General features: G+C 37.6%; 2 protein-coding genes across 2 annotated transcripts; one reads left to right on the forward strand and one right to left on the reverse strand.

Moving 5' to 3' along the window:
* Positions 1 to 18,073: 18,073 nt before the first annotated feature.
* LOC140170879 (uncharacterized) lies at positions 18,074 to 19,239 on the forward strand. The gene is made up of 2 exons (XM_072194084.1): positions 18,074 to 18,470; positions 19,220 to 19,239. The coding sequence occupies exons 1-2, from the start codon at positions 18,074 to 18,076 to the stop codon at positions 19,237 to 19,239; spliced, it is 417 nt and encodes a 138-aa protein (XP_072050185.1).
* A 14,542-nt stretch (positions 19,240 to 33,781) lies between these two features.
* On the reverse strand, positions 33,782 to 58,154 carry LOC140172191 (carbohydrate sulfotransferase 15-like). Its single transcript, XM_072195512.1, has 8 exons — positions 58,055 to 58,154; positions 55,153 to 55,659; positions 39,009 to 39,213; positions 37,152 to 37,238; positions 36,460 to 36,604; positions 36,197 to 36,338; positions 35,276 to 35,423; positions 33,782 to 34,183 (listed from the first exon to the last, which is right to left on the reverse strand). The coding sequence occupies exons 1-8, from the start codon at positions 58,076 to 58,078 to the stop codon at positions 34,020 to 34,022; spliced, it is 1,422 nt and encodes a 473-aa protein (XP_072051613.1). The 5' UTR covers positions 58,079 to 58,154; the 3' UTR covers positions 33,782 to 34,019.
* Between the last annotated feature and the right edge of the window lie 4,791 nt (positions 58,155 to 62,945).

The following is a 62,945-nucleotide window of genomic DNA, read 5'->3' on the forward strand; positions in this document are numbered from 1 at the left end:
TGAATGCTCTTGGTGATCGATTACACATTAGAATGTATGAAGGCTGCCATTTCCAGTCCATATATCTATATTACACTATAATGGTAATCGCTATACGTATAGGGCCTACATGTAAGTATAAGTATAGGCCTATAAAGGTTGTTTTTAAGAAATTTCCATTTAATTTTATTTTTAAGAAGGAGATTGGTATAGAAATAGTGGCGTACCCAAAGAGGGGAGGGGTTGGGGAGGGACAGATTCACCTCTGTGAGAAGTCTTGGGAGGGGGGAGGAAGAGGGGAGGAGTGGATATGGAGAATGAGAATGAGGGCTGGAGGAAGGGATAATAAAGACAAGTAGATAAATAGAAATATGTGACTCCTCGCCACAACTGAGCCCGGATGTCGCCAATCATCATTTTTGAGATATTCAACCAAAATATTCTGCTTGAAATTAGCTTTAAAATGATGTATATCATGTCTATAGTACTTGACATTTAAGTAGTGAAAATCAATTAAACAGTCAATAAATCCTTTCTTTCCTATTGTTTATTGTTAAGTTCGATAGAGCATATCTCAATAGTGGCACTGGCGACATCCGGGCTCAGTTGTGGCGAGGAGTCACATATAAGGAAAATTATGGGAATGAGAGAGGGAGGGTGAGAGGGGACAATGAGAGCGAGGGAGTGATAAAATGTAGGCCTAGGAAAGAATAAGTACAAAGAAGGGAAAAGAAAGGAATGATAAATACATTTAATAATAATTATTAGGCCTATATAATAACTAAACACATAACAGCACTGGGCAGCCATTCGACGATGTCAATGCCTTTATTCGTTACGTAATTAAAACGCCCAGTCACATGTATTTCACACCTACCAAACACAACTCACCCAATTTCGCAAACTGGACGTTGAATGTACACTCTCATGAATATTGATTGGCAACATTTTCCAATATGTCAGCGCTCTAATCGGAAACAATAGAACAATAGACCCTGCAGAGCGTTGGTCCTCACTGTAGACATGATGCAGTCATGGTCCATGGCAAAGGCGATTCGACCTTTGTGGCATTAAACCCAGTTAACAGGAAATTAATCTAGTAAATCGATTCAGTAAAGCAAATAAGCTCATGCATTCGATCACTAACGGCAACAAGCTTCGGTCGATTACCCCAGCTGCAGCGTGTGTAAACTCTAATTTGCATAGAGGCTGTACGTGAAATTATTGATTGGCTCCAAACAAAGGATTTGAACCGGTGCACGTAATCATGGCGCAGTGCAGTCCATTCAATCAAATGTTGTCATCAACCTATTTGATCGCAGTGCATTGTTATGTGTGAGACGAACTGTCGCGGTTGATTGCAATCAAACAAACGATGTCTTATGTATTACTTTGTTCCGTGATGAAAATCGTGATGTTTTATTCAATCACTCTTGAAAAATGTATTTCTTTTGTAGGCCTATTACTTTGTTTTGTGATGAAAATCGTGATGTTTTATTTCATCACGCTTTAAAACAAACGATTTCTCATGTATTACTTTGTTTCGTGATGACAATTTTGATGTTTTATTTCATCACTCACGAAAAATTGATTTCTTATGTATTACTTTGTTTCGGGATGAAAATCGTGATGTTTTATTTCATCATCACGCTCTAAAACAAACGATTTTTTATGCATTATATTTGTTTTGTGATGAAAATCGTGATGTTTTATTTCATCACGCTCTAAACAATAATTATAGTTACATGCATTTCAAGAAAAAAATCTTATTAAAACGGTAGGCCCTATGTTGTTTAGAAAAAATGTAGAAAGTGATGATGATGATGATGTCGATGATGATGATGATGATGATGATGATGATGATGATGATGATGTCTCCAAAAGTGTCCCGGTTTGTTTTTCTTGCCCTAAATCGTGCGTATCTATTAATAAGGCACTTCAATAATCAATAATCAGTCCCGTGACGGCCTCCACTAACTAGCTACTAACTTGGGTTTATGGGCGCTGACATTTCATGTTCACTGTCACTTATTTATCAGAAAAGTGCGACCATTTATCAATCACCTACAGTACCCAATTTCGGCATACTATATAAGAAACTCATCATGATGATTGCCAGAGAATAGTTAAAATGTAGCTTGTACCGTTTTTTGTGGCATCCTTCAGAAGTGAGCGGTCCGATACCAATATTTTCGGTCAAATCTCCATTCAATTAACACGGGGAGTTGGCTAGCTATGCCTTGCCCTCACTCATATTTTACAAAAGTGCGACTATTTCTGAACATCTAACCTAGCTGTAATTTTAGGTCATGTTAGAGAAATATATTTGCTAGAAGTTTGGAGAATAGCTAACATATTGGCTGGTTATTTTTCACACAGTGATGTTAACTAGGCAAGTGCCCATTCTTCCAACGTAGATCATTTGTAGGGGTCACGCGTCAATGGTGAGAGCACTGTGTATTGTGTATAGGAAAACGGACAGTAACTGCAGTATGAAGAACTTAACTTGAAAAACAGTGGCTTTTTCCGATGGGAATAAGCAAACTATGATGCAATTTTATCAGTTTCGCTGTCGAGCAATGATTAAAGGAGGAAATATGAGATGTGATCCCGCCCGGGAATTGAACCCAGGACCTCTGGCTTACGAGACCAGCGCCTTAACCACTTGGCCACGGGAGCTTCATGATTAGGCAGCATGGAAATTCAACCTATAAGCGGTCACTTAACCCTACCTCCTTCGTGCAAGTCAGCCAAATGTGGCTCCGCGCCGGCTTGACAAGCGTAAATAGAGCCGTCCTCACTGGGTTCAATATCTGGGCGGGATCACTTTTCCTATTTCCTCTTTTAATCATTGCTCGACGGCGAAACTGATTCAAATTGCATCATAATAAATATCGTTATTTTGCTTAATTATTACAATACATCGGGGCTAAAATATTGCTAATCCGTGCTCCATAACAAACCCACAGGTCTCCTAACATCAACTTATGAAGGCCTGAGTGTTTCACATTTAAAACAAAAGTAGTTAATTTATTAATTTGTAATTTAATTCTTTACATGGTTTAGCTATATTCAAATGTTTTTAGTTTATCGAGTTGTTTCTAAGCTAAGTGCGTATTAGTGGATAGGTGCATTAAAATTTTGGACAGAAAGAAATTCATTAATTGAATTGTCACTGTCTCAGAATTGAAATTAAATTAAAAGAAAAAAATGCATTCAAATGGTTATCATGATTATTGTCTATCACTAGAAATATTATGCAGAGCTTGCCTGCCATTAATGACAATTCCTTGCATTTTTCGCCTGTATGTGCTCACTCAAGAAGTAAATGTATTGACAGAAACATATAACCAAAAATAAAAAGCTTTTATGAAACGGAAAAGTCGGAATAATCTACTCTCCAATTTTTAACACGAACAATCAATTTGCATCCTTTCTGCCCACTTTACAGCTCAAGAAGAAGTCTTCCTATTAAACAATTTGACGCGTTTTAAGGGAGTACTACACCCTGGCCATTTTTGTGCCTATTTTTGCATTTTTCTAACAAATTATAGCGCATTGGTGACAAGTAAGATATGTATATTATAGGGGCAATGATTGATTTATTGATCAAATACTGGTTTCCCCTCATTTTTGAATGTAACTCCACAACTGTTGTCTGTGCTGAAATAAAATTTCCAGTACAGTAGTTGTAGTCCTTGCCCCTATAATATACATATCTTACTTGTCACCAATGCCCTATGATTTTTGAGAAAAATGCAAAAATATGCACACAATTGGACAGGGGATGTTGGATGAAAATATAAAGCACTGTATGATCTTTTCAATGCCAGTATCATTACATGCATAAAGAAATCTATAAAGCGCCTTTAAAATTTATCAAAGCGCTGAACAAGGAGAGGAAAAATGAAAAAAAAAGAGGAACAAGAAAGAAGCTAACTGAAAAGGTGAGTTTTCAGTTTCTTTCTGAAAACTGGAATTGAGGAAGATTCCCTGATGGCTTTAGGGAGTTTGTTCCATTCCCTCGGGCCAGAGACAGAGAAGGTATTTAAACCAGCTGCTCTACGTGATTATTCACTTTACTTCCCAATGAACGTGCTTTGGGACAAAAGTACCGTCGTTTTTCTCTTCTTCTTTTTTTGTATATTATTAGAAAGACAAGACAAGTACAGGTATTGTACTCACTAAGGCTCTCATTTAGTAATTAGTCACATAATTGTTTTTAGAACAAAAATGCATCGAAATCCGTGGAGTAAATTAAAGGATCATATTTTATCAATAATTCAAGAATTACATGGTGCAAAATGTTAGGAACATGACTTGTATTCTATAATAATTGAGGCTCAAGTTCCATTTGGCAGTCTTATCAATCCGACGATTCCCGTGATTTTGGTGTATTTGTTATGTTTGTATAAAATCCAATTTCAGCATGGATTTGCAAGACTTAAGGTTGCCATTTAGGTTGCGAATTGATGGCCTCTAGCCTTCACATTCAAACGAATAATTTCAAATAAGATTCTCACCGTGTCCAACAATGCATTTCTCATTCAGAGCAAATTTCAATGGGAACTTACCAACATCGCTGTTGTATTGGCTAAACCAGTGTTAAGGGCTAAGAGCAAATTGCATTATGTATTCTTTGCTGTGCCGCAAACCATAAACGCCATTGAGATACAAACATATTAAACAAAATAGCTTGTTCACCGATCGGCATTAACAGAAACCTGCATATAGTCCCCTAATTTGTTATCACGTTACCAAATACGAAATAAAACCCACATTTTAGGGCAGGAGTCGTGTATTGCTCTGCATTTATACTAGAGACTCCTTTGATGCATGGACATAATTTATGGCGAGAAAAGAATGATTTGCATTTTTGATGTCGTCAAAAATGTTGGCAAAAGACATTATGTTATTGCAGTTATAGGTGGAGGCTAAATAAGCACGCGTCATGAATATGTAATATTGAATATAAAATGAACTGTCGTCACTATTATTGCATTGTGAAACTTCAAAGTATGTAGTCGGATTCATGATAGTCACGACGTTGACTGTTCTATTCATTCATTGTGCATTTTGTTGCTATCTATTTATCTATCTATCTATCTATACTAATAAAATAATAAGCGGGCTGTATCTGTCTATCTGTCTATCTATCTGTCTGTCCGGGTATGCGTTTCGCCGTGCTTCGACGCATCGCGCTGAAATTTCGCATATAGGTAGGTATCGGGAAAAGCATGTTGGGCATGTGGTCATCGGAGGTCGAGGTCAAAGGTCAAAATTTCAAACTTTGTCCGATCGGGCCCAAACTTGGTGGGTGGAATCCTTGATAGGAGGGGACTATAATGCGCGAAATAAAATGGAGGTCAACCGAGGTCAAAGGTCATTACGGAGGGGTCAAATTTCAAACTTTGTCCGATCGGGCTCAAACGTGGTGGGTCGAAACCTTTGTATGAGGGGAGCATGAAAAACATTATATGGAGGTCATCCGAGGTCAAAGGTCAAAGGTCATGGATTTCAAACTTTGTCCTATCGGGTTCAAACGTGGTGGGTGCAATCCTTGATAGGAGGGGAGTGTATGCGCAAAACAAAATTGAGGTCAACCGAGGTCAAAGGTCATGTAGGGGCTAAATTTAAACTTTGCCCTATTGGGCTTAAACTTGATAGGTCAAAGGTCATCTGGGGTCAAACAGTATCGCTATCATGCCTGTGCACTCACAGCATCTGGGCTCTCACAGCCGCAGGTGCACTAGTACTAATAAAATAATAAGCGGTCTCTGTCTATCTGTGTATCTATCTATCTATCTGTCTGTCCGGCTATGCGTTTCGCCGCGCTTCGACGCATCGTGCTGAAATTTGGGATATAGATAGGTCTTGGGAAAAGCATGTTGGCCATGTGGTTTTGAAGGTCATCGGAGGTCAAGGTCAAAGGTCAAAATTTCAAACTTTGTCCGATCGGGCCCAAACTTGGTGGGTGGAATCCTTGATAGGAGGGGAATATAATGCGCGAAATAAAATCGAGGTCAACTGAGGTCAAAGGTCATTACGGAGGGGTCAAATTTCAAACTTTGCCCGATCGGGCTCAAACTTGGTGGGTCGAAACCTTCGTATGAGGGGAGCATGAAAAACATTATATGGAGGTCATCTGAGGTCAAAGGTCAAAGGTCATGGATTTCAAACTTTGTCCTATCAGGCTCAAACTTGGTGGGTGGAATCCTCGATAGGAGGGGAATATATATGCGCAAACAAAATTGAGGTCAACCAGTGCTCTCACAGCATCAGGGCTCCCACAGCTGCAGGTGCACTAGTACTACTAAAATAATAGCCGTTGTCTGTGTGTCTGTCCGGCTATGCGTTCCACCGCGCTTCGACGCATCGTTCCGATATTTCACACATAGATTGGTATCGGGCGTGCGCTGTTTACCGGGTAGTTTTGAAGGTCATCGGAGGTCAAGGTCAAAGGTCATGGGGGAAAATACCCCACGTGGATACAAAGCAGCAAGTGCACATGGATAAAAAGAATCCACTAGACAATCTACAACAAGTTTCAAGCTGCCCAAGCCGGTGAACAAGGTCATTCATTCATAGATTCCAGGATATGCTGTAATGTCTTCCCAGCATTCATTGCTGAAATCTATACTGTAATAATCATAAGCACTGTCTGTCTGTTTGTCCGGCTATGCGTTTCGCCGCGCTTCGACGCATCAATCCGATATTTGGGCCATGAGTAGGTGCCGAGAAAAGCATGTTGACCGCGTGGTTTTGAAGGTCATCGGAGGTCAAGGTCAAAGGTCAAAATTTCAAACTTTGTCCTATCGGCCCCAAACTTGGTGGGTGGGATCCTTGATACGAGGGAATATATGCCCGAAATAAAATCGAGGTCGACCCAGGTCAAAGGTCATTACGGAGGGGTCAAATTGCAAACTTTGTCAGATTGGGCTCAAACTTGGTGGGTGGGATCCTTGATACGAGGGGAATATATGCCCGAAATAAAATTGAGGTCGTCCGAGGTCAAAGGTCATTACGGAGGGGGTCAAATTTCAACCTTTGTCCGATCGGGCTCAAACTTGGTGGGTGGAATCCTTGATACGAGGGGAATATACGCCCAAAATAAAATCGAGGTCCACCGAGGTCAAAGGTCATTACGGAGGGGGTCAAATTTCAAACTTTGCCCGATCGGGCTCAAACTTGGTGGGTGGAATCCTTCGTATGAGGGGAGCATGAAAAACATTATATGGAGGTCATCCGAGGTCAAAGGTCATGGATTTCAAACTTTGTCCTATCGGGCTCAAACTTGGTGGGTGCAATCCTTGATATGAGGGGAATATATGTGCGAAACAAAATTGAGGTCAACCGAGGTCAAAGGTCATCTAGGGGCTAAATTGAAACTGCCCTATTGTGCTTAAACTTGAGCATGAAAAAATTCCATTGAGGTCATCTGAGTTCAAAGGTCATCTGGGGTCAAAAAGTATCTCTATCATCATCTGGGGTCAAAAAGTATCTCTATCATGCAGATGGTGCCCTTCTAGCTACAGGGCTATTACAGCAGCAGGTGCACTAGTCTATACTAATAAAATAGTATCAAGCCGAAATTTCGGATATGGATAGGTAACGGGAAAAGCATGTTGACCGGGTGGTTTTCGAAGGGTCCCCTCGAGGTCAAAAGTCATCTAGGGGGGAAAGTACCCCAACTGGATAGCAAAAGCAGCAGCAAGTGGATACAAATATGTGTACTGGGCAACTCTGGACATGTTTCATCCAGCTTTTGGCAATTTGCCCAATTTGAAATGCACTGTAATGTCTACCCAGAATGCATTGCTGCAAATGAATCTTAAATTTCAAACTTTGTCAGATCGGGCCCAAACTTGCTGGAAATGAATTCTATAAGCGCCCATACCCCAATAAGTGCCCACACCCCAATAAGCGCCCATACCCCAATAAGCGCCCATACCCCAATAAGCGCCCATACCCCAATAAGCGCCCATACCCCAATAAGTGCCCATACCCAATAAGCGCCCATACCCAATAAGCGCCCATACCCAATAAGCGCCTACATACCCCAATAAGCACCCACATACCTCAATAAGCGCCCACATACCCCAATAAGCGCCCACATACCCCAATAAGCACCCACATACCCCAATAATAGCTAAAGGGCCATTACAGCTACAGGCCCACATGTTATAAACTCAAAAGGGTCATCAGGGGTCAAGCAGTATCTCTATCATCCACCTGGTGCCCTAATAGCTACAGGGCCATTACAGCTGCAGGTGCACTAGTACTACTAAAATAGTAGCCGTTGTCTGTCTGTCTGTCTGTCTGTCTGTCTGTCCGGCTATGCGTTCCGCCGCGCTTCGACGCATCGTTCCGATATTGCAGACATAGATGGGTACCGGGCGGGCGCTGTTTACCGGGTAGTTTCGAAGGTCATCGGAGGTCAAGGTCAAAGGTCATGGGGGAAAATACCCCACGTGGATACAAAGCAGCAAGTGCACATGGATAAAAAGAATCCACTAGACAATCTACAACAAGTTTCAAGCTGCCCAAGCCGGTGAACAAGGTCATTCATTCATAGATTCCATTCAGCTTTTGGCTGTCTGCCCAATTTGAAATGCACTGCAAATGTCTACCCAGAATGCATTGCTGCAAATATGCTATAGTGTCTTCCCAGCATTCATTGCTGAAAATGATTTCTCAGCTTTTGGCTGTCTGCCCAATTTGAAATGCACTGCAAATGTCTACCCAGAATGCATTGCTGCAAATATGCTATAGTGTCTTCCCAGCATTCATTGCTGAAAATGATTTCTATAAGCGCCCCTACCCCAATAAGCGCCCACATACCCCAATAAGTGCCCACATACCCCCTAATAGCTAAAGGGCTATTACAGCAACAGGCGCACTAGTACTAATAAAATAATAAGCGGTCTCTATCTGTCTATCTGTGTATCTATCTGTCTGTTTGTCTGTCCGGCTATGCGTTTAACCGCGCTTCGACGCATCGCGCTGAAATTTCGGATATAGATAGGTATTGGGAAAAGCATGTTGGCCATGTGGTTTTGAAGGTCATCGGAGGTCAAGGTCAAAGGTCAAAATTTCAAACTTTGTCCGATCGGGCTCAAACTTGGTGGGTGGAATCCTTGATACGAGGGGAATATAATGCGCGAAATAAAATCGAGGTCAACCGAGGTCAAAGGTCATTACGGAGGGGTCAAATTTTAGACTTTGTCCGATCGGGCTCAAACTTGGTGGGTCGGATCCTTGATACAAGGGGAATATATGACCGAAATAAAATCGAGGTCAACCGAGGTCAAAGGTCATTACGGAGGGGTCAAATTTCAAACTTTGTCCGATCGAGCTCAAATTTGGTGGATGGAATCCTTGATACGAGGGGAATATAATGCGCGAAATAAAATCGAGGTCAACCGAGGTCAAAGGTCATTACGGAGGGGTCAAATTTCAGACTTTGTTCAATCGGGCTCAAACTTAGTGGGTGGTATCCTTGATACGAGGAGAATATATGGCCAAAATAAAATCGAGGTCGCCCAAGGTCAAAGGTCATTACGGAGGGGTCAAATTTCAAACGTTGTCCAATCGGGCTCAAACTTGGTGGGTCGAAACATTCGTATGAGGGGAGCATGAAAAACATTATATGGAGGTCATTCGAGGTCAAAGGTTATGGATTTCAAACTTTGTCCTATCGGGCTCAAACTTGGTGGGTGGAATCCTTGATATGAGGGGAATATATGTGCAAAACAAAATTGAGGTCAACCAAGGTCAAAGGTCATCTAGGGGCTAAATTTAATCTTTGCCCTATTGGGCTTAAACTTGATGGGTGGAATCCTTCGTATCAGGGGAGCATGAAAATAATTACATCAAGGTCATACGAGGTCAAAGGTCATCTGGGGTCAAAATTCTAAGCTTAGCCCAATCTGGCTAAAAGTATTCTTCATATCATGGGAGCATGAACAACATCAAACCGAGGTCAGAGGTCGTATGGGGTCAAATGTTAGAGTATGCCGAATGGTAAAAAGAATCATTGATACGTCAGGAACATGTTATAAAGTCAAAAATGGTCATCAGGGGTCAAGCAGTACTTAATTAACACCAGAATATTAATGCTGCCGTTCATAGGAGCAGGGAATAGGACCTACAACTGCAGTGTACAGTCTCACTTATATATCATTTTACCGGTACAGTTGCTCTCAGAGCCACAGGTGCACTAGTACTAATAAAATAATAAGCGGTCTCTGTCTATCTGTGTATCTATCTATCTATCTGTCTGTCTGTCTGTCCGGCTATGCGTTTCGCCGCGCTTCGACGCATCGCGCTGAAATTTCGGATATAGATAGGTATTGGGAAAAGCATGTTGGCCATGTGGTTTTGAAGGTCATCGGAGGTCAAGGTCAAAGGTCAAAATTTCAAACTTTGTCCGATCGGGCCCAAACTTGGTGGGTGGAATCCTTGATAGGAGGGGAATATAATGCGCGAAATAAAATCGAGGTCAACTGAGGTCAAAGGTCATTACGGAGGGGTCAAATTTCAAACTTTGTCCGATCGGGCTCAAACTTGGTGGGTCGAAACCTTCGTATGAGGGGATCATGAAAAACATATGGAGGTCATCCGAGGTCAAAGGTCATGGATTTCAAACTTTGTCCTATCGGGCTCAAACTTGGTGGGTGGAATCCTTGATGCGAGGGGATTATTTGCGCAAAACGAAATTGAGGTCAACCAAGGTCAAAGGTCATGTAGGGGCTAAATTTAAACTTTGCCCTATTGGGCTTAAACTTGATAGGTGGAATCCTTCGTATCAGGGGGCATGAAAAAAATTACACCGAGGTCATCCAAGGTCAAAGGTCATCTGGGGTCAAACAGTATCGCTATCATGCCAGTGCTCTCACAGCATCAGGGCTCTCACAGCTGCAGGTGCACTAGTTACATAGAAACGATTTGCGAGTGGATGAGTTGCTTGTTACGTACTCGCCGTGCGGCGCCACATGTTGATTACCTATCTTTATTCTGAAATGGTCTCAGCTTTATTGCTCCAAGTAACCAAGTAAACAGACACGCAGAATAGACAGTGAAGATATGGTCTATGCAGCAGGCAGTAACAAGTCGATCGCTTTGGTGCAAAGAGAATTAACGCCACAAGGCAAACTGTCATTTAACCGAATGGACTCACTGTAGGGACCGACTGATTGATTTTGGAATTGGTCGAGAAAAATAGCCAGGGAATAAATCGTCATTACTTGCCTTGTCTTGTTGAATGGCACTATCTACTGCAGAGATAACTTGAACTAATGGATTTATTGTACGGACAGACTGACTGATGCTGTAACAGATATTGTAAAAGAAAAAAAGAAAGGCAATCATCAGCTGAACCAATCGTCATTAGTATCAGCTCCATGTCTTTTTGCACGTGTGTTTCTACGCCAGGGATATTTTGGCCAAATGGGTTCACTACAGTGAGCGTTAGATTTGTTTTGCAACTATGAAGAAATATATCGACGAAGTCATCTTTCCTTTACTATCTACTATCTATATCAAGGGGAACTTCACCAAATTAATGAAGGACCCGGTACAGAGACCGACTGTTTGAATTTGGTACGTGTGAAAAAATATATCAAAGATATATACCCTTTTGCAAGGGAATGCCTTGTGTGCCTATTGCAATGTGACAATATACTGGAGATATAGCCTGACTATTAGGATTCATTGCCTGGAACGATTGATTGATGGTGCATCTTATCAAGAGGAATGGAAAGGAAATAAATCATCATTACTTCACTCTATGAAGGAAGATAGCAGAGGAATAACCCATTGCAAGGGAATGCACGGAACGATTGATTGACTTTGGAACTTATTAAGAGGAATATCAAGGGCATATATCATCATTGGGTGACTCTATGTCTCTTTATATGGATCTATCTACTTCTGGGGAGTCTATAAATGGTGAATACTTGACTAATTAACCAATCAAGTGTTGTTTTGGAGACTTTCAAATGGAGCAAAATGTTTCAGATGATTTTTATGTACCAATTAAACGCAGTGGGTGGATGCCTCCTCCACCTGGGAGAACACAAGCACCAGCTGATAGCAAAAAACATCCACAATGTCTTGGATCCGGACCTATAGACCACTCACAATATCCCATATCTCATTTACCTGGACCTACAAACCACTCTCAATATTCTCCTTACCCTGCAACAGGACCTCCTCTACCCGCACAGGTGAGTTAAATCAGGGTCAACATTCATAGAAGGATAAAAATGTGGTCCTTTAATTATTTGATATCTTTCTTTTAAAGCTTGATTTAACAATGCGAAAATTAAACAAGGAAGAATTCATTTATATTTTCGAACTTTTGTATTCCCATGTTCCCTGAACCAAAATTCAGATTGATTTTGTAAGTAAGTACCTAAGTACAATTGACAATACTACTTGACATATCGATATTGTCTCAAGACGTTAATTAAACTAACAAGCTTAAGGGGATGTTGGTTTCGTATCGGATATTAAATTAATTCTATATCGTATATGTATACAAATACAGCAATTACTCGAATGTATTAGTAATACATAGAATGCTTAACATACGATTCTATAAAGCTGGTAAAATATTTTTATAATTGGGTTTGATAAGAGTATATGAAAGTCTATCGAGGCAATGGTATTTGGAGAAAAATTGGGGAAATATGTTGAGAAAAAACAAAGTTATGTACAAGACATTGGAGCATTTTCTGGGTCAATAAATGGGGCAAAATATCACCCGTTTGGCAGCAGGTAAAGTTTTTTGTAGTCGTGACAAGTATTCTTATATACTGCAAAAATACATGAGGACGCAAAAGTCTACCAACAGGACAAGATTAAATGTGACATGTTTTGTATTTTAACGCGATTCCGGCTTTGAAATAATATACTTTCTTTAACATTCTTGTGCCGTACATTTATCCATTACACTAGTTTACTAATCATATTTTTATACTAGAGAGATTTTTATCCGAGATATCCTCATTATTTAAGTACTGCGTCTATTGCCCCATTATCATCCATTTCAAAATCACCATGCTTGTATGAACTTTAATTCGTTTGTTTTAATGGTTGGCATTTAGTTCACTGCTGTGTAGTGTTATTTGAGTGGAAGGTTTCTACATGTTTGTAGTCTATTCAGACTCTAAGATCGCCTTTTAAATGTTCCAGGGCCGACTGTGAAGATAATAACATAGGGATACATGTATTCAGAACGTAAATTCCATAACGGTATTGAAATGTTTAATGGAACGAATAATGCATAAATGTGTACATCCATATCAAAACGATGCACTTGTCGGCTGCTACATGTGTCTCATTTCACATAATAGCTAGGAATAAATACCAGACTCATATCAAGTGTAGGTCACTTCAAATCATCCCAAGTCAAATTGTATAAGAAATATTATCGGTATTCCTAAACCATGTGACTTGGGATAATTTGAAGTGACCTCCACTTCGGAGATGAGTCTGGTACACAAAACGTTTTCGACATCATTCGCAAAAGGTTCTAAAAGGTTGCCAGATAACGTTTAAATGTCGGGTTATATAAAGGGTATATTAAGAGTATAAAACGGTTTCATAACCTTAAAAAACATTTTTTGATAATTTACTGCTCCGCAAACAAAAATATTTTACAGAAATCGTTTAAATGTCGGGTTATATAAAGGGTATAAAAACGTTTTGATAACATTCCAAAAACATTCTTGAAAACTTGATACAAAACATTCTAAACAGAATGTTATTTTAGCTGATAAAATATTTTGCTAAAAATGTTTGCACAAAATATTTGCAATAACGTTTTAAAAACGTTTTCATGACCTTTATATAACCCGACATTTAAATGTTATTAAAATGTTTTGAAAAAAACATTTTAAGAACATTTCTGTGTTTGCTGGGTTCAAATATTTTAACATAATGTTATTTAAGTATTGACAAAATATTTGGCAAAATGTTTGCAAAAATAGTTTACAATAACATTTGTTGAAAACATTTAAAAATATTATTGGAGTGTGTTTTCATACAAATCGTTTTAATACGTTATCATGACCTTTATATAACCCGACATTTTAATGTTATTAAAACGTTTTACCTAAACCAAAAGCCAAAATATAACTTATTTAAAACGTTTTTAAAACGTTTTTGTGTTTGCTGGATATTATCAAAAGTACTGAAGATTATGCAGAAATTATTTTGTTTCTGTTGTTGCATTCTTGCAGGCTATTCACACCCAAGACCCTACAGTATACCAGCCACACAACGAATACCCACCGGCATCAGGACAACATACCGTCGTTATCATAGATGGCTACACACAACAACAAAGACAGCAACAAGAAGACAAAACTCAATGTTTTATGATGACAATTTGTGCCTTGTGTTTATGTTGCCTTCTGGATTGATTTCAATGGAGACTTGTAGAAGAAATATTAAACTATACTTAATTTTCCCAAGTCTTTCTTAACAATATGTATGGGTTATGATAAATGTATATAAATGATTTTCATACTATATATATATATATATATATATATATGGAGTTAAAAGGCGCGTAAAATGAGCACAATGTCATCGTCAAATTTATGTTAAAGAATGTTACAAATAAAAGTTTTGTTCAAAAGGAAAATCTTAACCGGTTCTGCTCCATTTCAATAAAAATTGGATAAAACGTAATTAAAGACCGTTTTTAATCCATAGATATACGATCACCTTAAGGGGTGGGGTATGAACGTTGGGACAGTATTTATTGTGGGACATTAGAGAAGATCAGACAGATCGAATTGCATTCTGAATACGAAGAAAGTCATTCTGATATCCAATAATTTTGATTTTTGAAATTCGCAATTTAATACACATTTTATGGCAAATCATTAAAATTGATATTTTGATATTTAACAGTACTTGAAGTAAACTTTATAAATCTGATGATTTATACTTCAAGTGTATGTAGGTGGGATGAAAAGCCGACGATCAATTGAAAATTTTGACCTTTCGTATTGAAGATATGGATTTTTTTTCCTAAAACACCAAAAAAAAATTAGGTCTTTTTGGGAAAAAATCCATATCTTCAATATGAAAGGTCAAAATTTTCAATTGACCGTCGGCTTTTCCTCCTACATACACTTTAAGAATATATCATTAGATTTATATAATTTACTTTGAGGACTGTTATATATCAAAAATTTGAAAAATATAAATTTTTTATAATTTGTCATAAAATTTGTATTATATTGTGATTTTCAAAAATGAAAATTATTTGATATCAGAAAGACATGCTTCGTATTCAGAATGCAATTCGATAGGTCTGAGGTGCTCTCATGTCCCACAAAAAATACTGTCGAAACGCAATAAACCCTCATTTTAGATCCCTTAAAGAGTTGTAAAATAGGTAGCCATTTGAGTAATAGCTAGCTGTGAGTTTCTGCGGTCCAGGAAGAGCTATAGTAAGACACTTGTAGGTCTGATTATATACTGTCTACAGCTATTCATTCCTAGAGACGAATGTAAAGCAATTCCGTTAATGGGGCCTTAGATCGAAGCTGCCTTCAAGAAATAGGACGCCCATCTATAGATTATGAAACGGGTGTGCCTGAATAATTTACTCTCAAATTATAAATTTGAAACATATTTGCAGACTTTCAGCTCCTCATTTTACAGCTCAAGGAAGAATTCATGTTTTTAAACAATTTGACGTATTTTAAAGTTGAATGGAAATAATAGGGAACTGTATGATCCTTGTACTGAAAGGTGATCTTTTCAATTCCAGTATTATTCACTTCACTTCCCGATGAATGTAAGCATGGGCTTAGGGATAAAATCACTATCATTTTTTATTAGAAAGACAAGACAAAGATTTGAATGCTCTGTGAGTCTTGATGTTCACATAATTATTCTACTGTTTGAAAAGAAAAATTTATCGACATTTGAGAAAGTGGTACAATTATGTAAAATGTATTTACACATTCAATGACTTGATGTATCGGGAATATCTTGTATGACAGCAAAAAGAGAGAAGAATGTCAGTAGTTGCAGTTGTAATATTGCAAATTAATTGTGAACAGTATTAAATTAGTTAAGTATAAATAAAAGTTGGTTTGAACTGAATTATAAGCCCATTTTATATCGAACCATGATGGGATATGCCATATCATTGATCTATTGGTGTTTAAATAATTTGATAAGTATTATTGATAAACATCTATAATTGATTTATAGTGATGAATATTTGAATTGGATTGAATTATAAATCCATTTCATCTCGTATCGTAATATGACACTCGATGTTATTATATAACAACGTAAGCTTAAATTCAATTTGATCAGTAGTTTAATTATAATTACAACGAAATGTAAATAACATAACAGGTATATTCTCTCTCGCAGTTATCAAGAAAAACGTGAGTCTAGAGTTGATTAGATTTATGATTCCAATTTAAATATATAGTTCAATTATTACTATTTTTGTCATGTAAACAAAATGTGTAACAAAATTATAACGAAACGTTTTTAAACAAAGTTTACAATCCTTTGAATTCAAAGGTTGACCCGGAAGAATTACACATCTTTGGAGCATCTATGGTAAATACTATTTGGGGGATTTTATCAGGGCAGTCTTTTCAATCCGTTGATTCTCTTGTTCTTGGTACATTTGTCATAATTGTACAAGATACAATTCCAGAGTGGATTTGCCAATCTGTAAGTGACCTTGAAATCATGAGTTATTAGCTCCTAGCCTCTACATTCAAACGTATATTACCAAAGAAGATTCTCACGGCATCCAACAATACATCTCTCATTTAGTACAGATTTGAATGAGAATTATAGTAGATGTCGCTGTTGGCTGAACCAGTGTTAATGGACTCTGAACAAATTCATCAGGATCGTTCATAAACCACTGGTTAGCAAATGTTCTCAGTACAGATCCAAATAAGTAAAATTAGGTACTCACTAGAAATATTTCGATTACTATCAGGAATCTTGTTCACTCTGGTCTTCAGTCTTCAGTGATTTCCTCCTTATAGCAGCCATTCTGGCTAAACTAGGAGTGGTGATCGATGACCTTTTCATCCGGTGCGGTGGAAACTCAGGGTGCAAGGACGATCAACTCAAATGATGAACTCAAAAGATGTGCCAAAAAAGGTGCTGGTGCTGGTGAAACAAGTTGCTTAGAGGCTTTTTAGGGTTGGTGGCGTTCGCATCTCCCTGATGGCCGGAAGAGCTGCCGACTTGAACATCTCAACTGATGGAACACTCACTGCTGAGATGGGTAGCTTGTTCCAGATGCGAACAGCTCTCGGATAGTATGAGTACCCGTACACATCAACGTTGGAGGATGGTTGCTGGTAATTGAAACCATGTTGGGTGCGACTTGCAGTGGTTGATAATTGAAGATATGCTGGTAGTTGAATGTAGACTAGGTTAAACTGAATTTTGAAGAACATCGTGGCCTGGTTTAACATGCGCCTATGGTGAAGAGTGTCCCATTCCAGGGCTTGAACAAGCGGTGTGACTTTGGTAGTTCTGCGATAGTCACAGTGCACAAAACGGGCAGCTTGACGCTGGACTTGTTCAATACGATTTATGTATGTTTTTGTGTAGGGATTCCATGCCTCGCTACCATACTCTAGTTGAGGACGAACCAAGGAGAGATATGCTCTTGTTTTCACCTCATTACTACAAGGTGACAGGGTTCTCCTAAGCATACCCAGTGTACGGCTAGCCTTGGCTGCAGTCTTCTTGCAGTGGGTAGTCCATGAAAGATCATCTTGGTGAATGGTGGTGTTTCTAGTTGTTATCGGCAATCTTTGTGACTGATCTTGATGACGTCACATGGGTTGCTTGCCGATTGATGATCTGATCGTAGATTCGATCAAGTCTGTACGCCCCCTAGTCACATATAGAGCAAGCACTTAGTCAATGTGGCTATCCTCAGTGGTCAATCAAGAAAGTTATCGAGGAAAAAGATCTCCCAAAGCCAAAGAAACCAAAACCTAGCGACTGTAAAGACAAAAGCAAAGGCCTCGTTGTGCTTCCATATGTAGAGGGCCTATCTGAACGGGTATCAAGAATGTTAAAAAAACATAGTTTCGCAACATCGTTAAAAGCACATTCCACCATCCGCAAGGCTCTTGTACACCCAAAGGACGAGCGAGACCCGCTCCAGACAGCCGAGGCGGTTTATGAAATTCCGTGTAAGAGCTGCCCAAAAACATACATAGGAGAAACGGGTCGCCTTTTGTCTACGAGACTAAAAGAACATAAATCGGAAGCAGACAAAGCTAGTGAGAAAACTTTCACCAGAGCACAGAAGAAGGCGTCAACCACAGAAACTTACAAATCAGCCATAGCTGAACACACAGCAACTAATAATCGCGTGATTGGGTGGGAGGAGGCCAAAGTCATCGACCAAGAGGCTAACAAAACAACCCGTTGGCTCAAAGAGGCCATCTGGATTAGGAGCAGAGGCAACACCACCATGAACAAGGACGAGGGGGTGTACAGACTTGATCGAATCTACGATCAGATCATCAATCGGCAATCAACCCATGTGATGTCATCAAGATCAGTCACAAAGATTGCCGATAACAACTGGAAACACCACCACTCACCAAACCAGAGTGAACAAGATTCCTGATAGGTATCGAAATATTTCTAGTGAGTACCTAATTTTACTTATTTGGATCTGTACTGAGAACATTTGCTAACCAGTGTTAATGGATATGAGCAATGTATTATGGGACGTTGTGAATATATTCTTGGCTGTACTGCAAACAATAAATGGGAATACAATGAGATACAAACATATCAAACAAAAGCACTTGTTTCGCGATCTGCATTAGCAAAAACCTGGAACATGCCCTAGTCACCTAAATCTGTATCACGTGACCGAATATGGACAAAATCGCAAATTTTATGGAAGTAGAGCAAGATTCATGTTATTGTTCTGCATTACTAGTAAAACTCGCTGCTATACACAATTACACATCTTATATCTTGTGACACTTTTGAAGAATAGAAATATTCGGGTTTTTTATGTCGTCTCAGTTGTTTCCAAAAGACATTGAGTAGGTCGAAGCTAAATACACACGCGTCCTGAGAGTCACGACGTATCTAGTCGGATTCATGATAGACATGATATACAATGTTCTACTCATAGCCTAGACATACAGATCTATTCAAATTATATCTTTTATCGCATTGGTTTGTATTACAGAGACTATTGCAAGTGGATGAGTTGATAAGAAGGAATTCTTACTAACAAGTTGATTGAGTATATCTTTATTCTCAAATAGTCTCAGGTTTATAGCTCAGCTCCAGGTAACAAGCAAACATCCAAAAGGAAATAAGTCTATCGTATTGTTGTACAGAGAACTAATGCCATAGGCAAACTGCCGCTTGACCGAACGGACTCACTGTTGGGACCGACATCATGATTTTGGATTTTGTAGAAAGGGAATCAATTGTCATTAATTTATCTTGTCTTTATTGAATGGGACTATCTACTACAGAGCTAACTTGATTGACCAAACGGGCTCACGATTTGGCAAGAAAAATATCTTGGAAATAATCGTCTATGCGCTATCTTATTGAATGGGTTTATTTGGTGCAGAGATAGCTTGCCTGAATGGTGGATTTATTGTACTGACCGTGTGATTGATGGTGGAGTCTAACAAGAAAGACTCAAAGAAAATAGCAAAAATAAATCATCATTACTCAGCTCCCTCTCTTATTGCTTGTATATGTATCAATCGCAGGGATAATTTGATCGAATGAAATAACGAAAGGGAACAATAATTATTATTGATTGATTGTAGATTAAAAAAATGCCAAGCTTCACTCCGTGTCTATTACATGAGATTATCTACCAAAAGTTAAAGTGTCAATAAAATGGATTCACTACAATTCTGTCCCACCGGGAATGTTTCAAACATTTGCCTCCCTCAATATTTCAAACATTTGCATCACCCTTGTCATACATGACCCCCCCCCCCCAATGTATGCGACAACCAGAGATGGTGATTGTACGTGTAACGAAAGATACAGATACAGATAGATGACATGTGACCCAGATACCACACCACTGGAAACAACACTATATTAAGTATAATGTTTGTAATACGATAATGGGGGGGGTCAAAAAGTTTTGTCTGTCAAAGAGGGGGTCAAAAAGTTTAGCGGTCCATAGCGAAAAATTTGAGGAGACCAGCCCCACCCCCCTACCAAAGTATTAATGAACACTCCCTTACCTACATCTTTATTCTGAAATGGTCTTAGGTTTATTGCTCCGATTGTAACCAAGTAAACAGACAAGCAGCATGGACAGTGAATACATGGTATATGCAGGCAGTAACAAGTCGATCGCTTTGGTGCAAAGAGAATTAATGCCACAAGGCAAACTGTCATTTAACCGAATGGACTCACTGTTGGGACCGACTGATTGATTTTGGAATTAGTCGAGAAAAATAGCCAGGGAATAACTCGTCATTACTTGCCTTGTCTTGTTGAATGGCACTATCTACTGCAGCGATAGCATAGCTTGAACTAATGGAAGTATTGTTCGGACAGACTGACTGATGTTGTAATCCACCAAGAAATATAGAAAACCAATCATCAGCTGAAACAATCATCATTACCATCATATTCATGTCATTTTGCACATATGTTTTTCGGCAGGGATATCTTGGCTAAATGGGCTCACTACAGTGAGCGTAAGATTGGTTTTGCAACTATCAAGAAATCCAAGAAATATAACAACGAAATAAGTCATCTTTCCTTCACTCTATATTATCTATTTGAGGGGAGCTTCACCAAATTAATAATGGACCCGGTACAGGGACCGACTGTTTGAAAAACAATATCAAAGAAATACCCCTTTGCAAGGGAATGCCATGTGTGCCTATTGCAATGAGACCATATACTGGAGATATAGCCTGACTGTAAGGTTTCATTGTCTGGAACGATTGATTGATGTTGCATCTTACCAAGAGGAATGGAAAGGAAATAAATCGTCATTACTTATACATTGCTCTGTGAAGGAAGATATAGCAAAGGAATACCGCTTGTCAAAGGAATGCCCTACATGTCCAATGCAATATGACAATATAGGATAAAGCCTGACTGATAGGATTCATGGCACGAAACGGGTGATTGATTTTGGAACTTATCAAGAAAATATCACGAAATATACTGTTACTACGTAAATCTATGTCTCTATATGGATCTATCTAAGACTGCGGAGTCTAGAAATGCCGAATACTTTAATAATTAACCAATTGTTGTTGTGGAGACTTTAAATGGAGCGAAATGCTTTAGATGATGTTTATGTATCACCTAAATCTGGTGTTTGGGTGCCTCCTCCACCTGCGATGGTGCCCAGAACACATGCACCAGATGATGGTAAAGATCATCCGCAATGTCCTGTAACCGGACCTATAGACCACTCACAATATCCCATATCTCATTTAACTGGACCCACAAGACACTCTCAATATTCTCCTTACCCTGCAACGGGACCTCCTCTACCAGCACAGGTGAGTTACATCAGGGTCAAGATTCGTAGAAGGATAAAAATGTTGTCCTTTAATTATTTGCTATTTTTACAATGCGAAAATTAAACAAGGAAGAAATAATTTATATTTTCGAACTTTTGTATACCCATGTTCCCTGAACCCAAATTCAGATTGATTTGGTAAGAAGTAAGTACCTAAGCTCAAATTGACAATACTACTTGACATATCGATATTGTCTCATGACGTTAATTAAACTAACAAGCTTAAGGGGATGTTGGTTTCGTATCGGATATTAAATTTATTGTACATCGAAAAGGATATACAAATACACACAATCATTTTGCTTTGTTTTCAGAAAGCTGATATTCAAAGGATATCAAACTCAGCAATGTAACATATTTGTTCCAACAATTAAATAATTAAATATATTAGAAATACAAAGAATACTTTTTACGGAAGTGAATTATAAATAAAATACTGGAATAACTTACGAATTTTGCGAATTTTCATCCAATCTCATTGGACTTCATCTGGCAACTGCAAAGATGCTCCGGTATTGATCGTAATCGGAGACTGGTCACGTGTCAATCGGCAAGGAATATTGACAATCGATGAATCCCAGGCGTGTGACAGTTGGAATCTCAGGCCCCCTCGTTTGTTGAGGGATGGCTTCTCCACTCGTTCCCAAATCGCTTCTCGTACTCCCCGCTCAAACCACCTCTCCTCACGATCTAGAATGATAACATCCTCCGTATCAATTTGGTGTCCGGAAGTTTTAGCATGAGCGTATATAGCAGAATCCGGTTGCCAGTCAGTAGAACTGGGACGTCTATGTTGTCCAAGACGAGCTTTGAGAGATTGCTTTGTTTCTCCTACATACGCTTCTTTGCAGTCCGGGTCCCCACACTTATAACCGTAGACAAGGTTGGACTGTTTGTCTCTGTTTGTCCAGAGAGCCTAAAATGGTTGTACATTATGTTTTGTTTGAAAAACTAATAAATGATCCCATCAAACAACCGTGATATACTGCAACAATGCATGGGGACGCAAAAGTCTTTCAACAGGACAAGAATAAATGTGTCATGTTTTGTATTTTAACGCGATTCCGGCTTTGAAATAATATACTTTCTTCAACATTCCTGTGCCGTTCATTTATCCATTACACTAGTTTACTAATCATATTTTTATACTAGATTATTTAAGTACTGCGTCTATTGCCCCATTATCATCCATTTCAAAATCACCATGCTTGTATGAACTTTAATTCGTTTGTTTTAATGGTTGGCATTTAGTGTTATTTGAATGGAATGTTTCTATATGTTTGTAGTCTATTCAGACTCTAAGATCGCCTTTTAAATGCTCCAGGGCCGACTGTGAAGATAATAACATAGGTATAAATTTATTCCGAACGTAACGGCATTGAAATGTATAATGGAACGAATAATACATAAATGTTCTTTGATCTTGCCTATCCATTAATTCGATTAAGTTTGTGTTTTTCTCTTGTTTTAAGCGTATACTATATTATCAGATATATATATTCCTAGATATCACCATTCTCTCTAGAGGTTTTTTTTAAATTAAAATTTAGACAAAAAGAATGCATTCGTTGCTCTCTTTGAAGTTTCTATCTCAGAAGTAAAATTGAATTGAATGACTTGCATTCTGCTGTCATCATGACGTGTATTCATGCACCTCAAGCTAAAACATTAATTAGAGGTTAATAACTGCGCATCGGTTATTTGGAGGGCATTGTGAAAAATCTAAACATGTTGCCTTTGGAACCGAGGAATATCCCGAGAGGCGTAGCCCCGAGGGATATTCCGAGGTCCAAAGCAAAATGTTTAGATTTTTCACAATGCCCGACATATTACCGATGCAAAGTTATTAACCTCATTCATAACCGTCACTTTAACCTCTTCACCTTACAAAATAACATCAAATTGCATCAAAAATAGATGATTTTTACATCTCCCCTTTCCAAAAATCGATCAGGCTAAAACAGGACGACCAATAACAAAAGTGCGTATCACAATCTGTGCAAATATGGTAGCGCGCAATCCAAATACGGCAGCCAGCGCGCGCGCAGTTTGCTCGACGCACAACAACACGCAAACGCCGGTCAATTGTGTGCGACATTGGAACAATTACGCATTTTGCGGTCAATTGTGAGATATTAATGACCTCGATTTGCGTTCGCGTTTTCACAAATAACTAAATGTAATTGGATCGCACGCATCGCGTTTATTAATGAGGTTATGAATTACAAATGATTATCGTCTATCAATAGAACAAACGAAAAGTTGGCCATTGCTGATAATTCCTTCCATGTTTCCTCTGTGCACTCACTCAAGAACGAAATATATTGACAGAAAATCATATGCCTCAACCAAAAAAAACATGCTTTTATGAAACGGGAAAGCCTGAATAGTTTACTCTCAATTGTTAATTCCGAAAAATCTATTTGCATCCTTTCTGCTCATTTTACAGCTCAAGGAAGAATTCTTACTTTTAAATAATTTGACGCGTTTTAAAGTTTGATGGAAATATAAAGAACGGTATGATCCTTGAACTGAAAGGTGATCTTTTCAATTCGAGTATTATTCACTTCACTTCCCGGTGAACGTAAGTATGGGCTTAGGGCAAAATTACAATCGTTTTCCCCAGATTTTATAAATTATTAGAAAGACAGGACAAGTACATGTATTGTATTCTCTCAGGCTCAGTCACATCATTGCTTTTAGAACAAAAAGGCATCGAAATCCGTGGAAGGAATGAAATTTGATTGAAATGGGTTTACACATGCAATAATGAATTTCAAGAATTACATTGTACAACATGTTTGAAACATGACTTATATTGTGTAATAATTGTGGCTCAAGTTCCTTTTGTGATTCCCATGATTTTGGTGTATTTGTTATGTGTGTATAAAATCCAATTTCAGCATGGATTTGCCAGACATTAGGTTGCCATTTAAGTCGAGAATTATTGGCCTCTAGCCTTCACATTCAAACGAATAATGTCAAAGAATGTTCTCATGTTATCCCACAATACATGTCTCATTCAGAGCAGATTTCAATGGGAATTTGTAAACGTCGCTGTTGACCAGATCAATGTTAAGGGCTAAGTGTATAATACATTGTGGCATGTAGTGTGGTTGTGCTGCAAACAATAGACGGGAACAACGAGATACAAACAAATCAAGCAAAAGAAATTGCTCACCAATCGGCATTAGCAGTAATCTTGCACTACTGTCTGTTCAATTAGCTTAGATTCTTGAATTTTTAAGATATTTGAAAAAATAAAAACTTGTGGCCAAAGTCATCAAAGAAAAGTGTTAGCACAGCCTTAGACCTAACGTGATTTATACTTTTCAAATTCCCAAGTTCAATTTAAAACACCATTTCTTTTCAATTTTGCCTCATTTTGGGCAGTTACTTGGGTCCACCGAAAGGGTTCGTGACCTTTTTACAAATCGAGTGGGACGGCCCATTCTCAACTTAGGGCATAGACCCTATCCAATTCAGCAAAACAATCTGTCCACCATCTGTCCTGCCATTTCAATTGTTATACCGTTCCGGTTATTGGATAGGTTCTATAGGTGATGATGGTCCACCGGTTTTTGTTACACGAAATTATATGGCGCGAGTACGTTTTATGCATAAAATTATTCTGAGCATTATTTTTTCCTAAACAAGGACATTAAAATTATAGATTTCGTTCTCATTTCAACTGGTTTACAATGTAAATTGAGTTTTGTTTAATACCACCATTCCTTCCCAAGAATATCAGCATTCGCTTGACATTTTCAGATACAGTAACTTTACAAGAAATGTTTTCTGTAACCTGATTGTTTTAAATAATATTTTCTTGTATAAAAGTTCTTTTGTTTCACAGTTTTTTCAGTTTGTATTCAACAAACAAAAACGAAATAATAAATTGAAAATAAATGTGTAGTTTTATAATAGGCCTATTATAGGCCTACACCTTCTCAGACCCAATCTCAAACCCATTCGCAAAATAAATAAATAAATAAATAAATAAATAAATAAATAAATAAATAAATAAATATATAAATAAATACACAAGGAATGTATTTATATAAGCTGCCCTATTTTAGAAAACCTTAGTTCCCATAAATAATTAAGTAGGGTTTCAACACAAATTAGGCATACTGGCAAATATTTTGCTGTACTTCCTGATGCGGATGGTCGAATAAATACCATCTCTGCGCATTGTGACATTCGTCCCCATTGCTCTAAATGGATTGATTCAAAAGTTTATGGTACCCGACGTTCTACGGCTTTTTATATAAATATCGCGGGAAAAGACCAAAATTGAAAAGGAATGGGGTTTTAAATTGAACTTTAGAATTTGAAAAGTATAAATCACGTTAGTTCTAAGGCTGTGCTAACACTTTTCTTTGATGACTTTGACCACAATTTTTTATTTTTTCAAATATCTTAAAAATTCAAGAATCTAAGCTAATTGAACAGTAGTCTCCTAAATCTGTATTACGTGACTGAAATATTGAATATAAAATGAACTGTCGTCACTATTGCATTGTGAAACTTCAAAGTATGTAGTCGGATTCATGATAGTCACAACGTTGAATGTTCTATTTATTTATTGTGCATTTGTTTGTATTACAGAGAAACGATTTGCGAGTGGATGAGTTGCTTTTACGTACTCGCCGTGCGGCGCCACAAGTTGATTAGGGAGTGTTCAGAAATACTTTGGTGGGGGGGGCTGGTAAAAAGGAGGGGGGCCAAAAAGTTTTGGACCTTAAAAAGAGGGACCAACAAGTTTTAGGTGGTAGGAAAGGGGGTTGGCCAATAAAGTTTTCCGCTTTAAAACCCAAAATTTTCGCATTGAGACCCTCTTTATCACTTTTAACATGGACAAGTTGGGGTTTTCATTGCTTTTGTTTGAAAAAATTATGGCACTTAGTGTACGCATATCTATTAATTTTAAAATTAATAAAACATTAAACATCTGGGTTGGTCTTAGAAATACTGGCACTTTTTATCATAGAATTTTATATCTCTTCAAAGTAGGCTACAAACATGAAAATGTACCAATCTGATACAACTAAATCAACTTAAGTTAAATATTGCAAATAAATTGGATTTCTTTGCACGTAAACTGCACACTTCAGTTTACTATTTCTCATTGCAAAATTACGTTGTACACATAGGCCCATGGGTAGATTGACCATATAGGGCAGAGTGGGCACAGGCCCAGGTGCCACGGTTGGGGCCAAACCTGATATCCTGTGTACATTTGCGTAACCAAATTAATCTCATATTTGACCATTTTAGCTTTTTGCATAAATTAGTTCCAATTGTAACAATATTTGGTCATTCAAGCTTCAATATGGCCAAATGTTTTGCGCGGTTCGCGCGCATTTGTACTATCATAATAGCCACGGATCCAAATTACGCTGATGTGCCTATGAACCTCCAAACAAATCCTCTATTTCATTTATCCCTGTAAAATCTAAATCTAGTGTGATGCGGAACTCACTGCTTAATTGGAGTATAAATGATCCAGATCCAGATCCAGAAATCAGATAAACACCCTGATTTGGGACAAATCTAAATTAAGTATAATGAACATTTCCTTGTGCTTGTATTTCATGCGCAATTCTGTCCCACCGGGAATGTTTCAAACATTTGCCTCCCTCAATATTTCAAACATTTGCATCACCCTTGTCATACATGACCCCCCCCCCCAATGTATGCGACAACCAGAGATGGTGATTGTACGTGTAACGAAAGATACAGATACAGATAGATGACATGTGACCCAGATACCACACCACTGGAAACAACACTATATTAAGTATAATGTTTGTTATACGATAATGGGGGGGGGGGGGGTTGGTCAAAAAGTTTTGTCTGTCAAAAGAGGGGGGGCAAAAAAGTTTAGCGGTCCATAGCGAAAAATTTGAGGGAGACCAGCCCCCACCCCCCTACCAAAGTATTAATGAACACTCCCTTACCTACATCTTTATTCTGAAATGGTCTTAGGTTTATTGCTCCGATTGTAACCAAGTAAACAGACAAGCAGCATGGACAGTGAATACATGGTCTATGCAGGCAGTAACAAGTCGATCGCTTTGGTGCAAAGAGAATTAATGCCACAAGGCAAACTGTCATTTAACCGAATGGACTCACTGTTGGGACCGACTGATTGATTTTGGAATTAGTCGAGAAAAATAGCCAGGGAATAACTTGTTATTACTTGCCTTGTCTTGTTGAATGGCACTATCTACTGCAGCGATAGCATAGCTTGAACTAATGGAAGTATTGTTCGGACAGACTGACTGATGTTGTAATCCACCAAGAAATATAGAAAACCAATCATCAGCTGAAACAATCATCATTACCATCAGATTCATGTCATTTTGCACATATGTTTTTCGGCAGGGATATCTTGGCTAAATGGGCTCACTACAGTGAGCGTAAGATTGGTTTTGCAACTATCAAGAAATCCAAGAAATATAACAACGAAATAAGTCATCTTTCCTTCACTCTATATTATCTATTTGAGGGGAGCTTCACCAAATTAATAATGGACCCGGTACAGGGACCGACTGTTTGAAAAAAAATATCAAAGAAATACCACTTTGAAAGGGAATGCCATGTGTGCCTATTGCAATGAGACCATATACTGGAGATATAGCCTGACTGTAAGGTTTCATTGTCTGGAACGATTGATTGATGTAGCATCTTACCAAGAGGAATGGAAAGGAAATAAATCGTCATTACTTATACATTGCTCTGTGAAGGAAGATATAGCAAAGGAATACCGCTTGTCAAAGGAATGCCCTACATGTCCAATGCAATATGACAATATAGGATAAAGCCTGACTGATAGGATTCATGGCACGAAACGGGTGATTGATTTTGGAACTTATCAAGAAAATATCACGAAATATACTGTTACTACGTAAATCTATGTCTCTATATGGATCTATCTAAGACTGCGGAGTCTAGAAATGCCGAATACTTTAATAATTAACCAATTGTTGTTGTGGAGACTTTAAATGGAGCGAAATGCTTTAGATGATGTTTATGTATCACCTAAATCTGGTGTTTGGGTGCCTCCTCCACCTGTGATGGTGCCCAGAACACATGCACCAGATGATGGTAAAGATCATCCGCAATGTCCTGTAACCGGACCTATAGACCACTCACAATATCCCATATCTCATTTAACTGGACCCACAAGACACTCTCAATATTCTCCTTACCCTGCAACGGGACCTCCTCTACCAGCACAGGTGAGTTACATCAGGGTCAAGATTCGTAGAAGGATAAAAATGTTGTCCTTTAATTATTTGCTATTTTTACAATGCGAAAATTAAACAAGGAAGAAATAATTTATATTTTCGAACTTTTGTATACCCATGTTCCCTGAACCCAAATTCAGATTGATTTGGTAAGAAGTAAGTACCTAAGCTCAAATTGACAATACTACTTGACATATCGATATTGTCTCATGACGTTAATTAAACTAACAAGCTTAAGGGGATGTTGGTTTCGTATCGGATATTAAATTTATTGTACATCGAAAAGGATATACAAATACACACAATCATTTTGCTTTGTTTTCAGAAAGCTGATATTCAAAGGATATCAAACTCAGCAATGTAACATATTTGTTCCAACAATTAAATAATTGAATATATTAGAAATACAAAGAATACTTTTTACGATTCTGCGTTGTACACATGGTGAAATACTTTAATGATCGGGTTTGATAAAAATACTAAATGAAAGTCTATGGGTGATAATGTTATTTGGAGGAATATTTTGGGAAATATGTTGAGAAAAAACAAAGATTATGTACAAGAGTTTCTGGGTCAATAAAATGGGGCAACATATCACCCGTTTGGCAGCAAGCAAGGTTTTGTAGTCGTGACGTGTAATTCTTATATCACGGTTGTTTGATGTATATAGAATTGACTTCATTATTAACTAAATGCAAACTATAGATGGCGCTATTTATCCTAAATCATATTTCTTTATTTGCAAGGGGTAGGTGATTAATACTGCCATTAAAACAGCTGGAATAGGTGAAACAATCAACAAAGAAATTTTATAAACATATTTTATCCAACAATAAAAGGAATTATTTGTATTAAAAGCTTGAAAGAGTAATTTCCAGTAACTAAATAGCGCCACCAATTTTTTCATTAATGGGCCATTTTATATCAGAAAAAGCTTTAAAAATGCTATAAAAGTGAATAATGTTGTAAAAGAGCGGAAATTAAAGTTGCGATTAACTCAAAAGCATCTTTATACATTAGCATGACATCGCTTTTAGTTGTTTAAGCCTAAAATTTGGTTGTACACTATGTTTTGTTTGAAAAACTAATAAATGATCCCATCAAACAACCGTGATATACTGCAACAATGCATGGGGACGCAAAAGTCTTTCAACAGGACAAGAATAAATGTGTCATGTTTTGTATTTTAACGCGATTCCGGCTTTGAAATAATATACTTTCTTCAACATTCCTGTGCCGTTCATTTATCCATTACACTAGTTTACTAATCATATTTTTATACTAGATTATTTAAGTACTGCGTCTATTGCCCCATTATCATCCATTTCAAAATCACCATGCTTGTATGAACTTTAATTCGTTTGTTTTAATGGTTGGCATTTAGTGTTATTTGAATGGAATGTTTCTATATGTTTGTAGTCTATTCAGACTCTAAGATCGCCTTTTAAATGCTCCAGGGCCGACTGTGAAGATAATAACATAGGTATAAATTTATTCCGAACGTAACGGCATTGAAATGTATAATGGAACGAATAATACATAAATGTTCTTTGATCTTGCCTATCCATTAATTCGATTAAGTTTGTGTTTTTCTCTTGTTTTAAGCGTATACTATATTATCAAATGTACTGAAAATGATGTAGAAATTATTTTGCTTTTGCTGTTTCATTCTTGCAGGCTATTCACACCCAAGACCCTACAGTGTACCAACCAGACAATGAATACCCACCGGCATCAGGACAACATACCGTCGTCATCATAGATGGCTACACACAACAACAAAGACAGCAACAAGAAGATAAAACTCAATGTTTTATGATGACAATTTGTGCCTTGTGTTTATTTTGCCTTTTTGATTGATTTTAATGGAAACTTATAGAAGAAATATTAAATCTATAGTGTTACAACAATCTCAACTGTGAAAGTTAGAGACAAATAGTTATATAAACACTAGTCGTGCTTTATTTTCCCAAATCTTTCTTTACATCAACAAAATGAATGTATTATGATAAGTGTATTAATGATATCCATATCAGCAACATAATTCGTGGCGTTAAAGGCGCGTAGATTGAGCAAATTTCACTGTAAAATATATGTTAAGGAAAGTTACAAATAAAAGTTTTGTTCGAACACAAAACCCTCACCGGTTCTGCTCTATTTTAATTAGACTTGGATAAAACTTTCGGACCGTTTTCAACCATAGATATACGATCTAATATTTAGCTATGAGTTTTCGGCGACCCAGGAAGATCTAGTCAGATACATGTAGGTACGATAATAGGTTAATGGGCCTTAGATTGAAGCTGCCTTCAAGAAATAGGACGCCCATCTGTAGATTATGAAACGAGTTTGCCTGAATAATTTACTCTCAAATTCCAAATTTGAAATCGATTTGCAACCTTCAGCTCCTTACTTTACATCTCAAGGAAGAATTCTTGTTTTTAAACAATTTGACGCGTTTTAAAGTTTGATGTAAACATGGTAACTATAGAGAACTGTACGATCCTGGTACTGAAAGGTGATATTTTCAATTCCAGTATCATTCACTTCACTTTCCGATGAATGTAAGTATGGGCTTAGGGATAAAATCGCTACCACTTTTATTTGAAAGACAAATCAGGTATTTAACAGCTGTATGGCTTTGATAATCACATATTCTACTTTAAAAAAAAAAAAAAAATCAACGACAGAAACGGGTACAATAATTATGGGACGTCGTGAATATATTCTTGGTTGTGCTGCAAACAATAAATGGTAACAACGAGGCACAAACATATCAAACAAAAGCACTTGTTTGGCGATCTGCGTTACTAGAAACCTGGAACTTGCCCTAATGTCACCTAAATCTTTATAACATGACCAAATTTTATGGAAGTAGAGCAAGAGTCGTGTTATTGCTCTGCATTACTAGTAACACTCGCTACAATACACATCTTATCTTGTGACACTTTTGTAGAATAGAAGTATTCGGTTTTTTTTATATCGTCTCATCAGTTGTTGTCAAAAGACATTATTATTGTCTTTATAGATCGAGACTAAATAAACACGCGTCACGAGAGTTACAACGTATCTAGTCGGATTTTCATCAGTTCATGAAAGTCATGATATATAATGTTCTATTCATAGTCTAGTTCCATTCAAATTATATCTTTTATCACATTGGTTTGTATTTCAGAGACACGATTTGCAAGTGGATGAGTTGATGAGAAGGAATTCTTACTCGTCACACAAGTTGATTGAGTATTAGGCTATATATCTTTGTTCTGAAATAGTTTCAGGTTTGTAGTTCCAGGTGTAGCAATCAAACATCCAAAAGGAAATAAGTCTATCGTATTGTTGTACGGAGAATTAATGCCATAGGCAAACTGCCGCTTGACCGAATGGACTCACTGTTGGGACAGACATCATGATTTTGGATTTGGTAGAAAGGGAATCAATTGTCATTAATTTGTCTTGTCTTTCTTATTGAATGGGACTATATACTTTGTAGTTCCACGTGTAGCAATCAAACATCCAAAAGGAAATAAGTCTATCGTATTGTTGTACGGATAATTATTGCCATAGGCAAACTGCCGCTTGACCGAATGTACTCACTGTTGGGACAGACATCATGATTTTGGATTTTGTAGAAAGGGAATCAATTGTCATTAATTTGTCTTGTCTTTCTTATTGAATGGGACTATCTACTGCAGAGATAACACGATTGCCTGATTGATTGCGGGATTTGGCAAGAAAAATAGCTAGGAAATAATCGTCTTCTTATTGAATGGATTTTATTTGATGAGGAGATAGTTCGGCTGAATGGTGGATTTATTGCACTGACCGTGTGATTGATGTTGGAGCCTATCAAGAAAGAAAGAATGAAATACGCTAAAATAAATTATCATTACTCAGTTCCCTCTCTTATTGCGTGTATGTATCTACCGGAGGGATATCTTGATCAAAGGAAATAACGAAACCTAACGAAAGGGAACACTATTATTGATTGATCATGTTGATTGTGGATTAAGAAAATGCCAAAGAAAAAGTCACATTTCCTTCACTCCGTGTCTATTGATTACATAAGATTATCTATTGAAATAAATAACAAAAATCCAGAGCAGCAATTAGCTTTTTTTCTAAAAATAAATTAGTAAATAAAAATATTTAAAAAAACTGGGGCCCCAAACACGGTGTTTTTGGGGCTGAAATGTAGACTATGCCATAGTCGCTTTCATGTTATCAATTATGATGAACGCATTTAGTTGAACTAGAAATCATATATAATGTTTATTCAATGAATGGTGATAAAAAGGCTTTACATATAATTTCATCGAATGCAACATACTGTTGAGGGATCATTTATTGAACAATTCTGATTTCGGGCTCTACCGATTTATTGTTCGCTAAACTCCGAGAAAAATGGAGCGCTAGCAAACAAAGGGAGTATGGTCACTGAAAAGATCAGATGTGGAAAATCTATCATTTGTGCAAAAATTAAAACAAATCGGTGTTTTTGTAAACATGGTAAATTTAATAGGGTCATTATTCCAAAACACAGTAACTTAGTTATAAACCTACATAGGCGGCCTATGTAGGTTTATAAGTTACTGTGTTTTGGAATAATGACCCTTCGAACTATCGACCTGTAACCAAACGAACATGTAGGACCATTTCGAGTATATTCCCCTTACCCCAATGGAATTACGCTTTCTCCGGAAGGCTTTTTGGGCTACCCTTGGTTCTCATTGGTATATCTTCCATTATAACCTCGTGCAATAGTTTACTCTGGTACCTTGAATTACGTACATGTACAGTAGATTTCAATGTATTTTATCCATAATGTGCAATGCATTGTATTATTCTTTTTGTTTGCAATATTTGATGTTTATTGAGTGCTAAATGAAATGAAATTTCATAATTGTTGCCTCTAATTTGATTGCAAACCACTAAAGACTACAAAGGTGTGAAACCTCTTACTGGTGTGACAAAGTGATGCTGGTTGGCGAAATCTCAAATTATATTACAAAAAGGGAAAAAAACCAAAGATATCCGTCGAACGAAATATTGTCGCTATCCTCATCACAATTCGTAGCAATTAAGCCATGCAGATCCGATTAACAGTCTCATCCCCACATTGTACCACTTTTCTGCATTAAAATGTCGAATTCAATACGTGAAAAAGTGTTAATCGTTCCACAGAAAGGCTTCGTCGTCTAAATACTCGGCTAATTCTCTGTTATATCTTTCAAAAAAGTATCGAGGAGAGCTCTCGTTTTTGGCAAGACATATCCCAATTTTTGACTTTTTCTTTCAGTAGCTTTTTTGGATTCAATTTGTACCAACACTCGGTCGTCTTCTAAATCAGGTAAGTCAGCTTCGGATAACTCATCTGTGTAAAAATAAACAAACACAATATCGAGGGCTTAGAGTCAGAATAGCAATGTCCATTTGTTTTCTCAATTACACGTTATTCATTTCGGCAAATGTACGGTTAATTATGCCCTCCATAATAAATGCAAGTGACTTTGGGGTATGTGCATGGTCACTTGAACAGTTAGTTAGTAAGTGACCATGCATATACCCCAAAGTCACTTACATTTTCTTATGGAGGGCCTAGGGCAGAATTAACCGTCCATTTGTTACCGAAATGAATAACATGTAATTGAGAAAACAAATAGACATAGCTAGTTCTGGCTATAAGCCCTCGATATCATCTTATATTAAAACTTATATCTACCGTGTATTCTGTAGCTATGGTAGCATCTTAATCACGGACCAATAAACGCAACGTTTAAATTATAGGGTGTCCCAATAGTGAGCCCGACGAATCAAATGTGGTGCTATCTGTAAATATATGCAAAGATGTGTTGTTTCCATATGTCATTGGTAGATCTTCTATCTATTATGAGCACGGCGGTATAATAGTTCTCTTGTTCGAGAACGCGTTGTGTACAAATCAATAGGGCAAGTATGGAGCAAACTGCAACTTTTGAATTGGCATCTAGCTCCGTTGGGTCTTTGGATCGTCGTGTCTTTATTTCTTGAACAATTTTTTGAGGTCTTAAATTCGAGCTAAAAGATGTAGCTATTGGCTGTGGTTCCAATTATGACATATGAACATAGCTGGTACCTTAATTCTTTGGCTTACTCTATACTGCTTCACTCTTGACCCTCTTAAGCCCTTGGTCACTACTGGTCATATAACAGCATTTCTGATTGGATGATAACTTGAAATGTTCATTTCAATTGCCAATTATGACTAGGTTTTAAACTATATTTATGGTCAAACTTGCATTTGCAGTTGGTCTTATTCATACCCTCCTTGATTGGTTCAAAATTGGACACAATATTCATTTTGGCCAATCGGCAGGTAGTTCTGATGTGGTTTTATAGGTTGAATCGAGATGAAAAAAGAACAGGAGGGGAGGAGAAGAACTGAAGGAGGGGGAGGGGGGGGGGGGTGAATTGTAATTCGACTTACCTATTTCAAGAAACTTAAATATCGTTTGCAAAATACTATTATTTGCATGATCATGCCAATCTTCATTCCGTAGTACTAGGAACTGTTCTCTTGGATAGAGACGAAGCCATTCACGAACATGAGCAATATACACACTTACATGAATCCTCTGAAAGATTATTCAGTACACGTTCATTTTATTAGAAACACGAATTTGGTTATGTATACAATAGGTCCATTATATGAATAGTGACTGAAGAGGTTCATCAGGTATGTTAATTAATAAGCTATTTAGAGTTAATTTGTCAAGACCAAGTCAAAAACTTTGTTAGTATATCTGGATTTTTTTCATTGGAAACACACACACACATCAATTTTGAAGGTTGGTTGACTTAACAAGGTTTGGAAATAAGCTCTCCATATGTCTCAACCAAAGTACCTACTAATACGTCTACACCATAATCTTACTCCAAGTTTTTAAAATTTATAATAAATTTACGTCCTTCGCCACTGCACTCCACTGCAGGGGGCTTAGAGGGTTAAAATCGCCAAAAAACGGCTGATTTTACATGGTATTTAACAAAGTGCGGGGGCTTCAGCCCCCACAGCAAACTCCGGACACGCGATTGAAATATATAAAATGTAAAAGAAAATGACCCAAAATTGATCACTGAGGCACACCGATTGTGGGAGCAATTTCGCATAATATCATGTTGTTAACACAGAAATTAAAAGAAAATGACCCAAAATTGATCACTGAGGCACACCGATTGTGGGAGCAATTTCGCATAATATCATGTTAACACAGAAATTCGGCAACAAATTGTTCACAATTTAGTACTACTAGTCATACGTTATGGGCACATGATTATTTGGGACCATTTACAAGTGTTTGTGAACGGTCCCTAAAATTATAGGCTACATGTTTCGACTTTTACTTACCGGGTAGTAATAACGTGTAGCACATTCCCGGTAACTGCGTCGTAACCTACACTTATTAAATCTTTTGGTTGCGACTTGAACGTGTCTGTGAAAATCGGTGGGAGACTGATGCAAACCGGAGTAGAAATAGTCGGAAATTGTTCTGTCAAAATTAAAGGAAACTATACTTGTTATTTTAATAATCATTTATTTATTTATTTAAGAATTTAATTATTTTAGTAGTATAAGCCTTGAACATCGGTTATTACCCGGCGTTGACATACCTATCAGTCGGGTTTCTCAAAATAAGTATGATTTTTGCTCCAGGCATCACGGCATGAATTACATCTGCCCAGAGAAATATTAATTCTCCATTTTTGTTCCTTGGGAGTTCATTATTTTCCCAGATATAGGACGGTGATCCATCTCCTGAGGAAAAAGAAAGAATATTTTGCAGTAGAATAGAAGTAAAAGCCAGTATTAAAAGAGCTGTGCAATAATTATGAGCCCAGGGGGAGGGTAAAATGGGGGGGGGGGATTGATTTTTTGGTAAGCCGAGAGGGGGAAGCAATTTTGGCACGCCGGAGGGGGGGGTAATTTTAGGCACACATTTACTGGGCACCTTTTAAATAACAAGCTCTTAAAGCACTACAGAAACGTCATATACAAAATTTAAAATACATTGGTGACATTTTTATACACAGATATTCATGAGCTCCATACCTCACGAATTCCATTTTTGTACACCAATTTTTGTACACCGATATTCATGAGCTCCCTACCTCACGAATGCTATCTTATGCACCAACCAACGTTTGAAAAGGTTGTTAAAACGGTATTGTAATGTTAGAATGTTTGCACCAAGTTTACTGAAATGTCACATTTTGTTATATACATACATTATTATCTTGATTAATGCCGGGGATTAATACAATGTACTTGCATTATGCGAACACAGAATTGTCGTTTCACCTACCGAATATCAGTGATTCATTGTCTCTCTGTGTTACCAAGGATTGTGTAAATTTTTTCAACGAGTTCAAATATTTTGTTATTGAGTTATCTGAAAGAGAAAACGTATATCAGGATGTTATTATAAAATATATGTGGCCGTACACTATACGAATGAGCCGTAAAGCGGCAAATTGTATTCTGAGTTACAGTGTAAAATGTGCGTGAAGGTCGTATTCATAGGTACCTCAATTTGGTGCGACAGGTATCTCAGTTAGATAGTCAAACACCTTTTAAAATCAATAATCGTATTGTTGAAGAGGATAATAAGCTTCTACCTTAGATGTCTATAGAATTCTTAATAGCTCCGGTCTTTGTTTGCTTTGGCTGAATCCTGTTCAAGTGGTGGGTTTCAAAGCATTGTATTTTGTCTAGGCATGTATAACCATTAACCAACAATTAACAATGAGAGGATTTTCCTGAACTTCGTTGACTGGTATGTATCTCATTTGATAGCGCCAGTCAAACACCATTTAAAACAATCAATAATCATATTGCTGAAGAGCATAATAAGCTTTTACCTATTTCTATAGAATCCTTAAATAGCCCTCGTCTTTGTTTGCTTTGGCTAAATCCTGTTCAAGTGGTGGATTACAAAGCATATATTACCAGCAATTAACAATGAGAGGACATTCCTGAACCTCGTTGACTTGGGGATAATTTGAAATGACCGCCAATTATGACTGTTTGATGTTTATCATACCAGCAATGTGAAAGAAGAGACACATGTAGAACCGAAAAAGGTACCATTTTGTTAAAGGAGCAGAGTTCTGTTCTGAATTCTGATATGCCATAGGCTTTGTGTTGTGCTCATTTCGATCAGTGGTTCGTAACAAAGATAGCGTGATCCAGTTGACCTAGCAACGGTCATCTTCTAACGTGCACTTCGACAGCGAATAGCTTCGTGGCATTTCGAGATATGCCCATGTAAGACTAAATGGTTAGCCAGTTAGTAAGTAAGCTAGTAACTAAGTAAGCTAGTAACATACACTATATGGTGGTCCCGCTATGCGGTCAACAAAAAATATATTAAATTTACATCCTTCGCCACTGCACTGCACTGCTGACGTCCCTATAACGATATTGGTTTGGCGTCATCTGAATTTATCAAATTCATTTGGAATCCAAGCAACCATGAAGAACTTCTCTTTTCAGCAATGTGAGAATTTTAAAGGTTTCAACCAGGCTCGTAGCCAAGATGTATTTTGGGGTGTGCGGTTGGTAAAAAATTACCTCATTTTAAATTTTCCTTCAAAAAGGGCTTATTTGAACGTTTTTTTACAGAAAAAAGCAGACCATATGTGAAATGTTCCTTAAAAAGAGGACTGATTTTTTTAGCGTCGTTCAAATCAGTATGCAAGACCGACGGCCCATAATTCAATGCCATGAGAACTACCTACCGATTGGCCAAAAAGAAGTTTTCATTATCGACTGGACCAATCAGCAACATTGTTAGAATAATTTCACCACGCAAAAAAAGAATAAAAATGGGGTGAAATATTTGCAAAGCTCCATTCTGATTGGTAATTAAAATGAAGATATCATGTAATTGACCAATTAGAGGCAATGTTAGATCGGCAGGTAGTGTACAAGGGGTTAATACAGAAAAAACGAGAAACGGAAATTGTTATTTAGTTGATGATTGCAATATTCCAGCCGGGAGTTAAAAAACAACAACTCGTACATCTAACGAGTAAATTCTACTCGCACCACTTCTCCTAGCCTATGCATTGTATCGCAGCTGAAAATACGGTCAACCAGGAAAAATAACGATTTAAAGAATAAACAATAGAGATAAACAAAACGTTGATAAATTTCCTACCAGATTTGTCCATATGTGTCCAGAAATGAGGTTCTTTGTAGACTCGTACTACTTGTGGATGTCGGCTGATGTGATAGTATAAATCTGTCGTGCCGCATTTTGCTGCACCAATTTCAATAAAATAAGGTAGGCATCTTAGATCTTTTTGTCGAAAACATGGGTTCTTGTAGTCTATCAAGAATGGTTTCATTAACCGCCGGAAAACCTGCAAAGAACGATGATGCTCGAAATAATTAATCGTAAATATGCCTTATATACTGCGCCAAAAGTATCCTTATCCTTGGAAAAATAAGCACCATTTCAAAACTGAACCAATTTGTTTTTGAAGCAGCGCCTCCAGGCGATGCTTCCCTATTTAATTTCACCGAATTCACAATACATGCGATAACCGAGCTAAATACGATCCGGTACCTTTCAAATGGCCCGATATATTCTTAACCCAGTGGGCACACCCGACGTTGAAATCAGGTTGACGTTTCGACGTTGAAATCACGTTGTATTTGCAAATCGACTCTAACCTGATTTCAACCCGATTTCAACGTTGATTCAACGTCGAAATTTCAACCTAATTTCAACCTGAATTTCACGTTGTATTAACGTCGAAATTTCAACCTAATTTCAACCTGAATTCAATCCGATTTTAACCTGATATTTATTTAAATATAATTAATAGTAATAAATTTATACGTACCCACGTGTAGAACCTCACCGCTGTGGTCCGTCTGGGAGAATATTATCATGAATTCATGATTATAGGCTAGGCTTGGTATCGCCCCTGGGTAACTGGTATCGCCGTCGTTGTCGGTGCAGAGGGCCGGTGCAGTCGGCACCCATACGCGGGATGCAACCGGGTGTGGAGTCGTGGTGAGCCGCGCGCAGTGGTCGGTGCAGAGGGACGGTGCCGTCGGCATCCATACGCGGGAGTCTACCGGGTGTGGTGTCGGTTGGCCGCGTGCAGTGGAGCATGCGTCGGAGTCGGAGGGCCGGTGCAGTCGGCACCGCAACGCGGGAGGCAAACGGGTGTGGAGTTGGTGGGCCCGTGCGCGGCGGTCATGTTTTTGACCACAAATCACAATTTTGACTAAAAATCACATTTTTGACCGAAAAATCACATTTTTGACCGAAAATCACATTTTTGAACAAATATCACATTTTTGACCGAAAATCCTATTTTTGACCGAAAATCACATTTTTTGACCGAAAATCACATTTTTTAACAAAAATCACATTTTTGACCAATTATCAAAAAAAAAAAAAAAAAATCACATTTTTGAACAAACATCACATTTTTGACCGAAAATCCTATTTTGACCAAAAATCACATTTTGACAAAATATCACATTTTGACCAAAAATCACATTTTTTACCAAAAATCACATTTTTGAACAAATATCACATTTTTGACCAAGAGTACATTTTTGACCAAAAATCACATTTTGACCATGAATCACATTTTTGATCATAAATCACATTTTTGACCCCTGACCAAAAATCACATGTTTTGAAAAAAAAAACCCCATATTTTTGACCAAAAATAACATTTTTACCAAAAAACACATTTTATCAAAAATCAAATTTTTGCCCAAAAATCACTTTTTTTTTTTTTTCAAGATGGCCACCACTGAGTAAACATGCAACTTTGGGCAATCTTCTTAGTATTCGATTTTGCTAATTTCTCACCTTTTTATATCAGTTTATCGTAAAAGCCTCAATTTGATGATTTGACCTATTTTTAACCTTCAAATCCTAAATAGCTTTCCATAGATTTTACGTGCAAAGTAAGCGTCGCGTTTTAGGCCATAAGTCGAGTTACCTTGAACTTTGAAATTTATTTTTGATATCATCATCATATCAATTTTTCAACGTCGTCGTAGAACCTGCAAGTTGAGTTGCCCAGCAAACACAAAACATTTTACAGATAACGTTTTATTGTTGGTTTATATAAAGGGTATAAAAACGTTTTAATAACGTTCTAAAAACACTTTTGAAAAATAGATGCCCGATATTTTAACATGTTATTATAGAGTTGACAGAGCATTTTGTGTACCTTTATAATGCAAGTAATAGTAATACAGCAATACTAAACAATTCTGGTTTATTTTTTCAAGATGGGTCGCCATATTCAAATGGCCGCTGCCTTAGCTGAAAACAACAACAACAAACACATGTACATACAGGACACTTCTTTCACCTATTATTGGTACAAAATCAACCAGGAATATTATAGTGCTCTAGCTGCAGAACAATTTTGGATATGAGGTAATCCATTATTTTTTTCAAGATGGTATAGCCACTTTCATAATGGCTGCCGCCTTAGCTGGAAAACACCAAAAACACTTAAATAGTTTGGTGTGTCTTAAAAAACTGCATATTTATGTTCTTAAGACACAAAACTAGAAACAGTTCTCTCAATTATTTTTGAATAATCAAAAATATGGATCAAAAAGGATCAAAATTTGACTTTTTCCACAATTTTGACCAAAATTGGGGATATTTTAAGGTCCTTTTTCAAGAAATTGAGAAAATTGTTTCTAATTTTATTTTGTGTCTTTTAAGAACATAAATATGCAACTTTAAGGGATTTGGAATGAATATTTTTTGTGAGACATGAGAGCACATCGAATTGCATTCTGAATACGCAGAATGTTTTTCTGATATCAAATAATTTTCATTTTTTTAAATTCACGATATTATACAAATTTTATGACAAATTATTAAAATTTGATATTTTTCACATTTTTGATATATAACATAACAGTCCTCGAAGTAAATTTTATAAATCTAATGATATATTCTTAAAGTGTATGCAGCTGGGAGGAAAAGCCGACGATCAATTGAAAATTTTGACCTTTCATATTGAAGATATAGATTTTTCCCAAAAAGACCAAAAAAATTGGTGTTTTGGGGAAAAAATCTATATCTTCAATACGAAAGGTCAAAATTTTCAATTGATCGTCGGTTTTTCATCCCACCTACATACACTTCAAGTATAAATCATCAGATTTATGAAGTTATACTTCGAGTACTGTTAAATATCAAAAATATCAATTTTTAATGATTTGCCATAAAATGTGTATTATATTGCGAATTTCAAAAAATCAAAATTGTTTAATATCAGAAGGACATTCTTCGCATTCAGAATGCAATTCGATGTCTGATGTGCTCTAATGTCCCACAATAAATACTGTCCAAACGTTCATACTCCATCCCTTTTGAATTCAGGGTAAGTTCCCGGGGGTAAGTTATGGTTTCATATTTTGAAACATATTCTCCTACACATCGCAAATCCAAAATAAAATCAGCTCCGTCCTTTTGATTTTCAAGTTACGTTACCATGGTTACATGTATCATACTTTGATACAATTTGTATCTAAACGCATCCTGAACACTTATACCCCGTCTTCAACACTGCTAACGTTTAGCTAAGTGACATGTTTAGATATATGTAACAAGTAACAACATCACAGGACTTCCTACCATGAAGATGTGTGTCACACATCGAAAATTCAAGGTTGCTTGGAATTTTGTGCTGAAAGTCATTTTAAACTTTTAGAAATTAGATATGTAAGCTTTTTATTTGTGAATTGTGATGTTTAGGAGTTGGAGTTGCCAAAAATACCTATCGTTTCGTGAAAATGTGGAAAACAATATTTTCTTTTATTCCTAAGCACTTTAAGGAGTCTCCGGCAATCATAACATCATGCCTTATAAATTTATGTTAGAAAAATAATAATCAAGCACGAATCACATGGTCGCCATGAGTTTGTTTTAGATAAAACCACGTGATTCGTGCTTGATAATTATTTTTCTTACATATAATAGGGCATAATGTTGTGATAGGCGGAGCCTTCCTTTAAAACGTGTGTATTTGTTTAAAAAGTCTTAGAGCTGGACATTTAGAGCCTAAATACATTAGATTTGTGATGGTTCTTAAAAGAACTCGCGAATTGTCAGAAAGCTGTTTGTGTTAAAGTGCGAGGGTTATCCATAGGCCTAGATATGTACTAGGAGGACACTTTAGAACTTGACCCTTTTGGAACCTTTTAAGAATGTACTGGATGCAATGTGCCCATTATACTTAATGTTAATATAGGGTTTCCCTGGCTTGCGTAAAAATCTTGAGTAAAAATCTCAAGTTTTTCTTCTTTTCACGTTACAACTTGCTTAAAACTTCTGATACCATGTAAGATATCTTTAACATAATTATGGTTTCTAAGTCCTGACTTTTACACGTATAACTAAACTGGAAATTGTTGACAGATTATACAACTGAATACTTCTATTTTTCCTCATCGAAGAACTTCACAGAACTTTCTTAGACTGATGATCAGATCATATACAGATAGTGTGATCAATAGCTTTGGAAGTGTTCTGCGTTTGCAATCCACCCTTCAACGTATTCAAAGGATCCTTGTCGTGCTCAGTTTTAGCTGAAGGAGATAAGCATCGAAAACGTCAACCCTATCAGTAGGCTTATATCGCATTGATGATCATGTCATCAATACCAATATTAAGAAAATCTAGACCAGAATCTGTATTTGCTTGCTTAGTTCTTTCTATGTCAAGACACATATCAAGGCAATAACAGCTGTTATCATTAAGCTGATGGGTTTGCACATTTTTTGACCAAAAATCACATTTGTGACCAAAACACTTTTTGAAGCTGGTCTATTTCACAGTTCCTGGAATGTGAGGCGTGAGTTCATTCCATCTGCGGGCTATATGGAATGAATGATGACTAACAACTTTTAAAGTTAGATCTTGAACGGATGAGTAGTATGTGGCAACAACTGCTCAACGATGGACTTTATTCAGTGTAGGAGTTGGTCCATGCAATTCCGTGCCAGTTTACTCCATGCTTTGATTTGACCATGCTCTTGTATTAAAATTATGGCTCTCTCAAGTTGTCAGTTCATCCGAAATCTTTGGCTGCATCTAAACTTTCTAAGTTAAGTCAATTTTCTTGATGCTTTATACATTGTACATTGTCATGGACTAGTCTGTCTATTGCATGGCCAATCTTGTTTTGATTCCATTGTCACGTGGCACAACAACACGTCAGCTGTAACGACAAAAATAAAAATTTAGGGATTTAAAAATACAATTATTTCAATAATTTACACATACAAAAACATTATATTTGACATAGACTTGCAGTACGATTAATATGCTTAATGTAAAATAGGCATAGGCCTACTGAAGGTAGACCTGTTACTCCTGACTGTTTAGGGTCATTCTGCTGAACAATTCTTAGGGCCATTCTTGGGACCAAAAAGAGGGAAATTATAACTTATTTTTTGCTCCTTTAGACACATGCTTTAGACTAGAGACATTATTTGGGGATGTGAAATATTCTGCCTAAAAAATCTGCCTAAAAAGTGTTCAACACTAATTGGCTCATGCTTGCACATGTTTAAAGTAGGCATACTCAGAAAACATGATATTTTTTGACATAGAGCAGTGATAAGTTTAATGAAAAATAATTAAAAATAGCCTCACTTTCTTTCTAGAGAACTGCAGATTGCACCTTAATGTTGAATCTATTTGAGGAAGATCTTTACGACCTTTAATAACTTGGAAGGTATAGGCCTATAGCCTTAAGGGCCTAAATTTCGTGAATACAAATACTGAATAAAGTTCATAATTCATTTAGCCTATATTAAAAACGAAGATAAGTAGATTATTAATATTAGGGTCCTATGATGTATATCTTTGTAATTTAACCGTAAGTCTCTCAGAAAAGATTAGATATAGGCCTACCCGTTATGTTTACTAAACGGTTGCAACTAGGCCTACCAAGGAAGCACAAGCGAACATTAACATGATTAATTTTGAATAGGGGGATGTCCTTCTGATATATTTAAAATTAAAAAATTTTGAAATTCGCGATGCAATAAAAATTTTGGGGCAAATTATTAAAAATGGCAATTTTTGACATTTAACAGTTCTCAAAGTAAACTTAATAAATCGATATGATATCTACTTCAAGTGTATGTAGCTGGGATGAAAAGCCAACTATCAATTGACAATTTTGACCTTTCATATATAGATTTTTCCCCCAAAGACCTAAATTTTGTTGGGGAACAATCTATATCTTCAATAGGAAAGGTCAAAATTTTCATATGATTGACGGCCGCTCGTCCCAGCTACATACACTTTAAGTATATCATTAGATTTATAGAATTTACTTCGAGGACTGAACATCAATTTTAATCTCGAATTTCAAAAATCAAAATTATTTGATACCGTACTAGAAGGACATTCCTCGTATTCAAATCAAAATGCAATTAGATATGTCTGATGTGCTCTCAGGTCCCACACAAAATACGTGAAAACGTTGCTATCCGAGCTCTTAAGCTCTATCTATTTTAATGCCACAAATTCCACTAGTCTAGTCCTAAGATTACTAACTAAATATTACTGGTACTACTATTTACGCCTAGCCATATTAATAGGCCCCTGGGGGCCCTGTATTCTTCATAATTCTGCGCTTATTAAAATATCATTTTGTCAGTGGGATGTGGACTTCCACAAACTTGGTATCACTATCACTCAGTATATTATTTTTAAAAATAATTGTCATTTTGACATTGAAATTCATGTCAAATCATCAAAGACACATCTAGTCTGCCCTACCAGTAACTTAATGTCTTAAAAAAATACACTAGAGATAATGATTTGCGCTCACAGAGCGCAGACAATCGCAAGGCATGTAACTCTTTAATGACCATTTGACCTGACCTTTGACCTTAATGTTTCCCGGGTCGCGAGGTTTGTTGTCACCGAAATTGAGCCCCCATATCCATTACAGAAAATGAAATTACGGTATAAGATTTGACCCCAGTTAACCTTTGACCTGACCCCTGCAAAGTGTTCCAACATATCCCCCCTGGTCATTAATTTTGTTGTCACAGAGTTTGAGCCTCGTACCCCTTACAGATGTCCAAAAAATGCATTTCTAAAATTTGACCTCTGCATGACCTTTGAACTCACTGACCCCTGCAAAATGTTCCCCTGGTCATGAGATTTGCTGTCACTGAGTTTGAGTCCAGAAGAAGAAATTATAAGATTTGACCCAAGATAACATTTGACCTGACCCCTGCAAAGTCTTCAATATATTCCACTGGTCATTAAGTTTGTTGTACAGAAAATGTATTTCTAAAATTTGACCTTTGACCTGACCCCTGTAAAATGTTCCCCTGGTCATGAGATTTGTTGTCACCGAGTTTGAGCCCCATACCCATTACGGATGTCGAGATAATGCAATTGTGAGATTTTACCCCTTAATGACCTTTGACCCCAATTCTTTGTACAACTTTTAGACACTGGCTAAGGCGATGCAGGTATGCAAGTGACGTCATTGTATTATGTAATTTGTGGAAGATGAAGCATTTTTAGTGAAAATCACATTTTGGCAATTTAATGACCTATGACCTTTGACCCCCCGAGTTGGACACTGGCCTAGAGCATATGGCTACGATGGCTCGTTATAGGTTTGACAGAAGAAAGAAAGAAAGAAGAAGAACTGACCAAAAACAGTACAATCACAAATTGAAAATTTGCGATTGTAATGACCTAGCACATGAGCATTGCTGCACGATATGACCAGGGCTAGGCCTAGGGGCCTAGTTTCTTAATTATACAATAAACATTTGCATTTCCCCCAGGCCCGTAGCCAGCACCCCCCCCTGCCCAAATGCCAAAGGCCCAAAAGTTCCCCTTTTTTTAACCCAAAAGTCCCATTTGCGAGCACAGCGAGCGAAAAATCGTGGTTTTTTATGCCTTCTGTAATCTTGGTCCGTCCAAAATTGTCCAAATCCGCCCAGTCCAAAAAGTTCCATATTTTGAAAAAAGTGCACTTTTTCAAAATCAATACCCCCCCCCCATCAATCCAGATTACAGGCCTGATTGCCCCCAGCAAATATTCCAAACTGGCATGACTGGGTCTTGTACAAAATTAATACAAGTCATTTTAAAAAGCATGTCAACTTCAAGGCACTGTTTCGTGTCTGTCGAATGATGCATTCATGATTGTACAGCATGCATGTCACAGTCATGTGCAGCAGGCATGCCATAAACTGCTCAGTAAGCTTAACTATTTTAACATATCCTGATGATACAAAATGGAAAACCAAGTTGAAATATACATCCAGCAATGTGTCCAAAAGACAAGTAGACCTTTAAAGAAAATTTAAATGTTTACTAACCTGTTTTATTTGCAAATTTAGGCCTCAAGTTCATGTTCGTCACACGTACGCATGTGTACGCGTACAACTCCTTTTGCTTACTGATGTAGCATTGGGCAATATCCGTTCTGGAAAAGTGTTGGGCGAAAGCGATACTACTACAATTTTAATCCAAAATTTTTTAAACTTTTGAATGTCCAAACATGGTGATCTAGGATTAGAAACATGTTTATAGGTCAAAATGCGACCAGAACTAACGAATATTCAAAAATTAGAAACTGTTTTTCAACATGTTTCAGATATAGGCCTATAATAATTCGACCTTTTCGGTAAATCCCATAAGCCTTTGCGAGTACACCTAAGAACTCGTCATTCTGCGTCACGCTGCTCTGCGCCGATGCGCACATCGTTTATCGAACATCGTTACTGCGCATTGCAAGTCGGCGTGACGTCAAATGACGAGTTCTCAGGTGTACTCGCAAAGGGTTATGGGATTTACCGAAAAGGTGAATTAAAAAGACTATATAGTTTGCGTATGATGTCCTGTCAACCAGACCATACTGCGCAGGTTAGCAACCAATCACGGCGCGACTTTGTCATGACGTCAGACGCAAACTAGTCTTTTTAATTCGGTCTTTAATTATAGGCCGACTAGCCTACAACTCTAGCGTGATGCAGAATTCACTGCTTGCCTATCCAGATCCAAATCCAGATCCTACATCAAGTTCAAACAAACGGACACATTCAAGGCATTATGTCATTGATTGATGCGCCATCCCGCTCGTGGCAGTAGCATCAGTTTTGCACTCGCGTGTGGATAGGCCTACCCATAAACACTTGTGTGCGTACTCACAAACATTTGTGCACGCGCGTACGTATACCTTTAATAATTTGCAAATGTGCGTGCGTACCTATAAACACTTGTGAACGCGATTGTGCACTTACAAACACTTGCGAACTCGCATGCGTACCCGTAATAACTTTCGCGTACCCATAAACACTTGCGAACGGGCATGCGTACTCGAAAACACTTGCAAACTCGATTGCGTAACGTACGCACGTGCGTACCCGCAATAACTTTCGAACACAAGTGCGTACCCATAAACGTTTTCGCATGCGTGTGCGTACCCATAAACACTTTCGCATACGCTTGCGTACTTGCAAACGTGCATGCGTACGCATAAAAACTTGAGAACGAGTGTATTCACGCAAACACTTGCGAACGTGCGTGCGTATACTCCCAAACACTTGGGAACGTGCGTTTGTACTTGCAAACACTTGTGTATGCATAATGTGTATAGTTGCAAACACTTGCGAACGCGCGTGCCGCAATAACTTGCAAACACATGTGCGTACCAATAAAGACTTGAACATGTGCATGCGTACCCATAAACAATTGCGTATTCGCAAACACTTGCGAACGTGTGTGCGTACCGGCAATGTACGCAAGCGTACCCATGAACACTTGTAAACATGAGTGCGTACTCGCAAACATTTGCGAACGCTTGTTAACACAATTGTGCACGCGTGTACGTACCGCACCCGGTTGCCTCCCGCGTATGGGTGCCGACCTCGATCTGCCGACCTCGTAGCTACTGACGCCGGCTACTGACGCCGGCGATACCCGGGCAATACCCCGGGCGATATGATCGGGTTAGTAAAATAGTTAGAAGATATGCGAATAGGCATATTAGGGACCGATCACAAACACTTGTTAGGGGGCTGATGCAAAAAATCATCGCGAAAGTTTTTTCCCCTTTCAGATCTCTAAAATTCAGCCTCCCCTTTGACATGAAAATTATGGGTCAATCCCATAGAAAATCATATAAACTCAATTTTCCTGGGAAAATTTTTGGTCATTTTTTCAAGGCCCCTCCTTTACCCCTAGGAGGGTTAAAACTAAAGCCCTCCCCACCCTTTTGCATCAGCCCCCCTAACAAGTGTTTGTGAACGTCTCTTGTACCAACTTCACCATGTTGTAGGAATTCCCATATCAACATCAGCCCGCCAATTGAGCGGCGACGGGGCCGTATAGCATACCCGGTGTTTTCGCGTAAGTATTTGAGGTAGTGCACGCCGCGCGCGCCACTTGAAGAAGGGAACGGAAGTTCGGTTTAAATCGTTAGATCATGCGGCCTGGATATATAGAAAAACTTGGGTAAAATTTCAATGCTATCGACCTTTAAACATGTATTATACTAGGCATATGCATATTTCGTCCTAATAATATTTTATATAAGGTCATTAAGTTGTGCATTGAAACATTGGTTGAAATCAGGTTGAAATTTCAACGTTGTATCAACGTTGAAGTTTCAACCTGATTTCAACCTCCTTAATTTTTGCATTGAAAGTTGGTTGAAACATGGTTGAAATCAGGTTGAAATTTCAACGTTGTATCGACGTTGAAATTTCAACCTGATTTCAACCAATCTCTAGGTTGAAATCGGGTTGAAATCAGGTTAGGTTAGATTTCGACGTTGTATCAACGTTGATACAACGTCGAAATCCTAACCTGTGCCCACTGGGAAGGCACCGCGTAATACCCCAGCGGCAGCCCTTTATGGTGATCTAGGATGGCAATCAATTGCCTTCAAGATACTATTAGGATTAACTATTTTGCTCGTCTCAGATCAATGGACTTACATCGATGGCCAAAACTGCTTTTCAATACTTTATTCATTCTTGATTGCAATGGTTTAATGGTTAAGCTCGACCAAATCTGCTCTCGATAAATGTGATATGAACCGCCTTTTCACAGATGACGCGTCTATCAACATGATCAATCCACACTGGGCTAAATGTTGTAAAGAAATTATGAAAAATGTGTATGAAATCTCTTGGTATGACAATGCCAAAACCAAATCTTCTCTGGCTGAATATGTTAAGTTTAAACAAACACTTGCCTTTGAAAACTACCTTCTTGACAAAACAAAGCCTCAAATTTAAAGCACGTTCAAACACTCTCCCCTTAAATGGTAGAATCCACGGTTAGACCGAGGGCATGGACGACACCTGCCCTCTATGCAAAAGCGGGATCGAAGATCTCAGTCACTTCCTTTTCACCTGTAGGACTCTGAACACAATTCGCGCAGAAGAGTATCTGAAACTGGAAAGTGACCTTTATGATCAGCAACTTGAGGCCTTTTGGCACATATTTATTGCTGGGAATGAGGACATTAAAACGTGCTTGATGCTGGGGCCCCCTTAGACAGTGAAGAAGGTAGTTTTTGTTTTGATTCTTTTTGTAAATCATTTCTTAAACGTGCTTGGGCTCTTAGAGCTTCTCTTGTTAAATGAATCTACGCCAGTTGATTCATAGTTGTGTGCCCTTAAGGTGCACTGAGCCTGGATGGGCTCTCTCTCTCTGTCTCTGCACTCGTGGAAGCTACATGTGCCTGGTTGTGATTATCACATTAGATTAATCCCTAATCCTTTTATTGGCGTGGTGACAGCTTGGATTCGAAACCAGTCATCTCTGAAGTCTCTCAGCTGACCTTCCTGACGAAATTGGTGGTCATCTTGAAACCAATCTAACAGCTTATGTGAATGAAGACACTGTTGGTTAGAACACTCAAAATAGGCAATGTGCCAACAGTCAATAACATCAACAGTTCAAGAGTATATTTCCCGCAATGACAAACTCTTCCTCGCCGGGTTCTTCAGTGCTAAATTGCGTGATCGACAGCCAACATGGTTACCCTGTGAAATTGAGGCGCTGTCTATTTCTGCCTCCACCAAGCACTTCAGTCCCTATGTTATTCAGTCCAAACACAAGACATGTATCCTCACTGACAGCAAACCTTGTGTTCAGGCATATGAAAAGCTCTGCCGGGGTGAGTTTTCAGCCAGTCCTCGCGTGTCCACATTCCTCTCCACTGTCAGTCGTTTCCAAGCATCTGTTCGTCATCTTGCAGGATCAGCTAACACCCCTCAGACTTTGCTAGTCGTAATGCCCCTGACTGCACTGAGCCCACTTGTCAAATATGCTCCTTTATCAAACGTGAAGAGGAAGCAACTGTCCTTCGTGTTTCCGCACATGACATTCTGTCCGGGAAAGCTAAGCTCCCCTTTGCCAGCAAAGCAGCCTGGCATGCTATTCAGCAGGAATGCCCGAATCTGCGACGAACACATGCTCATCTAGTTCAGGGCACTCGCCCTTCAAAGAAAGCTACTTCTGTCAAAGATGTGAAGCGCTATTTGCAGGTTGCATCTATCGCTAGAGATGGCCTACTTGTTGTTCGTCGTGATCAACCATTGTCCCCAACTCGCGATTGTATTGTTGTTCCCAGACAGGTCTTAAATGGTTTTCTCACTGCCCTGCACATCCAACTTGACCATCCCTCCAAACATCAGCTCAGTTTGGTGACCCAGCGTTACTTTTATGCTCTTGATATGGACAAGGCTATTGATCAAGTGACATCAACTTGTCACCAGTGTGCTTCTCTGTCCAATGCCCCTAAGGCATTGATCGAGCAGTCCTCAAGTGACCCTCCCGATGCAGTTGGCATTTCTTTTGCAGCTGATATCCTGAAGCGTAGCCGCCAGCTTGTCCTTGTGCTACGCGAAACCTCAACGTCCTACGCAGCTTCTTGCATTGTCGAGAATGAACAACATGGCACATTGCGTGATGCCCTGATTCAATTGTGCATTGAACTACGTCCACTTGATGGCCCCCCTGCAGTCATTCGTACTGACCCAGCACCAGGGTTTGTTCGACTCGCCAATGACAAACTTCTCACACGTTACCATCTATCGGTTGAGATCGGTCGTATTAAAAATAATAACAAGAATCCTGTTGCTGAAAGCCATTCGTGAGCTTGAAGATGAGTTGCTCAGACAAGATTCTACAGGTGGTCCGGCTACAGCATTATCACTTGCCATTGCTACTGCAGCCCTTAATACTCGCATCAGATCCCGAGGTCTTTCAGCCCGTGAGATGTGGTTTCAGCGAGACCAGTTTACCAATGAGCAGGTTCCTTTCACTGATTGTCAAATGATCCAGGCCCAGCATGCCTTGCGAAAAGCCAACCACCCACACAGTGCTCATTCAAAGGCCCCATTAGCCTCTGCCTCCCCAGCAGCAGAGTTGGAGGTTGGTGATCTTGTCTACCTCTACTCAGATCGCAAGAAATCTCATGCTAGAGATCGCTACTTAGTCACTACTATCGAAGGCCCATGGTGCAACATCCGCAAATTTGTGGGTTCTCAGCTCCGGAATACTTGTCCACACCTGCTACTTGTGACCCCCTGCCCAGGAATGCTAATCACTCGCACCCCAGTTCTGAGTCAGATCCTCGCGATCCCTTGCGCGATAGCGGTCATAGCTCCAGCAATACCTCCGGTTTGGTTGCACAGTCTAATCCATGTACCGGTAACAGCAGTGAGGTTAGTGAAAGTATCCCCCAAGCTAGTATAGTTGGCCCTGAGATCATGCCACCATTGCTCACACAAAAGCATTCCGCGCGCCCTCACAAACTTCCTGAGCACCTGAAAGACTATGTGTTAAACTAAATGGACAGGTCACTGTGTACTATGACATTTTAATCCATCACCGGTGTCCTCCTATGGTCACTTCATTGAACTTTGAACTGATTTACGTATGTCATTTGGAATTCTAAAAGAAAACTCTGGAACTGACGTTTACGTCATTGAACTTTGAACCATTTTACATTCATGTTGAATGTCAGTTTGTCATTGCAGACAAAAAGACTCTTGAACTGTTGATGTTATTGACTGTTGGCACATTGCCTATTTTGAGTGTTCTAACCAACAGTGTCTTCATTCACATAAGCTGTTAGATTGGTTTCTGCAAGTCAGTTGTTAGTAGTAGTTGTTTAGTAGTGTTATCCTCACTTCCTTGTGAGGAAAGTGATCTTGTTTTTTTTTTAAAAAAAAAAAAAAGAGAGAAAGAGGTAGTTACGCCAGTTGATTCATAGTTGTGTGCCCTTAAGGTGCACTGAGCCTGGATGGGCTCTCTCTCTGTCTCTGCACTCGTGGAAGCTACATGTGCCTGGTTGTGATTATCACATTAGATTAATCCCTAATCCTTTTATTGGCGCTATGCACAATTAATGCCAGTATTTTGCCATGTTATTGTATATTATTTCAATATTATTTTATATTTCGTTTTATTTGCCTGCTAACGACTCATTTCAAATCAACTTGGGTTGACACAGGCAATTTATTTTGCTTTAGTTTTGTGCCATAATAATTGTGCATGTATATTGTTTTAAATCATTTCTTGTATATAATTATGTTTGATATTGTTTTTGAACGCACCGCTGGTTAGGCGTGTGCCACTGTTACAAAAGTGTATGTTCCAATAAATAAATAAATAAATAAATAAATAAATTGTAGGTTAGGCGCATGCACACTCTGTATTTGTTATGAATTTGTTTTGTATGGCAGTACATGACTGAGAAAGACATTAAGCATTGTTAGTCTTTTTAACAGTCTGTGCAAGGGTTCGCCGGTTTGTAGTATGTATGAACTGTCGGAAGTGGAGGCCAACTAGGTGTGTAAGGATTGACCATCAGATTTTGAAGGGGTTATATATACTATATTATTCCGTGAATTCAAGAGTTTGCATCAATATTTACAAATATTTACATGCTACATCTACATAGAAAATCACCACAGTTAAGTCATTGTCTTTTTTGTTGTTGTAAATTGGGGTAAAATGTTAAACTTGGGCTAAAAATGATGTAGAGATATTATTGGACTTTACAAAATAAGGAATTCAGGCAAAAAACAGAAACAAGTGACATGTCTGCAGCCATATACATACATACAAATGAATTAGAGTTCATAAATTACAACTTGTGAATTAGATTTCATGAATTACAGCTTGTAAATTAGAATTCAAATTCAACTAAATAGATGTTGAATTAGCCTAGAGTTCAACATACAACCATACAAGAGTAAACACATGAGAATACTAGCTGGTCAGACAGTTTAATTGAATACATGAATACAAAACCCACCCAAGTCCATGGGAAGTGATTTTGAGAGAAAAACCTGTGTATCATTTTAATTCCATCAGTTATATTTACCTGGTCAATATGGTAAGTTTTACTTGCAAATGAGTGGGTTAAACTGTATTAAGTATGACGATTAGCATTTCAGGGACTTCGTGGGGTTCATTTTAAATTCTGGACGTGGGTGGTTTTTTGAATCATATACAAAGACACATTGTTGGAATGAGATTACCACTAGTAAGATAATACAAAATAAAGCACACAGGTATGTATAATGTTGATAAGCATTCTGCCATGTAATATAAACCACACACGTTCCTTTATTAAACCCAATTTTGTTCTTCAAAAGTCGCTCTCCAGCAATGAATGTGTTACAAGCGGACTTTTAAACATACTGGATTTCAATCAATGTGATACAAGACTCAAATCATGGACTTGGGTGGTTCTTTCATACATGCTATTTTTCACATGCTCAATAGACACAGAGGATGAGTTTGAGTTGTTTTTTTCATACATATGACAATCCTATGTAGAGCAACAATTTCCCATGCTTAACTCAATTTGGCCACAGTGTGGACTTGGGTAGGTTTATTTTTGTATTCATATATTCAATTCTATCAAGCAATATAATACCTTAACAATCACCGTCATTTGATCGATTTATTGCATACTTAAAATATAATTTAAAAATTGTAAACCTGTTAACTTATATATTTGTGTACTAAAGTATAACGACACGTGAATAATATCATGTAGGAAACAAAATGGCCGCTAATCCGCATATTGTCTAGACCAAGGCTACATCTTCCCGTTTGGTTACGTCATTTCAGATGGCCATCCCATCGTCGATTATATTCCTGACATACTGTAGCCTTTACATGTGAGTGCACGTGTTTTTATTTGGAAGAGAGTGGCGCAAGGACCGGGCGCAAGGAGCTTCAATATGAAATTCTACTACCCCCCTTCCCCGTGTTTACTCACCAATGGAAATGTTGTTAACATCTCATCCCATAGGTATTTGTCATTAACATGCGGTGGAGGCGGTAATTCCAACGGCACATTCCTGTTGTTTAGAACATCTGCATGTTTTCTTTTCCAAGCTTCAAACTGCTGCAGCATTTTCTTCAATTCAAGACTTTTCACCGCGTGATCCTTTACTCCATTTGCTAATTTCAATTTATCATTGCGGAAGTTGATATTCAAGAGTGAAGTCAAATTTTGACTCTGGTTGAATAAGTCGCTTTTATCCCGCTCCCGCTCAACTTTGGTCTTGTTATTCGTTGATAAATAATTCCAATCCAGTTGTCTATGAATTTCAAGATGCTCTAATTTAGTACTGGTATGTTGCCATGGAGACTGACCGGAAAGTTTACTACGTTTGTTGAATATTGTGACCTCATAACCTTTCAACTTCAAGTTGGTGTATATAAAACTGACAAGAGCGCTACTGAAAATCAGCACTGCAAGTCGACGACGGTATTTGAAAAGCTGAAAGAGTAATAATAGCCATTTCAGGCTTGAAAATATTAAATTTGACAAGATCGTACGTTTAATGTGGCTTTAAGGGGGCTGTCACGTCTCAGAAATGTTTGAAGTAAGGGACCGTTCAAAAACACTTGTAAGGGAGGGGGGCTGATGCAAAAAGGGGGGCCCTGAAAATGTTTGACCCTCCTAAGGGGGCCCTGAAAAAATGACCACAAATTTTCCTGGAAAAATTGAGTTTATATGCTTTTCTATGGGGTTGACCCATAATTTTCATGTCAAAAAAGGGGGGGGGCCCTGAAATTTTCGAGGTCTGTAAGGGGGGGCCCCCGAAAAAGGTTCGGGATACAAATTTTTTGCATCAGCCCCCCCTTACAAGTGTTTGTGAACGGTCCCTAATGCTGTAACTTTAATTCAAGCACGACAGAAGTATAGATTTTCCGAAAGGCAATAAACACAGATTTAGAGAAAATCACAAACAACACACATATATATATACCTTATAATTTGTGTTTAAATATGGCATGTTCATTGTGGACCTTTAAATTATATAAATAATGTCCAGTGGCGTAGCCAGGATTTAGGAACGGGGGGGGGTATTGCACAACTTGTAAATGGACAGACGGAAATATTTTTTCCCGACGGAAGTTGTGATTTGTTGACCCCAATTTTGTTTGCATGGTTTGAAAAAGTGAAGAGCAAAAAAAGATAATGCGGTACCAACCAACCAATGCGGTACAAAATTTAATTCAATTTAATTAATTCACAATTTCTCATCATTTCTTTTACAATTCTACCCTTTTTTCTGTCACCCAGGGTAGAATATAGTCTATTGTTAACCCAATTTTTTTTTCACCAACGCCTTCCGTCGGCCTTACATGAACCGACGGCCATGACGAGGGGGGCATGCCCCCCTGGCTACGCCACTGCTAATGTCTTTATTTTGTAAATATTTTATAAAACATGCATGGTTCGATGACATTGTGTCAAAAATATACTGTAGGCCTTTTAATTTTTGGTCAATAACTCCAAAAATAAGATCGATATCCAAAAAATATAACAATTGAATATAGGCTATACTTTTCTATATTCTATACTGTAGGCCTATATTGGTGCCTATATACCCAAAAATGTTTTTTTTTGTGTCATTTTCTCCGAAAAGGTAGTTTTCACATCAAATCTGTGTTTGTATTAGGTTCCTTGTTGGCGCCTTTAACGACACCATTTGACAGTGTATGCACAAATGCAAAAGTGAACCACTTCCGAACTAGGAAAACAATACCGTTATACAACTTACAAGTACATGTATAGGCCTATTATAAGGCAGACATAGCCGGGGATAACATATTCTGCAGCAACTCTGGGTTCAACACAAAATGGGAATAACATTTCATACTAGCATACTAACATTTCATACAAGCACCTAGACTATGCCACAGTTGAATTTTGATACAAATATGTTGTTATTAATCATGATGAACGCATTCCGTTGAACTCAAAATTATACTGATGTCTATTAGAATTAAAGTGTTCAATAGTAAAATGGTCATACAGAGTTTATATAATTAGATGACTAGTGACAATAAAAGTTATTGGAATGCAACATAAACGGTTTCAAAAAAATAAGTCCCCCCTAAGAGTTTTTGGTATAATCCAAAAACGGCTTTATCAATTCTCTTTTTTTAAAGTTTGGAACATATGCTTATTAGTTATGCATCAAGTGAACGGTGTTTTGTTGTTATTATTTATCATCTTCACTGAGAAATACAGCCATTTATAACATTTTCGGCCAAAAAAAGTTACACTTTGCTACATAGGCTTTTTATACATGACTTTTGGTTTCAGACCTCTTTCACTTGAAGAAAATTAATCAAAAAGGAATGTTTCTATATTTTTTTAAATTAAAATAACTTAAGTTAAGATGTTCATGAATTAATTTTGACTAATTTCAAACATGTTTTATGGTTCAGTGAGTAATCATATAGCCATTTATGAAATTGTATTCATCAACAAAAGTTGCACTTTTCTAAATTGTTTTTTGTATGCATTAAAAGTTTATTGATCGCGAAAGCCCGAGCACATGGGAAGCTAACAAATAGAGAGAGTACGGTGACTGAAAATATCAGATGTGAAAATTTATCAATTGCACACAAATTATTACAAATCAGCGTTTTATGCTTAAATGTAGTAGCCAGAGTATGCTAAATAGGCAAGTGGACTAGAGGTCAAACCAGCACCGGCCTGGTGCATGCATAATGGCACGGCATGCAGCTATAATTCCTCGGAGCTATTCGACATCAAGTTCACAAGTGCTAATAGCTTCTATGGTAATAATGGTAAGGCATTTTTTTTGGGTCGCGTCGGTTTCGCATAAAAAGGCTCTGATGAATGTTCAACTTACTTGTGCACAAAGATGAGTAGCCATTGCTATAGCAGTTCAGTCTGTGGAAAAAGCAGTTGGCGTCTGAAGAACGCTGATTAGCGGATGATTCCAACGTGATCATGAGACTTTACGTTCTGTGGTTTAATAGCACAGTACCTTTTCAGCGATTTCCGTATATATCGATGGGTGGATTTTCAGTGGAAACCAATGCGCCCAATTGTGCGCATTTGGTCAAAAGTGCCCATAAAAGCGCTCAAAATTAGTGTAACATTAATTTGGTTGCATTTTTGGGTCTTTTTGGTGGACCTATATCAGCTAGTGTATGTTACTAGCTTACTAGCTTACTTACTAGCTTACTTAACTTACTAATTGACTAACCATTTGATCTTAAATGGGAATATCTCGAAATGCCACGAACCTAGGCCTATATTACCCTTCGAGTGGTGTCAAATGACAGAAAAAAAATACAATAAAAAACAGCTTGGGTTCTACTCCTAATAAAGTCGCGTCCATTTTATCCCCCCCCCCCCTTCCCATGTCAAAAGATGCAAGTGAGCTTCATTTTAGTGCAGCTGCACAGGTTAGGGCACATATGTGGCAACTTCAGTGTCAAATCAGTATATGTGAAGTATAGGTCCTGTATGTAGCCCCTTATAGGATTTTACAATTTTGTGCAATGGGGATGCTTTATATTAACCATTAAAATGAAGAAAGAAAGAGCGATTATAGTCAGTTTTAACTGACAAATAAAAACAAATAAAACATAAATAAAACATAAATAAACACAAATAAAACACAAATAATTTAATTAATTTAATTAATAGATTAATTAATATCATCCGAGGTCAAAGGTCATCAGATAGAGGACAACCGAGGTCAAAGGTCAAATGAGGTCAACGGGACTTGCTTAGCTCGGTCCCGGAGCTCGGTCCACCAGTTTGCGGTGCAATAACCGCTCTTGTTTATGATAAACGGCAACACTGCCTGGACGTTGGACGCTCAAGCCGAGGTGCATTTTAGCTCTACTTGGCCCCGTTACAGAAAAAATATGCACAACATATATTTCCCTGTGCAATGTATACATTTGCACATGAAAATAAATATTTTGGATTCAAAATGAATGTGAAGAAAAAAATTTCGTAGCCGGGAGTGGGAATTGAACTCGGGACACATGCGTGGCAGGCGAAGATACTAAGGGGTGGTGCAATAATAATGTGTACCCCGGGGAATTATAGGGGGGGGGGGCAAAGATTTTTTGGCAGGCCAAAAGGGGGGCAAGCATTTTTGGCAGGTCGAAAGGGGGGTCAAGCGATTTTTGGCAGGTCGAAAGGGGGGGGCAAGCAATTTTGGCACAGATATTTTGGGCACCGTTTCTATATTACGGTACGCCCTAAAAAGGCGTAGGAAAACGTTACGAACACGTTCAAATATGCAAAATTTCCAACTCGCTGCGCTCGCATTATATGTTAAGATAATTTAAGGTTTAAAATTCGGGTTCCCAAAAATCTTGCATGTGAAAGGTGGGGGGGCAAACATTTTTGGCACGTCATAAGGGGGGGGCAAAGGTTTTTGGCACGTCGAAAGGGGGGGCAAAGGTTTTTGGCACGGCCAAAGGGGGGGTAAGCGATTTTTGGCAGACCATTTTGAGAATTCACCCCCCCGGGGTACACATAATTATTGCACCACCCCTAACCGTTACACCACAAATACATTTGTACATGTAGGGGGACATTTTCAGTATGTATAACATATCGTGCGTTATTCATACAAAAAATTCAAAAAACAGTACTTATAATGAGGTTAACTGTCGAACCTCAACGGATTTAGACTGATAAAATAGTGCTTGATAACATACATACACTTTTGGAATTATTTGAGACATTTTCAAACAAAACATTTAGAAATCATTGTTGAATTATATTTCAAACACAAATCTTTATTATATTTTCTGGTTCTTCTATAATCTACACGATTTTCTACATTTTACACGATTGTGCACACAGAAAATTTTACATGACGTTATTAAACCTTATATAACGAGCATAAAACCTTATAATAAGTAAAATTTACCTCACTTAATATGTAATATATTACAAAATTATGTAAAATCTTAATCAAGTAAAATACTCTACATAATATTGTAAATATTACATAGTTCTGAGGCAAATTTTACTGAATTATTATGAGGTTCTATATATTTAAACATTTCTCTGTGTGTATACATTTACTTAAGTAAGCGTGCCTTCACAAATCAGGCCTTCAGCGATTTTGAATAAAACGACAGAGTACGTCATTTAATTATCAAAGTATAGTCGAAGGTCATAAGAACTTTAATACTGCCTGCACACTGCAAAACCTGTGATTAGAGATTCAACATTCTTTTGTAATCCATTTATAAACATTTCAAAAACCTAAACACCCAAACCTAAACACACACAAATTCAAATTGATTTGAAAGAACATTAAGAGGGTACTTCCGGTATATAACCAAATACCTTCAAATTACTACAAATGTGGCACAAATGTCAGACTATGACTAAGGGGTCGCGTTGTTTTGAATTAATTGTGCTCAAAGTATGACCACGACAAACTTTATTTTGATCATTTGATTTAAAACTAACGAAATATTTTTTAATTTATATTCTTTGGCATTCATATCTTCACCAAATACGCTAAGAAAAAATGTCATTTAGAATATGCAACAACAATTTGAAACGGACTTTTCAGCTTTAAGACAAATATTTTTTACAGTAATTTACCCATTTATTTTTCAATTGACACCTTGCAATTAAATGTGTAGAATGCAGATAGACCTGAAGTATTGGTACAACACAAACATGCTAACATGTTTGTATTTTTACAAAAAAAACCAATTAATAACACTATAGTATCCCATATCAAAAAATGAAACCTTTCCGGATAACTTCCCGATAGTCACCGGGTAGACACCGGCAAATTTCACATGCAAATACATTTTTGGGAAACCATAGTGGATACCTTTCAGGTAATATGTACCGGATGACTACCGGATGACTTTTTTGGGAAAATAGCGGGTAACTACCCGGTGACTTTTTTTGGGAACTAGCGGATAACTACCCGATAACTTTTCGGGGACCTAGCGGATAACTTTTGGTGACAATATACCTGGTGACCTCTTTGGAGACTTCCTATTGACCTTTTGGGGAATGCAGAAATACAAATTCATGAGTATGCACAAATTTATTAGACAGTTAGTAAGCTTATTATTTGAATTGTAGTTTTTGGAGAAATACAACTCTGTAGGCATGGCAGTTGAGCTTATAAAGTGCTATCTTGCAATAAGAAACTTGAAAGTGTACAATGTAATTGTAGTTATTGTACAAAAATATTCTTCTGATGTAATTTGGTTCACACCTTTATAAGGTGCATACCTTATTATTAATATGTACAACCAAATTGTTATGATATAGCATATGTATTACAGTACCTAAATGTGATGACACAACTATAATTTTTATATCAAATATTATAATTTATTTACAACAAATAGCTTAACATAAAGCTTATATCAGTTAATTGACACATTAGCTGATGGTATTAATTTAATTGACATTAATTTACTGTCAAAATCATGTATGATTTACTAGAAAAGATATAAACTAAAACATTCAAATGTGTCATATATTAGGTACAAATGTACATGTATAAAGACTGCATCAATATACAAATCATTTCATAAAAATTTTCCTACCTGCATTATCATATGAAATCAAGCATTCAATGCTTTATAATTTCTACAGCATGTTCCAGATTAATTAGTAAACATCTTGTAATGTCCTACATGTAAATCCATACATTTGGACCACAAATAACTTGAATATTCTGCACAAATATATTCCAACTGCTAACAGCTAGCTGCTCCATTTTGAATTCATTCAGTGACCTTTGACCATATACCCACCCACAATGCATTCTTAAGATGCTTTATGCTATTTTCAAGGTCAAATTAAAAGCGGATAACCACCGGGTAACTCCTGCAAAGAATCTATGTTTCTGGAAACCTTCTGGGTAACTCATTTGAAATATTTGAGTTTTTGGGAGACTTCCGGATGTCTACCCGAAAACTTTTGGATAACATAATTAGGTATCCGCTAGCGGGCACTTTCGGATAACTCTGGAAAAGGTGCCCGAAAGGTTTCTGATGACCACCGAATCATCGGGTGGTCACCGGGAAACTTTTCTTTTTGCTATGGGATGGTCAGTACAAAAAACCAAAAAACAGAGCTATTTTTAATTCATTTTCTAAAATAGTAAAAAAAAAAAAAAAGAATAATAAGTTATTTTGGTTATTATTGCCATATTCACCTTTCCTAAAAAGATAAATCTTAACCGTCAACTTACATTTACACATGTTATAAAAATACATACACTATTACGCTACAATACAATGAGGCTAACGTTACAATGAAAGAAGTAGAAAACAAGATTTTTTTTGCTAATCTACGTAGTATTATTTACGTCTTACATTTTGTGAAACGTATACAGAGTCATTCTACGGGGAACCAAATGTTTTAGTGTACTACTACTACTACTACTACTACTACTACTACTACTACTACTACTACTACTACTACTACTACTACTACTACTACTACTACTACTACTACTACTACTAATAATAATAATAATACCGTATTAATAATAATAATAACTAGAAGGCTATATATTTGTACACAAATACGGCTATACCCGCATGTTATCGGTGTACCCAAACTTACAGTCCTTATTTGCTGAGGACTTAAAATAAAGAAATTGTAAAAAAAGTCGTCCAAATTGGGCAGAAAATGTGTAAAAAGTGAAAGTCCAAGTCACGGGCTTTAATTGAATGTAGGTTGCACTGTCGTAGCACTTAAAATAAAGAAATTGTAAA

Source organism: Amphiura filiformis, chromosome 15 (genome assembly GCF_039555335.1).
Source record: "Amphiura filiformis chromosome 15, Afil_fr2py, whole genome shotgun sequence".
Lineage (NCBI taxonomy): Eukaryota > Metazoa > Echinodermata > Ophiuroidea > Amphilepidida > Amphiuridae > Amphiura > Amphiura filiformis.

Coding starts and splice junctions, on each gene's coding strand:
- LOC140170879 (XM_072194084.1), top strand. CDS start 18,074: ATGTTAAAAAAACATAGTTTCGCAACATCGTTAAAAGCACATTCCACC. Junction 18,471..19,219: donor CATCTGGATTAGGAGCAGAG/GCAACACCACCA, acceptor TTTGTATTACAG/AGACTATTGCAAGTGGATGA.
- LOC140172191 (XM_072195512.1), bottom strand. CDS start 58,078: ATGGCTACTCATCTTTGTGCACAA. Junction 55,660..58,054: donor CTACTCATCTTTGTGCACAA/GTAAGTTGAACA, acceptor TTACTCTTTCAG/CTTTTCAAATACCGTCGTCG. Junction 39,214..55,152: donor TGTTAACAACATTTCCATTG/GTGAGTAAACAC, acceptor CGTTCTTTGCAG/GTTTTCCGGCGGTTAATGAA.